This window comes from Pungitius pungitius, chromosome 9 (assembly GCF_949316345.1).
Source record: "Pungitius pungitius chromosome 9, fPunPun2.1, whole genome shotgun sequence".
NCBI lineage: Eukaryota > Metazoa > Chordata > Actinopteri > Perciformes > Gasterosteidae > Pungitius > Pungitius pungitius.
Genome location: NC_084908.1, coordinates 4,907,604 through 4,977,737, shown reverse-complemented (window position 1 = coordinate 4,977,737; position 70,134 = coordinate 4,907,604). Strand labels below are relative to the sequence as shown.

The window sequence follows — 70,134 nt, the reverse complement described above, 5'->3', positions numbered from 1 at the left end:
ATGCACCAACCGCCGAGTCAAATTCCTCGTATGTCCGACATATTATGGCAATAAATGTTTCCTGATTCCTGTCAATGTGAGGGTTTAAATAGACGTCACTCACGGTTTTGTTTGTTCGATCGACAGGCCTTGAATGTTGGTGCGTTGCCCATGGTTACCATCTGAATTGGTTCGATAGCTCACCAGCTGAGCTGTACCTCGTCTCACTGCACAGCGTTCTGTTGTCCAATCCTTTCCTGCTCACTTTCTTCACGTTGGTTCTGATCAATCAATCATTAGATCTGTCCATGACTTCTGCCTGATCTCACTTAGTTAGTCCCTCTCTGTGTCCCTCTCTGTGGCTCCTAAGTCTTTGATACCTCTGAAAAACAGTGTGTCTATATTGCGAGGTGTTTTTTCACTGTGACACGTCTGCTATCCCTGTCTCCTTGGTCACTCGGACCAAGATGATGCACACGAACATGAGATTGGACTGATTGAGAAGCAGCTGTAATCTCTGTGTCTGTAAAGCATATGACTCACAGTCGGTCATGTAATGGACACTGGATTATACGCTGTACACTGTACGACTCACTGTCAGATATTTCTCATCAACAACTGCAAATTATTTGTACACCAGGTCATTAATGGTATTTTCTTTTACGTTCTCATGGTTTCCATGAACACTGTTACCAACTGGCGTTTTAGCAATATTAAACATTTCTTGTTGCACATATGGTTGTGATGCTCCATCACCACACTATGCTCCCTTATATAAAAAAGAAGGCAGACGGCCAAGATCTATGAAACTAAGCAACTCCCACCAAAATAATCTGGGATGGTAAATGTGAGTACAAAATGTATATTTTAGATTTGGGTCTGTATCCTTGTTATTGGTCACTTGTGCAACAGACGGTCACTTTAATCTTTAACATGAAACAGAAGAAAATAGACTTGAGGTCGAATTAAATTACATTTTGAAAACCACAGACTTTGGCTCCACTTCGTCCGAAACCTTCTTTTCTTCAATCTCCATGACTTTTTCCTATACCATCATATGGTTTAATCTCAAATATTTCCCCAAAAGGTCCTTCCATGCAAAACCTGATACCACCGGCATGAGAGTCCCTCCCCTCAGCCTGAGCCATCATCATCCATCAAATGATAAAAGATCTGGAAGGACAGCAAACAGCAGCAGACTGGATCCACATCTGGGCAATCCCTGCCCCCAGGACACCCCGTCTCCCCCCCCCCGTCTCCCTCTCTTACAATGGCGCAAAGCCCTACCACCAACGTGTACTCTTAACCCTACGAGAGCATGTGAAAAAGGTTGAAAAAGGATTGTGTGCCTTTTACCTGCCGCCTTCGCTCGGCTTTCTCTCGGTGCCGGCGCCTCCTCTCCCGGGCTTTCTGCAGAGCTCTGTACTCCGGGTTTGCCTCGAGCTCCCGGGCTTTCTTCAGGTGTGCCGCAGCGTGGGCCATGACTTCACCCCTCTTGCCCTTCCTCTGCTAAAGGTGCTAAAGTTTCCCTCTGCTGACTTTTCTGTCTTTGATGATCACTCGCAGATGGCAATTCAAGTTTGTTTGACCTCATGAAAACGAAACTGGAAAAACGTAAAAGTTATACCATAAAATGACTATCCGGGATTTCAGGTGTTCTTAATCGTTGAGAAAATGGCCGGAAACTGAAAAATCCGCAATACCCTAAATTGGCCAAGAAAATGAATCCAGTTCAGTCTTCAAAAGGAGCATCAGCTCGTTGTCCCTCTGCATCAAGCCAGAAAGTAGCTGCTAGATGGTTCCATCCAGTTCACCCGGAGGTCCACGCGTCCTAAATGCAGATCCAAAATCAGCCATTCACACAAGACACGGACTGCAAAGAGCCGCTGAATGATGAGAACCCATCCGCTTCCGACACACACACACACACACACACACGCTGGGAATGACCCAGTCCAGATGTAAATGAAAATCCTACTCCATGTGAACAGATGTGGCAACATGGCATGTTGATGTGTGAGTGTGTGTGTGTGTGTCTGTGTGTGAGCATGTGCACGTGCACGTGCACGTGTGTATGTGTGTATGTGAGTCACGGCAAAGTGTTTATTGTGTAAGGGGTTTAGGGAGCCTGCATGCCACAAAGCCAGCTGACAGCCAGCTACTCTCCTGCTGAAAGAATACACTTTGTCCTGAGGGAAAAGATGGGCACATGAGGAGAGGGAAAGGTTCACAGGGGGGAAAGTGTGGGGTAATGTAATGACCCGGTGTTGGTGTCCCCCCCCCCCCCCCCCTCTGTGGTTGGATCTGTAACAGAGATATTATCAGCTGTGAGCCAGATGTTACCGGCTGCAGGTGCAGGCTGTGTCACCAAAACAAAGAGAAGATCTGATAGATCAGGTAAATGTTGCTCCACTATATGGTTTGCTGCTAAAAGAATGCTCTGAATCCCGTAGACTTCTCCTTTAAGTACCATCATACGTAGGAAGTCAAAGGCTACACTTTTTGGGAGGATTTATCAGAGGATTGGAGCACTTGTGGTCACGACAGCAGAGATGACACAACACACCACAACGATCGCTCCCAGTCAGCTGCAAGTCACACTCACCCCGTGCACGGCAGGGAAGTGTGACTGTGTGACTGCTGTCTCATGGAATGGACTCAGACAGCCAATGCTTCAGTGTGTGTGTGTGTGTCCACTACCAACAGACAGGTGTCCCGGTTTCCCCTCTGTCAGTGCAGCCAAATTTAATGTCAGGACTTTGACATTTCAGCACCAGGGACAGCGGCACTATCTCACACCTCTGTTTCTGTTCATGCATTTTAGCCTGATGTGTTTTCACCAGCTCAGTCAACAACAATAACAACATGACTGAGCGACGTGTCTTTGGGGAAGTGAGTGGGACAGATGTGCGTAACGCTGTGTGACACCGCTCTGCACCGCACACGCCACTCACTTCCGGAACGGGGCTGTTAGCGCGTCCTCTGCTCCTCTAGCACCCTCTGCTGGTGCAACGGAGAATAAAGGAAAGGAGATCGGATTCAATAGATGGAAGAAATAATAGAATAGTTCTATTTAGTGGATACCTGTAAAATGTATTGAGCGACTTTCTGATTACCAAGCACAGCAAAAGATAAAAGGAGAGAAAAGTGCCAATGAAATGATAACTTTGAGCTTTTCATCTTACTTCCTACACAAATTATGATCTATATCCTTATTGTACAACTCATCAAGTCCTGAAAATGTAGAAAACCTTTGAAATGCATGCAAATCTACTCTACTAAAAGTATTACTACTAGAGTTTCAACTATAACAGACAAAATCCATACGCCTATCGATCAGCGCTGAAACAGTGTTATTCCAGTAATGTTGTGATTACTGTGTGTGCGTGTGTTTGTGCGCACAGTATGTCTTTATTAATATTATTATACTAACTTTTTAGTCTATGCATTAGCAACAGCAGATCAATGACCTGCATTGATCCATCACTCATACAAGATAATGAGGAATAGGAGAATACATTATACCGAATAAGTGAATGTGTTGGTGTGTGTGTGTGTGTGTGTGTGTGTGTGTCCATTTGGGGGTCAGATAACATGGAGAGCGCTCCAGAGAGCTGATGGGGTCTCTTGTTTCTATTGTCTTAGTGGACTTCATCAAGGGGAGGGGTTAATGGTCTGCTTTTCATTCAATAGATCCAAAGGCTTTTATAGGGTCTCATTAGGACTTTATGACGGACAGAGACACTTGTCCTGTAATGTTCACAGCTTTATTGAAATGTTTGGTCCCCACCCACATTCCACAAGGACAAGCCCTTCCCTAGTTCAGGTTTTTAGGGCGAATGATTTAATCTGAGATGTACTTTCCAAAGGATGGCAGCCTTCTTATAGTGGTCTCAGAAATAATAACCATGTTCATGAGAAAAATGATCATTTTATTTGAATGTTGCTATACCTGTTGTATATATAGATGGATTAATATTACAGATTCATTGGATATGGTGGAGAGTGTCAAATCAATGCTGACTCTTTAAATTTTGAAGATTTTGTTTCAAATAACTAAATAAATGTAGTGCAGTGTCTAAACACATGGGACTACATGTGGCTCTATTACACTTTACCTCCATGAGTACAACATTCTACAAAATTTGGGTAAATAAATGACGGACCCCGGTCCAAGGCCCCGGACTGCTCATCTTTTGCTCTAACTCGTGTCTGTGCTCCGTGGAACCTCTGACTTATTTGTTTTTCGCTGGTATTTCTATAGTGGTTATCGCAGGTGTTGTTGTTGTTTATCGTTTGTCTGCGTGCTAATGGCGCCTCGGTGCTGACTCGTGGAGTTCTGCCAGTGATGATTGCCTGGCAGCCTGTAATGCTTCGAGGATCTTTCTGATTCAGAGGACTCATTTAGATTTCTAGAAGCCCATGCATTTTTTATGCCCCAATCCCCCATCTGAGAAACGCTAGTTTGCATTTGTAAATACATCTGTTGGGTCTAAGCCACGCTTTAGGCTTCTGTTAACCTGGTAAGTGAGTGTGTAAATAAGGCCTAAATCCAGCAAAACCAAACAAAACAACCACTGGACTATGCAGGAAATACAATGAAAGACAATGAGAGCAGAGTCTCACGAGCTCCAATACATGTTATTTTCCTTAAAAAGTTCAGGTTGGAATACTTGAGTTAGCTGAAATGTTACAGAGATGTCAAGGCATTCAAAATCCGCCACTTGGCATTTCAGTCCGTGATCGGATTAAACAAAGAAAACCATCACATTTTGATGATGTTCATGCTCGGAGGGGTTTGTTGGAGCTTTGGAGGAGTCGAGGCTAATGGCTCCCATTTGCTTCCCAGCTTTTAGCTTGGCTAATGAACTCAGGTTCCACCTCCATGCCAACACACGGATATTCTAATGGCGTGATCACAAGTTAAGTTCAATACGCTTGTAAATGTTTTCAGCTCATCACACTCAAGTGAATAAACACACACACACACACACTGCTCATCCTCTCTGTCGTGGATGTGATTGCAAACGGCAGCTGAGCCCCACATCTCATGTTCTTAAGTTCTAAATCTAATTCCACTTGAAGAGATGCTGCAACGGCTCGATTTTCCCGTCGACGTGACGTGTTCGTTGCTTGTAAAGAGCAAAACAAAAAACTCCGAGCAGGGACAGGAGCGTCTCCACTCGGCGTACCATCTAAATGTCAAGTCATGTTGTGTCTTTCACTGCTTCAGAAAGGTCAGAGGCATAAATCGCGCAGCACGAATACGGTCTCCCGTTCCTCACGAAACCCAATCACACAGAGACAAATCTAATAGGGAGCGGACGAAGCAGGCCGCTCGAACCGCACCCAGCCATCGCGAGCAATGGCACCGAGACGCCGGTGTGGGCGGGACAGAGGAGAGAAGGAGACGGGACGCGCATCATAACTGTGATGCAGTCACGTGACTCGACCCGCAGAGAGTCAGACGACCGGAGGGAGGGAGCGAGGCCAGAAGACATCGCCCTGCACCGAGCGCAGTCCCCCCCTTCCTCAGCCCCCCTCCCCCACCCCGAACACACACATTAACTGATTGCTTTTTACTACAATTTTCAGAAATGCGAGGTAAGCAGCCGATCACCTCGAGAACTTCGGCATCTATTGACGGCGGGTTAAACAAGTCCAGGTTCCAGTCACTATGTGAACAGCCCGCCATACTGTTCAACGCCCCCTCCCTCGCTCTATGAAGCGCTGCCCCAGTCCCTCGGGGACGTTTCATTCCGTTTCTCGGGCTGTGCGACCCGGTGAGATGCAGACACGGTACACCACAAACGGCAAATGGCTCTTTAGCTAAATTGAGCAAAAGTCAAACTGAATGTGGGACTGTCGTGAATCTCCGGAGGGCGCATCACAGAGAGCCACAGCCCCGGGCCCCCGGGCTGCTGCGTGCATCCGCTGGAGGAGCACACTTCCTGTTTCACCCACGGTGGCCCTCGCGCCTATGAAGCGCCGTGCAGAGATGGATCTCATCCGGCGGCCACTGAGGCAGAAACGATGAATAATGAAGAGTGTGACCTAAAATTTGCACCAGAATGCGGAGTGATGCTGTCAGAGGCAGGGGAGGGAGAGGGGGAGAAAGAGGGAGAGAGAGAGAGAGCAATAACCCGGTAGTAAAGAGACAGAATGATCCGCGACAAACAGCAGTGACACTTTTATCGCGATGATGCCGTGATAAAAGTGACCCAAATCCCACAATGTTTGATACGCGCACACATTGAGAAGTGGTTTGAAACCGCGTGGGGATGGAAAAACTGCACGGCAGCATCTTCTGCCAGCGTCTCTGCTTTGGTGCTATTTTCCGACTGCGCTGCGGAGAGCTCGGACGCGCTTTCCTGCGAGCGCAACCTTCACGTCCTCTGACCCAAACGGGGCGAGGACGTGAAGGTTGGAGAGCAGCTGAAAGCACATTCGCATCAAGGTGTTTGAGCTGCTGCTTCTGAGAAGTCTATTGATCAGCCACCACACCCTCCTGTCCTCCTGCCCCCTCCACTCTCTGACGGGAAACACAGTTACAAGGCCGTAATGAATAATTAACGTCTAAAGGCCTCCCACTGCCCCCCCCCCCGGTCCAAAAAAACAGCTGCCCTCTGTGTGGAGCCCAGGATCCTCCTACGTCCTTCTTGCACCGAGGAGGCCTTTCACTAACAGCTTGTATTCATTCTGTCCCGCAGCAAAGGCCTCTATGAATTGAGTCTTGTTCTTTTTCAATGTTTGTTTTGTCCCTCTTTGGCTCTTTGGCTCTTTGGCGCTCTTCTAATGACGATGGCGCATCGGCTCAAACGGAGAAACCGACGCAGCGATGGCGCTGATGACTAATTATGACTCGTCCAGTGACGCAATCTCCGGCCGTCACGGTGCAATAGGGCAGGTGGGGAGATGGTGGGCTGCACCGACTAGTTATGGAGGTATCCCATGAAGGGGGCAAGCATAACGTGTGAGCAAATATAGTCATGCTGAGGGTTATTTAGGGGGGGATTAAAAATACTTCTTAAAGCAGAAATGCCAAGAATTTGCTGGTTCCTGTGACCTAAATGTGAGGATATGTATCTTTTCTCAGCTATATATCATTGCACATTCAATATGATTGGCTCTTGGAACTGAGAATTGAAAAAAAAACGGATATTTGAGGGACAACTGAGGAACATATAATAGAAAATCTGAATAAAGAAAACAATCATTTGACTGTTACACTGTAATGCTTTAGCTTCATCATATTAACATCCTGAATGTATTCTTCAAACACATTTCATAAACACTTCCTTCTGCTTCTCTCTCTCTTAGTTAGAGACAGATTGAGCTCCAGCTCGGACAGCTCGATGGAGTAGCAGCATGGGGCTCAGCCAAGTGTCAATTATTATATCAGTTCGTCAGTACAAAAAAAAACAACAGTTTTCCTAAACTCTGTAACCATCAGACGAGGGAATGGAGGGGTTAACTTCACAGCTCTCTGACCAGAGGGCTCTAACAGCTCCAGTAAATAGCGCGATGTCATGATGTACGTGTGGTCGTGTTCCGGTGTTTGCACATGTAGGCACCCCGAAAAACTGCACCCAAGGAAACCCATATTGGTCAAACACTCATATTGGACATCACGGATTTAAGGACAGCTACTATACATCTGTGTGTGTGTGTGTGTGTGTGTGTGTGTGTGTGTGTGTGTGTGTGTGTGTGTGTGTGTGTGGCTGTTTGGAGGTAATGTAATGAAGGACATGGCTCCATTAGGACTCCCTTCCTGTAGAATCCCATCATACCACTCCCAGCAGACGGAGGCAGAGGCAGGAGAGACACAGAGAGAAGAGACGAGATGAAAAGGGATCGGCCCACAAAGCCGGGTATGGAACGGGTCAAATTGTCTGCTCCTAAACGAGAGACTGGGATAGTTAAGACATTTGTGTAGGATTCAAGCTCATCTCTGAGAGCTTCTCTCCAAAGAGATAATCAGCAAGTCTCAACTTAAGGGGTGAACGATTTTGATTACAAATATCAGACTGCGGGGGGACATGAAATCTGGGGTTCAATAATGACGCAGTCTCTTTAGTGTTGGGATGGAGGGAGGAGACCAGGGACACGGGTTCAGTGGGCACATGGAGGGGGGGGGCAGTCGCAGCCTTTTTAGACCCCTTTGAGTCCACTTGTCCTTTATCTTTTTTTTCCCGCACAGTCATAGCTGTGTTGTTGCTGTACTCAGCACAAGCTAAACATTAAGTGGTAGCAGGTGCATTGTGTTTTAAGTTTCACTTACGGATCTGTCCTCCATTACAGAGCCTCCGCCTGCTTACAGAATCACTTCCTTAAACCACAACAAAGCATTGGCATCAAGACATGAAGCGGCGCTAAATGTCTCACTGACAAAACTATACACCAGCATGCCGTTAAATGTAATTTGTTACCGAAATTACAAACAGATTGCTGTGAACAATTTTTCATTGGGAGGTATTTGAGAGAGACACGGGTAAGAAAAAAAAAGTATCTGCGGGGCTAGATGCAACCACACACTAGGAAAAATAAAGATTAACTCCACCCATTGAGTACAAAAGCTAGCATTACCTTAAAAGGGAGTAAAAACGGGTGCAATTTAAAGGTACATTTGAACCGTGCGGACGAAGCAGTGGGATACTGGTGGATGCATACCGTCCTTCATCTCCACTTGTCATCATCAGCAGAGCTACAGGGGACAAAATGTGCATCCCTGCAGTGATGGAGTAGTATTCTTCTGCACCACCCAGGAGCCTCTGGGAGCACAAGTACCCCAAGTGTGTATCTGTGAAATGTATCGGTTTGATTGTAAAAGTGTGCAGCGAATTAAGTGTGACTTCTCTTAACAGTCTAGCCTCTAAAAACATTGAGCTTGAGTGGGCAAATAAAGGAGAGGTCCTTTTTGTAATTTCATGATTGGTCCGCTCTAAAAGTGAGCAACTGCTTTTTCTGCCTTCTATAAAGACACCAAATAAAGGACATGAATGACAACAGTTTGAACTGGGAAAAAAACAAACAACTGACGATTGCATCCAAGTGTGTGAGCTCAAAGGCCCCACCCTAAGCGTGCAACACTCAAGTGTGTGTCTAATATGTGCGTGCACTAGTGTGTGTACATGTAGCACAACAGTCCATTACTGAAATCACATTAGCCTGAGAGAGAGAGAGAGAGAGAGACAGGAAAGGACCATCCATCTCCTGACTAACACACACACACATTACACAATCACATGTATAGACGGGCGGCACAACACATTCATAGGCTTTCTATACGTTATGTATTCATGATAACCGAATTTTTTTTTGAGGTCAAGAAAAAGGAGAAGACAGCAGGAAGCTGCGTGGCAATATCTGAATTTCAGTCGAGACAATAAGCCCAACCGCGGCTAGAAAGTACACAATTCTGCCTGCTAACACAACTCGCAACTAAACAAACCACCTTGCCATATGCCCTGGCCCATGTGGACAGCGCGGAGAGGCCTGTGAAGTTGTAAACACGGCTCCCTGCAGCCTGTCGTGGTGACAGCTGTGGCCTACGCGCTCCACGGTCTAACGCAGACACAATCGGCTCCGTTGCCGATGTTAAGAGACCTACGCGACTTCATGCGGCATCCGATGAGACGCGTTAGATCGGCGGGCTCCGAGGGGCGACAACAGCCCGGCAACGCCCCCCCCCCCCCCCCCCCCCCGTTCCACCCCGTCCCCCCTCCCTCAAAGCCGCCGCTGCTGCGCCCCGAGGGGCCGCCCAGCATCAGCGGCCGACTGGCCGGGCCCGTCCGATGCGGGAGAGCGGGGCTGCGGACGGACACCCACCTGCCGTATGCGGCTCTGGTGCAGCGGCGGTTGAGGTCCACCCTCCGGGGACGTGTTGCTCGAAGAGGCCATTTTCAAGTCCCGGTCGGAGCTGCCGCCGCCGCCGCTCCTGGAGAGGCTTCCTTCGGGGCTGCTTGACATTCTGTCCCGGGCAGTGCTGCAGGAGGCGATGCGGTCAGTTGGGGGGGGGGGGGGGTTGGGTCCTTGTGCCGGCGCAAGGTGGATCTCTTGCGGCGACAGCGGGGTAGAGGGGCGGCACTCAGAATGCACAAGGCTCGGCGGGGCCCGGCATGATTCCGCAGCGTCACACACACAGTCCTGTTTATGAAACGTGACCAAATGCAGCGCTGTAATTCTTCCCGACGGCTCAACCAGAAACGAGCGCTCCCTTCTGCGCTCAAGGGATGCTCGATGTGGCGTGCCGCTGTAGCCTGCGCGCGCGCTCTTGTCTGTATATGTGTGTGGTGACGCGGGCGCGCTTCATGTGCGCTTCCCCGAAACTCCGCAGCGTCGACGCCGCCTTCACGGACGCTCGGAAACTTCGCAACGTGTCTTCGCTATTAGGGAGAACACTGAAAACAACAGAAGGATTTGTCACTCAAGTGGCTGAAATGCGATTTGCACCGAACGGAATAAGATTTTTTATGCTTTATTGATCGTATGTGACAGCTAAAGGGTTACAACTTTTTGCTTCTACTTGACTCCATACCGCTTTAAACAGCGACCACAATACTCAATAATAATATAATAATACAATAGCACATTTATTCATTTTGCTAAAATAAAGAATAGTAGCTTCACTCTACTTGATCACTAAAATGATATAACATAATGAAGACCTATTACAAACCATTTTGTAATAGGTCACCATCATTTCTTTCCAAGGGCGCGTGAATGCATCATCAAGAAGGATTGCGCTTCTCTGTTTGGGATTTATGAGTCCCCCCCCCCGACCCCCGACCCCCTTTAGGTCCTCAAGGAGCCTCACATTGAAGGGGGGTTGACACGGGAGAATCAATAATATCTTGGAGACATTAGAAAAACAAAGGCTGGACTCGAGTGAAGGAAGAGAAAAAAAACGTGTCACTCTTAAGAGACTTGATGATATTGCTTTTGATATTTATTTTTATACCTAAATGGTAAAATAAAAGATGAAAGTCGACATGATGGGCAGCATGTTAAGTGTCAAAGGTTTTTGCTCATTGCTCAATGTGTTTATCAGTGAAGCTTCCGTTGTTAATTGGGCGTGGTCATTTTCTAGACAAATCTGGATTTCATCAAATTCCAATTCAAAATAAGGAACTTTGGCCTCCGCTTCTTTTTTAACACAATAACAAACCTGCAGAAGATAAAAGGGAAGAGAAGGACTTGCTTTAGATGATTTTGGACTTTAATATTTCTGCCAGACTCGCATTAGTCAGCATCCAAAACCCAATATACTGAACCTTTTGTTAATATGACTTAATGAGGCGATATTTTGACATTTGGAATAACGTCAAATAGCATTTACTCTGGACACATCATTTCATCAAGCCCACAAGCATTGTGGTCAAGACCGATGTGCTTTTGAAATGGTTAAAACAGGAATATTAGATGCAAATCATTTATCTCACCACAGGGCCTTGCTTGTCATCTGATGGATATTTTTTTGGGTGGGGGGGGGGGGGTCTCTGTGTCACTGAGGGTCCCAGGATACAGGATGTGTACAGATTGTAAAGCCCTCTGAGCTAAATATGGGATTTGGGGCTGAATAAAAGAAATTTAATAGAAAATGAAATACTTTTAATTTAATTATCCATATGCAGCCCTCTGCTTCCACGGCATGGCATCACACTCAAAACAATACAGTGAAGAAGGAGAAAGTTTAAAAAGCAGACTGAAAAATATATAAAAATACTTTATTAGACATCTACCTTTTACAAACAAGATCATCATTGAACTGGTTCCAATTAATGACAGCACCAAAACCACCAAAAAACATGAACAATAACAAACAGACTGGGACGGGGGTTGTGGGGGGCGTACTTCTCAGTCTGTTTTTTCTTCTTCTTCTTCTTTCTTTTAATGTGCCGAGAGCTGGTCCAGCTGGTCTTTGCCGCGGCTGGACAGGTGAGCCTCCAGAATTTCCCCAAACAGATTGCGTTTCAGGAGGCTGTAGGCCATGGGCAGAAGCTGCCTGATGACTTTGTGGAAATACTGGAGAGAGGAAATAATAATAATAAAAATATTGTCCAACATGAAACCGGTCCGGCAAAAAAGGTTGAGAACCTGCTGGCTTAATGGAGCGGTGTTAACTAGTAGGTGTATTCGAGATATATAAAAACGATCCAACCTAAAACATTTACCAGTGTTGTCAATGTTTTCCCAATAGACAGATCTATGTGGTACGTGTTATTAGAGCTTCATCATACGCAATTCAAACTTTCCAATGAAAAGCAGCACTAGCTGTAAAAGTCGCTAGAACCCAGCGAGAAGCCCAATACTGACGGCCCATCCCTTCAGGCCTAAAGCCGCGCCCCCAAAATCACACTGAAGATAAACAACAACCATGGTTTGAAGGGAAAGGAAATATTCTTACGTGGGATCCGTAACAGAAGAGGTCCATTCCTAGCTCATATCCCATGCCGTAGTCGCACTCGTCGTTGGCAAACTGAACGAATGTGACCATCTCCTGCAGAGGGCCGAAGGCTTTGACGCGCTCTTCGTCGTTTCGGGCCTCTGCGATCGCCTTGAGGATCTTTTTCAGGCCAGCTGAACACAGGAGGGATGAAATCAAATACCGAGGGATCACTCGCACGGAACGTATCGGACACAGAACACACTTTAAGCCTTTAAAAACCTCACGTTACTAAATACACACACACACACACACACACACACACACACACACACACACACACAGCGCACAGGCTCACCATCGGTTTCTGGTAGTTCTCTGTATCCCACATCGTTCTTGTCTACAGGTACAACGATGCCGGCACCATGGAACGTCTTGGTGACCACCTGGTGGTGTGCAGAGAGATTTCCTGCTAGTGTCAACTTAGGGCACAACTGTGTGATCAAACCTTGGGTCCCGTTCTGAATACACAACCCCTTTAAAATGATGGCATGTTTAACAGCTGTTGGTGCACTGAGGTGTTTCCCTGTAAGTAGACGTGATGGCCTGCAGTGTTTAGAATGTACGGTTCTAAGGTCAAAGCAACACCTCCGTTTTGGCTGCATAGTGCAATTCACCTTCTTGTCCCTCTGCTTCATGGCTTTGGTCTTCTGCTCTAGGGACAAGCCCAGCGTCTCTGCTCTGTCCCTCAGCCGGGCCTCCAGGCCGTCCGAGGCCTCTCCTCCGGCTCTCTTGCTGCCCCTCTCTTTCCTCCTCCCCGACTGATACAGGCTGAGGGCGGAGGGAGCGGTGCGTAAGAGGACATGCACGGAACAAGAAAGAATCAAATGCAGACGTAAGAAGGCGGTTTATCATAATGGGGCAGATTATAATAAATTGGGTGCGCCTTTTACGTTCACTGATCTGAGCAAGCACTGGAAGTTTAGAAAATGTCTTCCTGCGCGGTCTACTCACAGGACTGCAGCAAACACGTTGTCTCCCATCTGCGCGATGGCGCACCCTTTCTTGGCTTCATTCCCCCCCACGAACACAGGGAGGGAGTCTGGAGCGTCTCTGGGGAGCAACAGAAGTCCGCAAATCAGAACGAATCGCAATCGTTCAGATACGGTTGGCGTTCTCACACTGGTGAATGCGGGCAGGACAAGCCAGTGCATCATCACTGCATTGGTGTGAAGCAGGTCGTGTACCTGTAGTAGCCGATGTGATGCTGAGTGTCTCCACTCCCCAGGAGGATGGTCTGGAACTCCGGCGGGTCGTATAAATACCGCCAGTGGAGGTGGAAGTTGGGCTGAGGATTGTCGGCGCCTTTGTGCGCTCCTGCCAGGATGTCGAAGGGACCAACCAGCTGCAAACCCAGCGCGTCTTTTAGAGCCCCTGTGAAGATCAAGATGTACACAAAAACAATATATTGACACAGAGATCAATTGAATAACAGGCATCAGTGAAAATGTTTGTGTTTGATTGCTTCAATTTGGGCTTTTACAGATGGTTTTGATGCTAAATACACCTCTCTATTGTAAACACTTATGCAAAAACAGAAAACAAAACCAAAAGAAAGCTGAAAAACACATTCAAGGAACTACATTTTTCCAGTAGCTTCTATTTGTAGGAATATAGTCACATGGAATCATTTTTCTATGTTGCATTCTTCTCTAACATATTTAGACGGTCTGACTGTCATACAAAGTCTGCAATCATCCTGTTGAGCAAGGAAACTTGCATTGGAAAATCTCTAAAACGACGTAATAGAATCAGGATTTTTGACCATTTGTCTGACTTTTACGGTGCGTTAAAAGGCACCATGGAGGGTTTGGCAGTAACCAAAATAACAACTCCAGACCATGAGGGCTGCTACTGTGCATCTTAACACGTGGTCTTGTAGACTTTCCATCGCCCCGAGTATTGCTACGCTACTACAGGCGGAAAAAGGGATGCCCCTTTCCTTCCAACCGGAATGCATGTAGCACGACACCGCGCGGTGGTAGGGAGCATACCCCGTGGGTTGCCGGGACACAGCTCCTTGCAGAAGTCCCAGAAGTGGTACAGATCTTCTGGCATTTGAAGCTTGTACAGTTGAAGCATCTCATCGCGTTGGTCTGAACGCGCTGGCGCCGCCGAGGCTCGGGATTCCTCCGTACGGGCTTTCTTCAACTCCCCATTGCCTATACCCAAGTCCTGAGCAAACAGTGTGGGGAAAAAAAGTACCTTGAGATGCCAGTTCTTTGCAACAACTTTTATCGTGTTGGGTTATTGAAAAAGGGCAACCGTAATATCAAAGAACCCTTTGTTCCCATGATAAAATGAAATCAAGCAAGGAAATGTATTGTTTAGTTGGGTGGATAGAGCCGTCAGATGCCCCAGTTGTATTTTAACTCTAAACACTTTTGCGTTTTACCAATGAAACTGTAAAAGATAAAAAGAATAATATTGAAAATCAAACCACAAATAGAAAGTTGGAAAGGACCGGTTTTGATAAAATAATGCAACTAAAGACCCAGACCTTTTCTTTTTAAATGCTAATTTTATCCAAATACAGGAAAACACAATGTACCACAAGAAACTATCGGGAACACAACTGAGGCACCTGGGGATTAGAAGATGTTTAGACAATGTGATTGGAGCAAGATTAAACATCTAAAAGTGCCATCAATGAGTTGAGGCCCACTGGGAAACATTTAAAGGAATAAATGTATATAAAATACACAGGGAGGGTATAATGGTTTGGGCAGATGCAGGACTACTGCGGATCTACGGGTGGTAATGTGCTGCTGAGATCACCTGAACACAGCCCTCATATCGGTTTGGTATATGATAAAACGTGCTGGGAAGGCATACCGGCTAAAGGCAAAACATCTGTGCACAGTCAAACGTGCACTACTTCGTGTGATGCCAACGATACTGGAGCTCACATGATATACTGCTGCCAATTGTGAGACATCAAATGATGCCTCGGTTAGTTCTACAAACAAAATTAAAATGGTTGTGGAAAGGAATGACTCGCGCCTGCATGGGAATAAAAAAAGATGCGCTCCTTTCCTTTAAGGACCACAGCGTCCACAAAAACGGAACCTTTTATCTAGTTTGCTGTGGATGTGTTTAATGCATTCGTGGGAAGGTGCATGCAAGTCAACATCTACAACTGCAACGCTGCCATTAAAAGGGTTCACCTCAAATCAGTACACACGCACGTCATGTTATGTTATGAGGCGGGCAAATGACATTTAAGGGTTTGCTGGTAACTGAACAAGCGGCCAACGGGGCACCGGGCGGCAGTCTGCCATGTTGTCGTCTGACCGCTAACTGCTCAAGACAGCGGGCCAAACAGCTCTGCCCGTAGCGTGTAACAGAAGTTGCTTTGACGTCATTGTAATGACACGCAGCACGGCCCCCCGGTCGGTAGGCCCTCTCTTTTGCACGGACATCTCTTCAGCGCGACAGAGGTGTTGAAAAAAGTGTGATATTACCTGACTGGATTTGGGTTTTCTTTTTGCGCGCCCTGTCATTTTCTTCCTCTTGTCTCACAGTCGCCGTCTTCTTCTGCGGGTTGAAATCAGCAGCCTCTGCGGTGGCGCCTTAAAGCGCGGCACTGCCCCCCGGAGGTCTGGCTGGGGAACTGCAACCAACGTGTCGCTGAGCTATCACTCTGCAGGCTTATTTGCAAACGGTGTATTTTTATCTTTATAAAATGTAGATGCTGTTATATGTTTGCAATTTACATCCATACCTTAAAAAACGCAGACAATATGTTTTCAATCATTTACTTTCAAGTAATACTAGAACTGACATTGTTTCTTTCACATAATTCAGTGATGTGATTATCTGCTTTTACGAGACAAATTTCCAATTTGTACATTACCATTTTGGGGTTTGAATGGTTTGTTAAATTTGTTTTTATAAAATATAAGAATGGCCCGGGACTCAGAACTTGGAGTGGTTAAAACAGATGGGAATCTATTTTAGCCTTGATATGTAAGTCATCTACATTTGCTAAACACATGTTAATACAGCTGAAAGTGGTACACACAGCTTATTACACTAATGCTAGACTCTGATCTGTTATGTCCTCAATGTAAAGGCAAGCCAGCAGACTTGTTATATATGTTCTGGCTATGCCCGAAACTTTTGGATAAGTACTTTTAAAGCTTATCCAGTGACCCGCCCCAACTTTTGAACTCTTTGAATTAATACCAGAGGAATTCCGTCCCCGTTAACGATCAACGTTAACGTTAACGGGTCAAAGATGTCCTGTAGTTCTTGTCACTTGAAAAAGTTAAATACACTCTGAGAGTGTCCTCCCATAGCTTTGGTAATGTATGGAGACCTAGACTACTACAACACCTTACAAGAACTTCTCGACAATGTGGATCACTTTCCCGCACCACAGCAGCAGTGGACACCCCCCCTGCCCTTTTTATTTTAAAAGATTATTATCATCATCGATATTGTTTTACTTTGCCTGCAGGGTGTCAAAAGCACCGTTTAGGATCACCGCAGCCACAGATTTTAATGCCAAATGAGCCAAAAGACTCTGCAGAAAGATGATGGATACTGTAATTATGTGAAAATGTACAATGGAAATCCTTCATCCCAAAGAACATGTTGAAACACATCAATGTTACTTATGTGAGGAATGTGACTACTGACAGGTCATTAGTTATGCTTGCGGACATATTGGTAAATAACTGCAGCATTGTGCACTTAAGTAGACAAAGTGCTGATGTCTGGGCACTATGCAGGTATTTAGTCAATATGTGTCCAAGAGAAAATGGAGTAACAAACAGGTGGGTTCATCATGTGCACAGTCCCCTATTCCTCCGGCTGCGTCTCCTCATCCTGGTTTTGATGCGCTTCCAGGGTGATACAACAGCTATTGTTACAGTCCTTTCCCTTTGCACTCTCAGCAAAGTGAATCCAGTTTTCCCTGTTCTTCCTACAGCCTCTCAGCAGTGGGGAGCAGGTGTCAAACAGCCTTGAAACAGCCTGAGGGACACAGAGACAGTGATTGAGTGTAACAATTAGTTTCCTTACTAACACATGCATGTATACCACACACACACACACACACACACACACACACACACACACACACACACACACACACACACACACACACACACACACACAGACACAGCAGGAATGACAATGACACACCTTGTAGAGTGGATAGCAGATGTCGTTGATATATTCCACCTGCATGTATGGCAGTCGAGTGCTTTTCTCCCTGTCCATTATGTCCTGTAGAGAAGAAGCGCTGTCTGTTAGAAGAGGATCATCTTCACTGTATCATGTGATGACATGATTCTAATGTCACTGTTTTCAAGGTTCGACACCCGCTGAGGAGGTGTGATATTCTTTTTTAAATTAACCTCAAGTTATGTATGTTTTTTTTTAACTCTGACTAAAACAAGCCTGAAGTGCTCTTCAACTGAATAAAGTGAGCATCCGGGAGGTAAAATAAACATTTGGTGATGAAAGTGATTCTTGTTTATCCATACAGCACTATACAAAGTATGAAAACATGTAATAGTTGTGACAAATCCCAAAGCTTAATCAAATAATGAATTTTGATTTCCTATTTTATGGTCGAGCTTTCTATTAAACCAATTTTCAAACCTGGGTTCAATATTTAAATGTAATAAGAAGCAAATGATTGAGAGAACTCACAATGGGATTGATTTTGAACTCCTTTTTTTCTTTGTCCCCTTGTGCAAAGAACTCCATGGTAACCAGGTTGGCGATCTGTTTTGGAAGAAGAGTGAGGCGAAGGCTTGTGAAGAATTCAAGCTGACACACAGATACAAGGAGGAAGTATTCAGAGTGACACCTACCCTTTTTTGTTCAGGCCAAGGCTTCGTGATGGCAGAGAGGTCGCTGGCTGTCATCAACATTGACCTGTGGGATGAAATAAATATCTCAAATTAACAGCCTCGTTGCCACACTCCACCACAGATATCAATATTCTCATTCATGTGATTCTCACCTTAGTAAATCTCGTTTTTTCTCACTTTTCCAGCTGACTCTACTCTTCTTGGTGAGAGAAAAGAACTCCTTCCTTCTCCTGAAAAAAAAAAAAAAAAACTGTTCACCAGGCGTTAAAAATAGGTTTTACACAATGCTTGGACTACTCGTGTTTGAGCATACTCCATGTAGACGGTCAGGTCAGTTGCGAGGATTGCCCTTTTGATCATGTGTAGGACGGCCCTGTGGTCTTCAGCAGAGAGACCGCTGAGGATCTGACTCCCCTGGAGAGGACGACAAAGGCAGCGGCTAAGAGGGAGACGTCAATGCAGACTGGAACCTCGGGCACCAAGGCATCGTCTGCACTGAAAAATGAGTACGTCCACTAAAGGATGTGGTTCCCAAAGTGGGGGGCTCTGGCCTCAAGGGACGGGGGTGCAGGGGAACTACAGGGAGGAGGAGAGTCGGGGGGGCGGGGGGGGGTAGCAACCCACACACATACACTGGTAAAACAATAATCAATAATAATATTATGACAAATACAATTGCCAACTAGTCGTAAATATAGATTTATAGCATATGGTTGCACCTAAAAAATACAAATAAAGGGCAAGACAATGATCCAAACCCCCCCAGCATGTCCACCTCTGAAGGGCTCAGAAGAAGCTGTATGAAGGTTTTGGAGCCGCCTTGTCAAAGTAGGTATTTAAGAGCAGTTGTGCGAGTTTGACACATGTGCTCTACACCAACTCTCTCGGCTCTGTCACTCGCTCGCATGGTTTCTCCTACCACAGCTATGCTGATGACACCCGACTAATTCTCTCCTTCCCCCACTGTGACCTTGAGGTGGCGGCACAGATCTCTGCCTGTCTGACTGACATCTCTCAGTGGATGTCCACTCAGCATCTGAAAATCAACCCCGACAAGACTGAACTACTTCTCTTTCCGGGGAAAGACTCTACTACCCAGGACCTGACCGTGACTGCTAGGGACCTCGGCGTGACACTTGATAGACAGTCTCCTGTCCTCCTAAATGGCTCCCAAATGGTGGAATGAGCTCTCTGATGACATCAGGACCACAGCGAGCCTTTACATCTTCCGCCGCAAACTAAAGACACACCTCCTCAGACTATACCTTGACTAACAACACTAACAAATTGACGCATTTCAATTGTACTTATAATGGCTCTTATCTATAGCAAGTTGTAAATCGGCTTATTTGATGAAATCACACTTTCTTATTTGTATCCTTTTGGTTGAAATGCACTTATTGTAAGTCGCTTTGGATAAAAGCGTCCGTTAAATGACATGTAATGTAATCTGAAACATTTAAGTGTGAGAGACATGCAAAAAAGAAATAAACAAGGTATTATGGTTTACAGGTAGTTGGACATACTGGGTTCAGATTGTTACATAGCGGACTCGTGGGTTTAGAAAAAGAAATGATGTCACGATGAATGAAAAGGTCTTACTGTGTTGTTCAGGATGAAGAGGCACAGGTTGTAGTGGTGCCTTTCAAGAGACGAGTGTCCGTACAGCTGAGCTAAAGGCTGTTGGCTCCTGAGAGGGAGGGAGGGAGGGAGGGAGGGAGAGGGGCTGCTTTCAAGTGTTTCAAAGTGTCGGGGGCCATGTCAGACCATTGGGGGGTAGATCTCAGGGGGGAAAAGTATGTTGCTTGTGTTCAGCCGACACGTACAGAGAGTCCAAACCACGGAACCAATAGGCAAATGCAATTAAAATTAAGAACAATCAAATTATGGAGGCCGACTCGGATTATATGTTGTTTGAGTCACAAACAAAAGACATATGTTATGTATATTTTGTATATTGGCTGAATATAAAAAAGGCGGTGACTGAGCATAATCGGCACCAGGCTGGATGAAAATGAATCAAATAGAAATATACACATAAATTTAAAATGGAACAAACAAGGAAGGAGGGGGGTAAAGTGCTTACCTTTCTATGTACGAGTTACTGTATCCTCTGTGGTCGAGGTCGTGACTCAGAGTGGCTATCATCAGCGCCAAGATCTCCAGGCGGGAAAAGATGGTCTGAAATAAAGAGAAGAGTCATGATGGCCATGCTTCTCTACCTAAAGGCATATTTATAGTTCCCCATTTAAAGATGCACATCCGATGGATCAAACTAAATAAGCTCTTGGAAAAAAGAATCCAGAGGCACGGACACGGAACATGTAGTTTGGACAAAACAGAATTGCAAGATTTACGACAAAGATCTCAAAAGATGTTGATAAAGCGCTCAAACCCAAACTTAAAACAAGAGGATGCCCGTCAGTCGCTGGGATTAAATATATATCCTAAAGACACTTCAAATGTACTGAAGATTAACTTTTTCTGGGGAACTAGGCCATATTACATTGATTGAATAACCCCCAAAAACTCTCGCAAATTCCAAAATTTGCATGATGACCTGTAAACCAAACACTACAGTTAGAATTATTTTAAAATACAGTCATTCCAACTCCTTAACTGCTACAACAAGGCACCAGTACAGGAGGTTCTCAACCTCTGTCAGGGATATACACACAGTTAAATGCGTCCTTAGCCAAGTATCCTCTAACCCTACAAAGCATTTTCGGTTGAAATAAAAAAAGGTTAGATTGATATTTAGATTTTTTTTTTTTTCCTGCGGATTTCTTTATGGAGGTTTTGCCGTGGTAAGTGTTGGTGGCCGACTGCACTTGAGTGCATGAGCAAGACAGGCACGTAGACGCCGGCGTGCGCTGACCTGGAGGCGCTCTGTGGCCATGAGCATGGCGAACATGCTTTGAGCGGTGCTCAGTGCGTGGTTCCAGTTGTGATAAGGCACGTTGTTCCTGTAACCGCGTCTCACAGTCAGCACCCACTGGCAGAGACTCTGGAAGGAAAGAGACGCGTTCGAGTACACAGCCGAGGGAAAGGGTCAGCTACATCTCAAATATGCCATTGGTTTGGTTTTTTTTTTTTTCAAAAGAGAAGCGGCGCAAAGTGAGGGCGCAGAAAGCAGAGTTATCAGCAGGCCAGTCACCTTGTAATCAATGTTAAAATCCTGCACCAAATTGAGGTCCAGGAACATGCGAACGGTGGCCTGGGAGGTCGCCTCCTCTGGCAGACCCAAATCAGAGAAGCGGAAGTCGAGGAGTTGCAGGGATTCCACAGTGGGAATCGCAGCTTCCTGAAAGCGTAAAAACACACACACGTGAAAAGAATCTACCAAAATACACTCTTCATACACCCGAAAACACAACTAGCAGCACAAGATCGAAGATCCCTTTCTACGTCGTTCCTAAACCCACAAGGAGAATCGTGTTCAGGTTGGAAGGAGGTTGTGATCATTAGGTGGATCAAATGTGACCTTCAGTGTAGTGACGATTGGATTCCAGGACAAGTTGATGAAGGGAAAGTGGTGAGAAAAAGAGAATGGAGGAACTCCTCAGGGGCTCGAAGATGGAGCGTAAAGGACAGGGAAGAGGAAAAGTGAGAAAGTCCTCTTTCTCGTGGAAAGAAAATATTCACTTTGGCCAATAGAATCTAACAAATCACCTGCAGGGCTTGGATTTCCTCCTCCGCCGCGGTGATGTGGTAGGCCAGAACCTAAAGGACAGAGCAGAGAACACACGTAGCATCTCACGCACCTGGCTGCAGGCCAAAGATGGGAGTCGGGGGGGGGGGGGGGGGAGTAGGTCACACCCACCTCCTGCGTGACTTCTATACTGGCCCTCCGCTCCTCGGTGATCTGCACGGCCTGAGCGTACTGCAGGGCCAGGCCGCAGTACAGCGCCAGGTCCTCCAGCAGGCGCTGGTCATACCTGTTGAAGGCCTCTACCTCATCGGAGTCCCTGGTCCTCTTGTTAGTGAGCTGGCACACCGCTGTGAGGCCACCGAGGAGAGGCTCAGGGGACAGTTGTGCACTATACGTGAATTGCGTTTCTACGCATGACTTTTCTCAAATGTTTCCCGTCGCTGTTGCGAGAGACTCACCGATGACATTCTCGGACATCTCGTTTCTGACGGGGCAGCAGATGACGCTGTTCCTCGACCCCTCCGAACCGTCCGACATGTTGAGCGTTTTCTTGCACACCAGAGTTTTTAAAGCATTGGATGGGTCTAAATCTCCAAAGTCCCGCTCCCTGAAAGGTGACATGGAACAGGTTCTGCTTGTGTTTGATGTCGAAAAGCAGCCATTCTCTGTCTCAATGACTCAAGCGACCGGCTGCACCTTCTGTAGATCTGGCAGGTCGATCCGAGCTCCTCACACTCCAGGTGGATCACTCTGGAGAACTCCGGCTGCAGAGGGAAAGCAAATACTGTACACAGGACCGGTTTATCTATAGAAACAAAGGACAGGGATACATGAAAAGGATAATGCACCTCGTCTTCCACAGCTGGGGTCTGCTCGCTGGGGATGAAGATAGTGCAGTACTGAGCATGTGTGAAGGGCATGATGGTGGCAGCCATCTTACTCAGCAGAACTTCAAAGGAAAGGTGCTCCTTTGACAATACCTGTGCCATCTCTAACAAGGCCTGACAGAGACAGGCGTCGTTAGGATCACTCCAACACAAACACACATATGTACACGCACACAATACATAGAGTAAACTCAACTAGTTTGGGATAAGAGTGTACACAAACACATAGTGATCTTACACGGTTCCCCGGGTTACCTGACTGCGTTTGGCCTCCTGTCTGGAGCTTTCATACAGCTGCACATTATCCAGGACCATCCCCAACACATCCACGTGATTCAGCAGCACCTGATGTATCAAATTATAACTCAGACTTAACTTAACTGTATCGCTGGCAGACATTTATTATTTATGATGTTTTTACAGATTTTGAGTTCTCATTCAAACGGAGAGACATCTATACGCTCCATGTGCTCTGCAATAAGCACCTTTTCATCCATGTCGGTAAAACTGGAAACCGATCCATCGCAGCCTTTTCTCTTGTTGATCATTAACACCACACCTACCACCTGTCCACAGAAGGAGCATGTGTTTTTATGTTACACAATCTGTGTTATAATCGCTTTGCACTAAAAGTTCCACGAGAAAGACACATCTCATGTCATTATTTATTTACCTCTCTGGTGTGGTTCTTGATTGGAACACACAAAACGTTCCTGATGTGTGACGACTCATCGTCATCAAGGTCAAATCTGGGGTCCTGAGGACATGAAACCATGGACACACTTCAGGACAACACACAAAACATGCGTTACCTCCGTTCACACCCCGGCGGCGCCCTTCAACTACTTGGTCACCATTGGTCACCGGCTTCAGAATACTCGTCATTGGGTTTTCCCACAGGCTGTTAGGAACTAACCACACCACCCTCCCACGAGTGAGCTCCAGCCCCTAATCCCATTTGGTGCGCAGGACGAGGAGTGACGGTGTGGGCACCTTTCTGTAAGTCCTTAAGTGAATGGTGCCGTCTTAGCGCCAGTGTGCGTATGTGCGGGGTGTCTGCTGGCGACGGTGTGGTCTAGGGAACAGCGCTCGCTGTTCTGTCAAAGGTTAATCGGTGAGAGAAGCCTCTGAAAGGATTAGGAGCAGGTGCGTCATCTGGGATTCCCTCACACATGCTTCCACAAGCCACCCGATGAACACGTCACTGGCCTGAAAACTGGCTATCAGGAAACGGGCGACTTCATGTGGTGCACGTCCTCGTGATGAGATTATGACCCGGACCCATGAGCCCATTTGTCCCCTTGTAGAAGCGTCACAGACTTACTCCTGTTTTAATGACACAGCAATATTTCGGATATTTCGGATGTTTGTAACGGCATTAATCAGCTCTCCAAAAGGCAGGAGCCTGTAGGCTTACCACTGACGCATCCCTCAGGTTGATGGGTGACCCCGTGGACAGCACACACCCCATGATCCCCTTCATCAGAATTGGGTGGGCGCGGCTGCAGAGGTCGACCTCGCTCCGCAACCCCAGCGCTGTCGGGGCGACCACCTCCTCCAGGGTGTTCTTTCCACCGCAGTCTTTCCTCACCAGCGAGAGGGAGCAGCACTCGGCCATCAGCAGCTCCCCAGAGTGCAGGGCAGCCCCCCGGCAGAGCTCCGCCACAGAGCCCATCCGACCAAGACCCCCTCTCAGGAGCTCCGTGGCCCAGGGGCAACAGTCGCCGTGGCCACATGCCGCGGCGCTTTCGGCCGGGGGAGGCGGCGGGTGAGGCGAGTGGGGTAAGTCGGGGGAGCAAATGGGAGAAAGAGGACGGCAGGGGGAAAAGGAGAAGCGGGACGAACGGGTGGAGAAAGGGGAGTGACAGCCCAGTAGGTCCGGGCTGAAGGGATCCTCCCAGTCGGGGTTGGAGGCGAGGGGCTTGAGCCGGTCCATCAGGGAGGAAATGTTCAAGTGCGAGTCCATCGGGGGAGAGGAAGATCTGCGATGAGGAACCGGCCTGAGCATGTCGGTGTGGTCCGAGCTGCTCCTGGGAAGCCTGGGCAGCGGAGACTGGGCCCCACGGACCCTAAATTCACACACAGAACACATTAGGATTAACTTATCATTGACACTTCAGGAACATTTCACCTTCTTTTAATGTGTATGCTTGTTTGTTGTTTCTTAATTTATAGCACATTTCCGATTTGTAAATGATACATTTTACTATTGCACTTTGTTAGGCATCCATCACCATCGCCATCATCAAATTCCTCGTTGGCAGTACAGCCCGTGTTTTAATTCTGATTTCTGATTGGCTGGGAAAATCATTGTATTGAAATGTTTCTAAAGTGTTTTTTAAGATTTATTTACATGAACATGAGAGTTAAGTCCACTATCTTGTCAAAACGGAGACGTTCATTAAAGATAAGGTGTAATATCTTACGCGGAAGTTCTGCGGAAAAAGTAGTCCCTGGTGAAGTCGGAGTGGTCATCCAGCCATGCCTCCACCTGGTCGCTTCTCAGACCGTCTCCAAATCTCTCTCCGCGCTTCTTCGAGCGGGGGTCCCACTGCGGCGAGAAGAACCAGCCCGTTCCCCGGATCATCGGCGGCTCGCTCACCGTTTCCCCGCGGAAGGACCTCGCGGTGGCCGGAGAAGCCGCCCCGGGCGTCGCTCCGTCGGGCTCCATGGACTCCTGCGCGTCGGAGTGAAGGCAGGGCATACCCTCGCTCAAGTAGAGCGAAAAAAGATCGCTTAGACTCAGTTTACCTCTCAGGCGGATTACCTGTGAGAAAACACACCTGCCATGTGGAGGTTGACGAGGCGACGGCAGCAGGAGAGCAACGGGGGATGACTGAGGGAGAGCCCGTGGAAGCGGTTGCGTCAAAGTAATCCCTCTGACTTTTAATACCTAGCCGGTCTGACGTCACTGGTTTGTTCACTGAGGGGAACTGATTTAAACTCCTTTGCATAATTCATGGTCGGGGTTGAACCAGCTTTTCTCCATCATTAATTTACACTCACAGCTTGGTCCCTTATGAGTGCTTCTTCTGGAGTTATATGGCTTACTTCAATACTGTGCATCTTAAAATACAATGTGGTGTAGTGTATGGGAATTGTTTAAGTAGAGTTATACATGAATTGTTTTGCCGTTATTAGACTTTTGCACAGTGCTGTCAAACGCGCATTTTAATCTACCAGTTAAATTCCTCAAACAAATGTTACAGGTCAGTGTATGAGGTGACCTGCTCCTTTACTGTGCTCCAAAACAAGCCAGAGGAAGCACTGCCTGGGCTTATTTTATGGTGAACATTAAACATCTCTCCGTGTCTAATGGCTCCCCCTGCTGGCCTCTCCCTCCTTCCTCATCTGCAGTGGGTGGATCCCCGGGGTGACAGCCGCGTCGTGATTGGCCGCTTCAGTAGGAGGCTGCCATGACACGGTGGATGCTGCACGGAATCAGTTCCACAGCATCAGCAGGCGGCCGGACCTCCATCCTCCTTCTCGTTCTCTCCCCCTCTCTCTTTCTCTCTCTCTCTCTCTCTCTCTCACTCACGCTTCTCCTCCTCTCCGCGCCACCCTTGCTCTCTCCCTTCTCCTCTCCCATCTCCTCTTCCTGGACCGTAACGCGGAAGCCGTAGCGAGGGGCCTGTGAGGGCTGTCTTCAGCAGAGGACACACACTCGACAGCGGGAAGGGGGGGAATAGCAGCATCAGGCGGACTGGTAGGTGTGCTGAGGCCTGTCTCCCTCCTGCAGCACAGGGAAGACATTGCGTTCTCCCGTGATCTCCTTCAAGGACTATCTATGGGAGGTGTGTGTGTGTGTGTGTGTGCGTGTCAGAGAGCAGGCATCTGGAAAATAGGCAGGATCACCACACCCAGGGAGCATTTACTACCAGTGCCGGAGCTACACAAATGTAGATAGTATCATCTTCTGTATGTGGTTGTTTCAGAAGGGTTTATATGGTCTCTCTCTCTCTCTCTCTCTCTCTCTCCCTCTCTCTCTGTTGAAGCTGTTTGTGGTCTTTACTCTACAGCGGCGGGATTCGGGCATGTCTGCACACGTGTGACTTTGCCAACGAGCGTGTTGGACGCCCTGCAAAGGTCACGCGGTTGGGCGTGCTGTGGGCGCGTGTCCTGTCAGCACCCGCCTAACCACAGCCCTCCTTTTCTTTCCTAACATCCTCCTCAGCCTCCCACATCGCCCACCTCCACCGCTCTCCGCCTTTCTGTCCTCTCCCCGCATTCTCTCCTTTCCCCCCCCTCCCCTCACCCCCTTTTCCCTCCTACTTAAAACAACAAACCCCTCTTTTTTTCCCGCCTCACCGTAGCCTTCCCCAGCCCCACGCCTCTTCTCCCGACCGGCGGTCTTGTTTCCTTCCCCCGGATGGCTTGCTCCAGGCCTCTCCGCTAGGCCCTAGCAGCATGGGCGCAGCCTGGGTGGGGAGAGAGAGCACGGATCGGACCCTTCCCCTCAGGACGGGCGTGCCGGCGGGTCACCCTCCCTCGGCTTCAGATGGGCGAGGACACTGAGAGCCCCAAAATCAACCACACCTTCCTGCGAGACTACGTCACCGAAGGTAGCGCCGTGGCGCCGTATAGCATATTCCTATTCAGCTCTTTATTAGGATACTTTTTATTGACCCATCTCGGCCTCACCCTTATTCCTTCCTTTATTCTTACCATTGTCACGCCACATTTTCCCCTCCATCCCCCAGCTGATGTCATCTCTACGGTGGAGTTCAACCACACAGGGGACCTGCTGGCCACGGGGGATAAAGGTGGCCGAGTGGTCATCTTCCAGAGAGAGACTGAGGTGGGTTGTAAAACTTGATATTTATTCCCGGAATATCCACGAACAAACATGAATGAATAGTTCTGTCCTGCTATACCTTTCCACATGAATGTTCATTCAAAGCTGTGGTTTTCTCCTTGTTTGCCCCTGACAGTCCAAAGGGGAATTGGAGGAGGTGGGGGAGACGGGGGACTCTGGGGAGTACAATGTCTACAGCACATTCCAGAGCCACGAGCCGGACTTTGACTACCTGAAGAGTCTGGAGATTGAAGAGAAGATCAACAAGATCCGATGGCTGCCACAGCAGAACGCGGCACATTTCCTCCTCTCCACCAACGGTGAGAAACCAGTGACCCCATCTCTTCTCAGGACGAAGCTAGTAGACCTGTGTGCAGACATCAACCTGGATTATGCATAAACTGGTATTAATATTACCATTGACATGACTGACTTCGTCTTCAAATGACCAAAGTGAGAATATATAACTTCAAGCAATTCATTGGAGGCACACTTGTGTCGACATTAGTTGCACCAACCTGCCAGTTGTTAAAAACAACAGAACATCATCTGCATATAGTAAACCTTTTTTGAGAATTAAAATGCTCATCTGCATTAGGAATACACCAATCTGACTGGCCATGTTCCAATTTAATACTGGTTTATATTCATATATTGGCTGTACCTGTCTCTATTTGGAAGAGACAGGGATCATTTTGTTAATGTGTAACATTGCTTTCCTGACTTTATAACTTCTAAATCTGGATTTCATAAGAAACTGGCCACATGAAGCATTCATTATTATCAGGTCTCACTGAGGGGTTTACTGTCAGCTTTCCCTCCGTGACGTCCAAATCTCGCTGCCCCTGACAGATAAGACCATTAAATTGTGGAAGGTGAGTGAGAGAGACAAGAGACCCGAGGGATACAACCTGAAAGATGAGGGGGGGCGTCTCAAGGACACCTCTACCATCACCTCTCTGCAGGTGGGCACGCACACACACACACATGCAAGCCTTCCTATGCTCAGCTTCACGTGGGACTCTCTCGTCCTCTGATTCCGACTCAACTCTCCGTCTCTGTATCAAAGGTGCCCGTCCTGAAACCCACAGATTTGATGGTGGAGGTTCGTCCCCGGCGAGTGTTCTCCAACGGGCACACCTACCACGTCAACTCCATCTCAGTCAACAGCGACGGGGAGACCTACCTGTCTGCCGACGATCTCCGCATCAACATGTGGCACCTGGGCATCACCGACCGCAGCTTCAGTATCCTTTGGTTCATGGCATGTGCATTTATTCTTTTTCTTTTCGTTCCAGCGTGCTCTTAGGCAATCCTCTCCACCTTTTCTCACTCTGAAGCTCGCTACAGGGCAGATTAAAAAAATAAATGAAAAACTGTAACGGAATGTTTTAATGGCGGAACTTCCCAGAAAGAGAAAGCACAATCGTTAGTGTGATCACTATCAATGATGCAGCAGAAATGGGACATTTTAACACAACGTTTTTATAGTTGAACCCTTTCTATAATGGGCACAAAGTAACAAAGTGGAACAGATGGAGCCCTTTCGTAGGGATGATAAATAATCTGAAATATTTAGGGCCTCTGCTACCAAACACTATTATTATTTTTGTTTTATTTTTCAAACCTGAAATGAACGCTGAATATTCTTATCAAGAACGTATAGTCACATTTTGATTGGAGCAAAATGAAAAAAATAAAAACTTGAACTAAAAGTATACTGGACAAGTGCAAGAGATCTATAATTGCTAAATGCATGTTACAATAGCGTTGTTAGCGTTTTGATAATTAGAATCTGAGCCAACACAAGTGAAACAAGCGCCACAAAGCTCGCTGATGTTAAACTACTGTTTACATTCTCGTTTGAATTCACGCCTGATCTATAATCCATGGAAAGAGTGCTTTATATTTGGATTCAGTTTTTCATTAAAGCATTGTATATTCAGCTCAGGCTGTAGCGTGTCGGACAAGGGAGGGAGGGTTATCTCCCATTGAAACTGAAGCTGACCTAGAAAATCACAGAGGCATCTACGGAAGAAGAGTTTAAATAATTCACTTTCTTCCGAGCCACACAGGACCGCCAAGAATAGCACGGAGTGGGGAGCAGAGTGAGGATTCATATTGGGGGTTGGTTGGGATAGCGTTATTTTGCTGCTGAGGGGAGAGCGCCGATAAGTCGGTAATAAAAAAATGAAACGTTTGTCTAAACGGTAAAGCAACGAAAAAGGATGTTGGGTGGATGTGTTGGTTTGCCTCACTCTCTTTCTCTCTCTTCCCTGCAAAGCTATTACAACGCATACAGCGGGTGAACCAAGTATTGAACACGTCACCATTTTCCCAAAGGAGCTATTGGCATGACATTTTTACCAGATGTTGGTAACAACCCAAGTAATACATACATACAGAAAGAAGAAACCAAAACAAAGAAGTTCAGAAATAATGTAATGTGTAATGATGTGAAATGACACAGGGAAAAAGTATTGAACACAGGAAGAAAGGAAGCAAAAAGGTCTGGAAAACCAAGACAACAGCTGAAGCTAATTAAAAAGCAATCCAGACCCTTAATATCAGCTGGTTCAGTCCCAACCGATGGCCTACACAAAGGTCTCATTGCTAAGGTGTCTGTGTGTAATGCTTGGGTTGTTACCAACAACTGGTGCAAATGTCAATAGCTCCTTTGGAAATATATTTACTGAGAGAAATGGTGACGTGTTCAATACTTATTTCACCCGCTGTATCATACTGTCTACACACCCTCTCCATGCAGACAGTGGGATTTACGCACCTCCCACACTGGGGTTGAATCCCTAACGGACCTTTTTCTCAGACATTGTGGACATCAAACCAGCCAACATGGAGGATCTGACGGAGGTGATCACAGCGGCCGAGTTCCACCCTCACCACTGCCACCTGTTTGTGTACAGCAGCAGCAAGGGCACCCTGCGCCTCTGTGACATGAGAGCCTCTGCACTCTGTGACCGGCACACCAAACGTGAGCAACGACATTCGCTCCATTTCGCAAACCTGGAATTTGAACACAAGGCATTTTGCTCTTGCCGTATAAAACCTCACATTTGAGGATAATCGATCGCTCTGTCGCTGTTCAGTGTTTGAGGAACCCGAGGACCCAGGGAGCCGCTCCTTCTTCTCAGAGATCATTTCCTCCGTGTCTGATGTCAAGTTCAGCCACAGCGGGCGATACCTGCTGACCAGAGACTACCTCACCGCCAAGGTGTGGGACTTGAACATGGACAAGGGTCCAGTGGAGACGTACCAGGTGAGGCGGCACCGTGCTAAGCTGATGTAGCCCCGTAGTCTTTGATGCGTTGTTGATAATTAGGACATCCAGCCAGATTTTGAAAGCGCGCATATTCTCGTGTGCGTTTTGCTTTGGACGTGGTGGATCCACGGGACAGCCATGCTTTATTCTCAATCGACCCTGCCTACTTGCATTCTTTCTAATAGCCATAAGGGCTAAGTTGGATTGTAAAGTCCATGAGAAAATGACCTTATCTATTGATTTATTACCTCAGTAAACATTGTAAACACGAGTCTATGGGCTCAATGGCTTGCTTCGATTCCTATTCACTACAGCATGATGCTCATTTGGTAAATAAAGGTCTGTTTGGAGTAAAATGGCCTTTTCTGGTCTGGGAGTAGTTTGTTTACTCTAACTTTAACCCTTCTTTTTCACTATATGAAAGTAAATTGTAGCCTTTTCGTCACCTAAAAATAACTGACTATTCAGCTTTTAGTTCTAATTCCCTCACGTTTTAGTGTGAGTACTTGATTGGTCAAGAGACTAGTAAAACCGATATACAAGCACAAGTCTGTATTCTACTTACCATTTACCTCTGGTTGCAAAAAATACAAGGCTGCGGCCAACATGGCACCACCCAAAATGCCACGATCGAGGCCTCAAATCCGTAGTCAAACCAACTAGTGAAATCCCAGGTACTACGTCCACTGGTCACTTCCAGGCTCTGATGTGACCCTCACGCTAAGGTTGACTGTGTGCTTGATCCCCAGGTCCATGAATACCTGAGGAGTAAGCTGTGTTCCCTCTATGAAAACGACTGCATCTTTGACAAGTTTGAGTGTGTTTGGAACAGCTCAGACAGGTAAGGAAAGCGGGACGGACAAAGCCCAGTAGATTAGACTTCATTTGAAAGCAGCGGGGGGGGAAGTGATCCCCTGAGTGCTCTGCCTCGGCCATTACCCCGACATCTAAATCGATCCCCCCCCGGACGAGCTCTCCCGCCGTCTGATCCATCGCTTCGCCTTCACTTTTGTCTCCTTCCCGTCCACCTCCTCGCCCCTCTGTAAGCCGAGCATTTCTCCTCTCTCAACTCACCTCTCCACCCTCCCCCCCTCCCCGTCTCTCTCCTCTCCTCAGCGTGATCATGACCGGGGCCTACAACAGCTTCTTCCGGATGTTCGACAGGGAGACGGGCCGCGGCGTGACCCTGGAGGCTTGGCGAGAGAGCAGCAAGCCCCGGGCCGTGCTGCGGACCCGGCGCGTGTACAACGGCGGGAAGCGGCGCAGGGGGGACGTGGGCGTCGACAGCCTTGACTTCACCAAGAAAATCCTTCACATGGCTTGGCACCCGTCCGAGAACATCATCGCCATAGCGGCCACCAACAACCTGTACATCTTCCAGGATCGCGTCAACCCGGAGACGCAGTTGCAGTGACAAAGAACGGGAGGGGGGGAGGGGGGGGGCACGGACGGTGCGTGGGGTGGACGGACGCCGTGAGAAAGGTTCAGTCAAGTTCCACAACATGCGGACAGCCGTTTGTGCCGATAAAAGATTGGACCAGTGGTAAAATCACAAGACTGTTAATATACTCAACCCCCTGCGAAAGGGGGGGGGAATCGTTTGTTTTGCGTGACACTGAGATGGACTGATGCCCCCTGTACCCATCAGGGTACGTGATCCACCACAGAAGAGGTGCGGGGACACCTCTCCTATGGCAATGACTCAGTGCTTTTGAGCACACAATGTTGCACTCGTCACTGATGTGCTCTGGTACCTTTTTTTTTTGGCATAAAAGATGTGGTGTTTGGTAGCAGAGGACTAAGCGTAAAAGGTACCAAGGACTCTGCATCTAAATCTAAGAATGACTTTTTTTTCTTTTTCTCACTACTGTTGAATAGGAGCTCTAAAGCTCTTCACAACTGAATCCACAACAGCGGTTGAACTTCTCCCTCAGAGCAGTGCTCCTGGAGATTTATCGTTTTATTGCCCCGTAATCTGTGCCCTATTTACTTTGCAATAATAGCACCAATGAAAAGATGGTGCGGCAGTATTCTTGCTTTAAAACACGAGCTCTTCTTCTACAGGTATACACTCTTTTTACTGCTAGCTGTAAATATTGTGCATTCTCTTTTAATTGTTTTGAAAGGCAGAAATGAATTTTGGTTGCAGAGAGCTGAAGGGTTGAGAGAGGGGTGCAGTGCCTATCAGAAAGATGGCGTTATATTTCAACTGAACGTAGGGGATTTTCTCGTAACAAGACCGGGTTAGTTGTTGCTAGCTGTGGTGAATGAGGTGGGAGTTTAGCACACACTTTGTTGATATATTGGGCCCGCGTTGGGTTTTAACTGAAGTAATATCCTTTACCACATACTTATGGGGTAAATTATTGAGAGCGACAGTGTGTTAAGGTCTCTCATTTTAAATTGAGGCTAATTGGTGATTAAGTCTAATACAGCGCAATGTTTGATTTATGTAAAGCGTTACGCTAATTGAAACAAGCAGTGTTCATCCTGCAATGCATAAGCACATGTTAAAGTATGTCACAACCAAGCACATAACCGAGGCCCCTAATCCAGCCAAGTGTTGATAAGTGAGTTTGTGTCTATTTGAAGGTCAGAGGTTATCATCCGTGCAAAAGCTCGTCATGTATATTGCTGAAATGTTTTTAGCAGTCAAACACTATTCAAGTGAGTTTATCATATCACAGGTTTGTAATGTCATTACACTATATACCTCACAGTGCCACACGCTACTCCAGCAAGGTTCATGTTTGTGTTGGCCTGAATTCTTTTACTTGGGCGAGATTCGATTGTTTACAGTGAAGTGCTTTGTTTTCAAGTGACCTTGGCCCTAATCCAAGGGTTATGGATGTGAAACTGGAGTAACAGAATCCATGCAGCCGTCAACGCTGCGCTGAAAAAAACCCATCTAGGCTGTCCGATGGGTCGACATGGGTTTCACTGAGTAAACCTCAAAAGGAACAGATCAGCCCCCCCCCCCCCCCCCTAAAGGAAATGACTTCTTTCTTTCCAGTAGGGCTTTTTTAATCTTGGTTTGGGGGTATTTGTTGTGATCTACAAGGATATCCCCAAAGCACTCAAACATTAAAATCTTCTCTCCATTGTAATGTGACCACATTGCAACAAGGTGACCCAAAATAAGAATACTTGAAAAACTCAACAGCATTTTCTGGTTCTGGAAATCATGTTTGATGATCATTGTAGATGAAATATGACCAAAAAAATGAAAACTGGTCACAAACAGTATATTATTTTTAGTAACCCGCTCGTGATTTCTAAAAATAGGTTTCATGAAACTGAGGAACGAATTCCATATAGCCGGTTACATAAAAAAACAAAATCTTTACCTCCAAAATTGAATAACCCACTAAAATAATTTGGATGAATAGCACTAGAGGTAAGACGGGATGAACTGTTCCATTTAAATCCCCAAGAACAGAAGACAGTTGTTAAAATGTATGTTCCACTCTCTCTCCTCACTGTTCATCACGGTTTACAGACATTTACGTTTCAGCCGGTGTCTATACTGTATGTTGGTCTTCACCGTTCACCAGTGTCGTCGAATGCAGACAAAGTTGGTGTAACAAAGTGTACAACTCGACAAAAGTGGTTTCCATAGTGTCAGGGTTGTTGCCAGGGCTTAGAGCTCCAACGGCGAGCTCTACTTTAGCGGCTGTCAGTTTGTAATCGCATCATAACCGCCGCGCCGCCACATGCCACCAGCGAGGGGATTCATGTTCAGCAGCACAGCAGCATGTCGCCATTATTCAATGCTACTAGCGTGTGTATCTATCATACTTTAAAAAAAAAGAGACAAATCTAACCATATAGAAAACTCAAACGAGGTGAATGAAAAGAATGTGTATTAATAAAATAATCTGATAAAAGAAATGTGTCTTTTGATGCCTGTGTGTCTATATTTAATGGGACATAATTAGTTTTTTCAGGAAAAGACTTTCAGACTATGAATCACAATAGAAGTGTCCAAGATGGCGTGTAGTTTGAAAAACAAGCACTTTAATAATCATTGCACGCGCCCTAAACTCCACCCCAGAAGGCACTCAAGTGCACAGCCTACAGCATCATGATTGTCATTTACCGGTAAGCAAAGAGTTGCAGTTCAATGCTGTTCACTTGCATTGCTGTGTCTTCTTAAGGGATTATCTCATCTGTTTGACAAGCTGTTACTGCCCCGTGAAAACCTCATCTCAACAGATAATTTAATTTGAATAATTGCGTTTTAAAGAAGGTGCATTCTCTTAACCGCCTATAAAATATTCAGTTTTGAATATACCGTGACTGAAAGCAAAGTGTAAAATCTTCATTTCATTCGTCTTTTTAAACTGGACTAAATAACCATAATATCAGGGCAAAGTGAAGGCACTCTGTTCTGTGAAACAAAACCAAATATTCATGACCCTGTGCTTCTATTTCTATGGAATGGATGCTGCTCATTTTTTTATAGTGGTAGGTCTACAGTCGGGGATACCACCAGATACTTACTTTAGGAATTAATTTGCATTTATTTCCTTTTACTTGAGGAATTCAGCTGATTATGTATCTTAAATCATTATTAAAGATGACATCTCCAAGTTATTTGAAGCTATGACAAAGAACTGTCATTGTGGATTTTGGCAGCCCCTGTGGACAAAAGGGGTAGTGTTTCCAAGCACCAGAGGCCCTTTAAATAAAACTCCTTTTACTGCAGCTTTTATATTCTTACACAACCTAAATAGGCAGACGCATATTAAAAAAATCCAATAATGTAAACAAAAAACATGCAAACATACTTATATATGTCACACATGACTTAACAATATATAAAGTCCCTAAGGCTTCAGAAGTGGTCAACAAAAGTTTCCCTGCATAAATACCTGCCATCTTGTTTCATAAAAAACTGGATATTAAATCATCACCAACTTTCTGAAAGCATGTACTCTCTTAGCTGATTGTGACAGTAAGTCTTAAGGGAAAGCAGGTATTTGACAATTTTTTAACTGCTTTCGGAATATTACCAATCTTTGTAAACGCATGCAGTACAAGAAGAAAAATAATTCCATCAAACCTAGCTGAGCTGTCAACAAATAGACATGAGTGCATACCTGCAAACTTAAACTCATAGGGGGTGAAAAAGGTAACAAAGGGGGGGATAAACACAAAAAAGAACCGGAGGGTTGTGTACATCCACGTCGTCTGATGAAACCTTAAGACTACAGACTTTCGATGGTTGTGACCAGAAGTCTAAACTGATCTGATTAAGATCAATACGGAAAATGTTGCCAAAAAGCGACAGGTTTGCAGGTATGACAGTAGATCCATGTCGGCACAAATTGTAAACATTACCATAACTCACATTAGCTAAATGAACACATCACAAGAAAAACGCAGCCACGGCTTCCTGATCCAAGTGAGTCGTCAAAGCTTCAGCTTCACGCAGGGATTTTGGCAGACAGGAAGGGAGAAAAGAAAAAATCAAACGCGAACTTCAGAGCCTTCATCGTGGTGCGTCTCCAGTCCCTCTCAATCTTCACCTGCCTGCCTCCCGTCAGTGACGAAGCACAGTCCAGACAGTGGATCGCCTTCAGCTCGAAGGCCTGAGCTCTGGCTCCCAGTCGGCCCTCCAGCTTGGTGCTGAACTCCACCATATCGCCGGGATTCAGGTTCAGCAGCACTTGCCTGAACTCGTGGCTGGCCATTAGGATTACGTCCCTGCTTGCATCCTCGTAACCACCGTCCCGTAACATGCCCACGGTCACCTCGAAGCGGTGGCTGTCAAAGCGCTTGATGTGGCACGAGTGTTTGGCCAGGGCCTTGATCTGACACATCTCCTCCTCCTCCTCTTGCGTCCGGAGTAGTGTCTGCCGCACGCCGGTCGCCGCCGCCGCCGCCGGAGCGGCCGCAGATTTGGCCGCCGTTAGGTTTGCGACAGTTGCGTTCTTTGGCTCGCATTTGGGATACGTCTCTCCGTACAGGCAGCGCAGCCAGTCTCCCATGAACACCGGCAGCATGTTGATGACCGACTGTGCCCCGTTGTCCGTCTCGGCCACGCGCACGTGCTTGAAGCGGCCCGCCCAGGTGACTCTGTGTCCGTGCAGGTGGCCGCAGAACAGCTGGGTCTGGGCCATGCCTTTGGTCTCCCAGGCAGGGGGCCCGCACACCTGGCTGTACTGTCTCCACGTCAGGGTGGAATTGTACACCTTCTGGCCCTCTGCGTGGTACACGTAGACAGAGAAGAACAGGATCACCATGGAGATGCAAAGTAAGATGAGCTTGACGGGGCCGCGGTGCGTCATTGAGCGGAACACATCCAGAATGGACATGCTGAAGCGCGTCCACAGACGCAGGGTGACGGGGATGGCGCAGACTACCAGGGTCACGATCACCTTTGTCAGCTCCAGCTCAAGGAACCACTTGAAGAGCTGGATGAAGAGCATGGCGGCAAGTCCAAAAGCCAGAATGGGCAGGGCAAACAGAAGGAGGAAATAGGCCACGCAAGTGCGCATCAGACCCACAGCGGAGGAGCACTTGAGGAGCACCACGGAGAACTCGCACCACATGAAGCAAACAAGGTATGGAACCAGGAAGCAGTAAGTTCCCCTGAAGCCGCGCACCCTGGCCATGCTGAGGCGGGAAACAGGCGGGAGAGAATATTGATCAAAAACAAGCTGGGGTGGACTTTAAGTCTGAACGTGTGTTCGACAAACCAAACGATTGCTCACCTGAAGAACAGGTAGAAGAGATACACGTAGAGCAGGCAGGGGAGGCTGAGCTTGAGCACCACCGACTCCCCCAGTGGCAGAGTGGAGAAGGTGCGGCCCAGGCAGCGGAGCACCGTCATGTGCTCCGGCAGGAACTGGGTCAGGTAACACAGAGATGATGCAACCTGGATTAAAAAAAATTATAACTTGAACTGTGTAATTTTACTGTCAGATTACTGCATATTTAGCCATTCAAAAACAAATGATGTGGATGTGACATTTCAAAAATTTGCTTCATGCTGCTTAAGATCAATATTTAATAACGTGAAAAACTGTGATTCTGATGATTTGATAACATGTTGCGCGTCCCACTGACCTCTATGACCATAGCTCGGGATGCATAGGTCGCGGCCGTGGGGCTGAGGCTTTTGTAGCTGACAGCAGTGAAGAAGATGGCCACGGTGGAGAGCTCAGAGCAGGGGATCCAGCGCTTATCCGCCACAGGGAAGGAGAAGATGACGAAGAAAACGGACAGGATGAAGTAGAGGTACGGCTCCAGGTTGTTCCACCCAAAGTTGGTCTCGGCCTGCTCCACGTCCAGGCCAGGTTCAAAACGGGTCAGCAGAGACGTCAAGGCTCGGAAGTTCTCCCAAGTCTGTGAGGAAGGACATAAGGGGCAAATGAGGAAATAAATGGCTGGGAGTTAGAAAATACTAATAGCTTGAACAGCCAGTACCCTTTGCCAATAGCAATGCCAATATTGAGAAATAAGTTCTGTTAAGATCAGAATTTACTGGCCTCTCCGATGCACTCCGGTCAGACAATGATTATTCTGTTCAATTCCATCTGATATGTTATGTATAGGCCAAAATCACAAATCCTACAAACACAACGTTATAATCTGTGACTTGACCAGATGAGTCTGCTTGTGAAAGGAGGGAATGGACAAATGGAAAGTTTCCAGCATGTTCATTGATGAAAAGCAGAAACTGGGCCAAATAGCACCTTGCTGCTCTGGAGGACACGCAGCGTGCAGATGATCATCGAGACGAAGGACAGGTAGAAGACGAGCAGGGGGATGACGAATGCAAAAAGGTCAACCGTGAGGTTGCTGATGATGAAGAAGAAGATGAGCGCGTTGACGTGCTGCGTGGGGATGACGGTGCTCAGCCACTGGACGCCGGCCCGCGACGCCCAGTCCACCAGGTGCTCCTTCATCTCCACGATGCCATGCAGCGGGTACTGCAGCACCTGAAGCCAAGAGGGACCATTGTGACGTGGGAGAGGAATTTAACAAAAAATTCAACAGCTACTAATTAAGGATAATCGGGACCACAGAATGAGCTGTGGTAGGCATTTGATGACCGTTAAGCGTGACTTCATGTCCATAGCTTTCTTCATGGCCCCGTTCTGCCTCGTGTCCAGCATCATCCCACCGCGGCCAAAACTCCAAGAGCGTTGGAAGGGATTCTTGTATACCGACGGCACCAGCTCAGCCTCGTGCTTTAAAACACACACACACACAGTGGTAACACTGGTGGCCACTGAGAAAGAAACGGCATCCGCTGCCTTATGGTGACGGGTTATTTTTATCGTTGCTGATTGGCGGTCTTTTACCTCCGTGCCGCTGTCGCTCGGTTTGGGACTTTCGGTGTTGGCTGTGACCGGGCTGCCAGCTTGGGGAGCAATACCTTGTGCGTACTTTTTAGTCATCTCAACAAAGTCGTCCAGGTCCACCAACTGAGTGGCTGGGAGGAGACAATGAAAGCAGTTATAGAGGAAGACACATATCTGCGTGTGCATGTCTCCCTGTAGACCTACTCACACTCATTGCTGACCATGCTCTCCAGTACTTTCTGGGTCTGGCCTGAGGTTGGACCTGGAATCCGGCTTGCGGGGCCACCTGTTGGTAAGGGACGACTACAACGTCAGTGGGATACAAACATTTCCCTGAAGGCCATGCAGCATGCGACCTGATTTTCCTGGCCATGGCAGCTGGGGAAGGACAAAGAGGAAGGGTTACACAGCATGCCGCGGCATTCTGGGCAGTCTGTACATAAGGCTGACTGAAAAACACGTCACGTTCACGTGTCGGCGATGCTGCACGTGTACCCTACCTTGCACCGCATTGACCTGGCTGACATTTTCCAGCATCTCAGCCACAGCCACCTTCCTCTTCCTGTCCGGGTTGAGTTTCCAGTACATCATCATGGCTGCTTTGCGTACCGACAGCTCAAACCTACTCTCTGTTGACAACTTGCGCACATCAGCCTCATTTTCTGCGGTGATTCCTGGCAGGGAAGAACACAGACGGGGAATCGTTGAGGAGCGGAACTACCTACGCACGCAAAACTACCGCACTGTATTTTACTCATTGAGATTTGACCTTTTTTCTGGATCCAGCAGCGCCGCAGTGCGCCTGCGGCGCCCTTTCTTCCTTGTTTAGCGGCTTTAACCAGCCAGGTAACAGCCAGGCGATCGTTTAGCTCCGTGTCCTTCTCTTTAGCGAGACTCAAATAGTGCTGACCCAGCTTAAAACACAAGAGGGGAGATTAAGTCAGCTTTGTCTATGTGAGTATTGTCCCCCAATAGTTTGGATTATTCTGAAGGCACTGGTTTTATAGGGATTATTTCTTCAATAGAAAGTAGCTGCAAGTTTATAGACCCCCCCCCCCCCGACAGATCACCACAATACCCATCAGTCCCTGTGGCCATCGGTGTCTCCGTTGTGGCTGAGTAAGAGGGGCAGCAGAGGCCCCAGCGGCAGATCAAGTGACTGGTTTCTAATCTTAACTGTCATTTTATAGCTTTCTTCTCCTGCAGTTATCAGTAAATGCGTCTATTTGTAGGGGGAGGAGATGTGACTTTATTAGGCTAAGTGGCACCTCTCAGTGTCTTTGTTTGATACAATAAGCTTCTAAAACAATGGATCGGATATTATTATATTATATTATTATTATTATCATTTACAGGGAACAGTGACTTCCTGTATATTACTGTACTCTATTTTGGTATAGTACCAGTCATAGGGTTGGACACGTTTTCTCATTCAATTAAATGAGAAAGTGTGTCCAAACGTTTAAAATGTAAGCGCACTGCTTCAACACACTCTACTAGTGTTCGTAACAATATGCAAATGCAGCAGTATTTTTGGTGTATCATCTTGAAAGCCTGAGATCATCTTCCAAGTGGTTAAAAATAGAAACATGCTCCCAACCAGACTGCGTCAGCCAGCAGGAAGGAAAAACAATGTCAAGTGCCAGTCTGTGTGCCTGTGGGTTAAAGGAACAGTGCGTAGCATTTAGCGAAGTGCTATTGGCAGTTTTTTTTCTTTCCCATTTCGACAGTCTGAGCCAATTATAAATAGTCAATGTAGACAGAGTCGTGTGGTTAATAGTGCTCCCAGTGGGAATCATGAACACAAATGTGTCCGTCCCAATGCTCTACTTTCGCTGTCCACTTTTCTCATTTTGGAGGGCGCCATTTGTTCATTATTTTTCTCAGCCGTCCTTTTCTCTCGCTTCCTCCCCCTCACTTGTTTTTTTCTCAAACATTTCTATCTCTCTTTTTCTTCCTACCATGTATTTATTTGGAATTTCCCGCTATCATGTTTGCACTGTTGAGACAATATTAGTTTCAGTTGGTCGCAATCTGAGATCTCGCCAAGACTGCACCCAGTCTCACCCGGGTCTGGGCCCTGGCGTCACCGGCGGAGGCCTTCTCCTCTATCTGCGCCAGGGTCAAGTCTTCTTCAGGCTCTTCATCTGGAGGAAACAACAGGAGATGTCAATCAGTCTGAAAATAATCTTTCAATAGATAGATTTTGTATTACCATTGCCCCCACAATTTATTCAATTGAAAGAACAGTGTCATTATTATACATATAGCTTTATAACCCCACCTGACATAGAACTTGTAACATGAGAATAACAGAGGTCAGAGGTGGAGAAGGAGTGAGAGTGTATACAACTGTCTGTTCATGCAGATGTCTTGTGACAAGCCCCCATAGCTGCATCACACATACCGACAGCTACCATGTCACATCACAAACTTGTCGATTGCATCAACTTTCAGGAGCGTTACTGTCTCTCAAGTGTCCTTAGAGCGAAGGAGATCTTAATTAAAAAAAACAAACAGAATTTTGGTATCAGAAAAACATTATAGTTCAGCTTCAAATAGGACACTCAGTGTTTGAACCCGGGTCTCCTAGGCGAGAGTTTGTTGGACCTTCATGCCAACTACAAGCGCTCTTTCTCAATATTTGACACAACGTCACCTGCTGTCACCGTTGAAAAAAAAACCCCATCCTAGTTAATGAATTTTCTTCCTCAACGCAAAAAAAGAAACAATTTTTTGTACACAACACCAAGGGATTGCATTTCATTCGTGCGGACCCCGGTTCTGACTCCTGGCTCATGGCTCTGCTGACACCTGCTGCTGCCATCATCATTACTTTAAATATGATTCATATTACTGTCATCAAAAACCAACATCTTTCTGCTCTCCCTCCCCACAGAAGCCTCTGTGGATGGTGGTTCTATCTGATGGAGGTTGTCCCTGCAGTGGTCCTGCCGGACACCTGTTCTGCTACTTGCAATTACTTGTATCATTTCAGTTAGAGAAATTGAGTGTATTGTACATCTTTTACATTGTTGATTCTGTACACATGACATCCATTGCAGTCTGTCCATCCCGGGAGAGGGATCCCTCCTCTGACGTTCTCCCTAAGGTTTCTTCCCTTTTTTCCCCATTGAAGGGTTTTTTCATATTTTGGGGAGTTTTTCCTGTGCCGATGTGAGGGTTTCGGGACAGAGGATGTTGCATGTGTACAGACTGTAAAGCCCTCTGAGGCAAATTTGTAATTTGCGATTTTGGGCTATACAAAATAAAATGAATTGAATTGAAATTGAATTGAATTGAATCAACATTTCACAACCGGCCATTACACTGTGCCAGGCATCCCATACAGTCTTGCGGCTAGCATGACTAAACGGGTCCTGCAAGGTATGTGTTGCATGTGTAGCAAAAGACAAGTCCTTTAGAAACGATTTGGGCACTACTCTTAACTGACCAATCACAGGCGAGGGTAATAAATACGCCTTGCTCTTCCTCTCTGCCCAATTTCTTCACACACAAATCAGTGAGCAAAACCTGTGGTCTAAATATGGATTCACAAGTAACCATTGTATTCAAATTAAAACATCATATGTACATATATAACGTGCTGTTAAGGTAGAACAAAGCTTGTCCTTGGTTTCTGCACAAAGTTTGAGGCACGGATGCGTCATTTTTACATTGCTGGGATGGAGAGCTCTCACATTCTCTATCGGTGTGGTATAGAAATTGCTCAGCTGATGACACAAACAACAAAGTAGTGAAACAATTTGTCATGTGGCAGTGATATTTTGTTCATTTATTGTTTTATTCATTTCATTTTAAATATCTTTCGAGTATTTTGATATAACAAGGCTGATGATTGGTTTATTGTTGTAAGAGTATTTGTTTTATTGGTTCACTGAAATGAAAATACATTATTTAAGTCTTAAGTATGGAGAGACATCCCAAAACTTGGATAGACGGCATTAGGCATTAAAACGGCATTAGGCATTACCTTCCTCTTCATCATCGTCGTCGTCACAGCTCTCGGCTTTCCTAAGCCGTTCTTGTATTATCAGCCGCTTGGCCATGGAGGCAAAGCTGAGTTTCACTGGGGTGGCGGATGAAGCTGCAGGGGCCTCAGTGGAAGCAGTGGAACAAGGTGTAGGGGGGTCTGTCAGAGAGTTACAGGCAGACGTAAAGGAGGCCGATGTGAGCTTTGAAAGGGGTGACATTTGGGGGATTTTACGGTGTGGAGCAGTTAAAAGTGGAGTTTTGTTCAGAGAAGGAGAGGAGGGCCCAGAAACGGGTTTAGATGGTACAGCGGGAGTCAAGGGCGTGTCCCCCTTTTCAGATGGGGGGCAATCCCTCGGTTTAGCTGTTGTGTGCGAGGAATGAGAGGATCCTCTGGCCGGGTCAGAGGGGGGAGCAGCAGGGAGGTTATTGGAGCCGAGCGAAGGAGGGGTCTGTACGGGAGGGGGAAGAGAGGGTCCATCCCCAACAGGGCATGACCCCTGGGTGCTGACAGCTGTAGGAGTTGATAGGAAATCCTTCTCCATGTTTCCTGGAATCAAAAAAGAAAAAGCCTAGTTAATTTGTTGATCATGATAAGCAGCAGGAATAATCAAGGGAATTTCTAGAGTCAAGAGTAAAGACACAGCTGTCAGGTTTAATTCATTTCCATATCCCCGGCCTGGAAGATTTTTTTTTAAGTGAAACGTTGCGTGTAAAGTACAGAAGGGGCCTTGAACCCGGTTTTCACAGGCGGACCATAAACGTGCGAGCATACGGGCCCTTCCCGACATTGTCCAATCTAAACCAAGACAGCAAAAACAAAAGGAAGAACTCTTACCTAGAGACTATACGCGCAGACCTCTTCAGGACACAAATTTAGAAGTTGACTTCTTCGTCCATGCTTGGCTCCGTGCACCCTGCGCACATATCCGCGACACCGGAGACGCGCACGCCGACCACGGCCAAAACTCGTGTGTGTTTGGTCCACCACAACACCGCGACTTCACGGCCCCGCCCCCGCGGAGCAGCCGCCCTCCCGATAGGGTGAACCCCCCCCCCCCAGCTGACGGCCGACGTATCTGATTGGCTATTCGGCCAGCCCCTCGCTTCACGAGCTAGTGAACTGTGGTCTTTATTGATTTACCAATGGGGGTTTGTCTCCTCAGACAATTTGTCAACTCAATCACCAGCGTCTGTTTTAGTTTTAAAGGAAACTAAAAATGAAAAGGCTTGGTGTTCGAGGAGGCGGCACGCGCCGCTATTTCAAATGCTGTATTTAACGAGCAGCGTTGGACGGGTCCCCGCTACTCCTTACATTTCGAGGCACTTGCGGGTCAGTGGTCGTTAACCTTGTGGAGCAACGCCAGGAATGCCGCTTTGCAAACTTTATCTTAGACATTATCATGGTCTTAGGCCTTTTATCTCAACATATAACTAAGAACTTCTGATGTACTATTAAAAATTAAAGCCTCAGAATACCATACATCGGCCAATTTCCTTCAATATCTCAATCACCAGACTATATTTTGTCATTTTCAGATTAGATTTAAAAGGGGGTCGCCTCCTTGCTCACAGCAAAGGATCACGGTCCCAGAGCTCACCCCCCAAAGCCTATTGTTGCCAAGGAAACCAAGAAAGCTCATAGCTTAACAGGGCAGGCTAGTGAGCATAGTAACTATATCAGGAACACTGCAGTGTGGTTGGCCAATGTTGTCTTGGTGGAGAAGACTGTCTGTCGGCCAACTACCGCTGGGTGCAAAAGGATTTCAACTTTGACAGCTTGCCGCAGGTACGGAAAATATATATTTGACACTATTTTAATGTAATGGGCTACTAGACATCAAATGGCCTCATATCTCAAATTCAGCTAGCTGAACATCAAAGTTTAATATAAAGACCAGGAGTGTCTTCCATTTAGGCTCTGATGTCGCTTTTCGTGATGTAGTGATGCACTCCATGGATGTACTCCTGAGGTGTCTTTCCTCCTCCTCCCCCTCAGCCCGTGGTCAACCACAATGAATGGATGCTCGTTTTCTTCATCTCCTTCATGATCGTGAGCTTCTTCTTGCTCGACACGTTCATCGGTGTGATGGTGGACACCTTCCGCAACTGCCAGAAGCAACAGAAAGGGAAACTGGCCGAGGAGGCGAGAACCTGCGCCCGCAGCGTGGCGCAGGTGAGGAGCGTGGGGGAAGAAAGGGATCGCAGCATCTCCCTTTCCCGTGTGTGACCATCTGAAATCTGGTAAAGGTAAAGGTAATGTTTAGCTCAAGAAAGCTTTCATTTTCTTAAAAATGTCACTTAAATAGCTTTGTGATGATGCTAATTGTAGGCAAAATAAATCCGTTGAAGAAAGGACCCCCATGAAAACTGTTGATCTCATACGGTGGATTAGAGAGATTTAGATTTGTTGAGATAAAATGTACAAACATGTAAAAAAGATGCCAAAGAATCCCCCCAAAAATGAAACAAGCCAAATTGGATATGTGATTCTTTCAGATTTGAATACTTTTACAGCTGATGGTTCTTTTGAAGCAGTGGTCCTATTCCAAAAGAACAATTTATTGATATATCTGCTATTTTACCGTTTAATAATTGTTTTATATATAATTTTATTTCTGATGGTTCTTCTGAAAGCAGTGGTTTTATTCCTATATAAAATTGTATTGATTTAACTGCTATTTCTTTGTTTTAAGAAGTATACATACATATGTGTGTGTATATATATATATATATATATATATATATATATATATATACTAGGGCTGTCAAATGATTAAAAATTTTAATCAAATTAATCAGAATTTTCAGTGGATTAATCATGATTAATCACACCTGAATCCTAACCATTTTTTCTTTCTGAAATGCATACTAAAGATAAATAACAGGACACAGATACATAATTATCATTATTATCATTATTATTTTTTACATAAATACATGTTATTGATATTTGATTTTTTTTTGTTGATTTTTTTTAATATTTTTTGACCAGACATGTCAACCCTCCCGATGTTTCAAAGCCCCTCCCGAAAATCTCCCGGACCGACTTTTCTCCCGATTTCCACCCGAACAACAATATTGCTGCACCACCCGTCACTGGGCGCGCTGTTTCAGATGAACAATAATAAAGGTTACACCTATAAGTCGAGCGCGGCGATTAGAACGACTGGCGCTGCAAAGAAATCCGCCAGCACCCCCCATTTGAGTGTGAAATATTCCCATACCTGGGAGGATTTAGATCGCATTGGCTTCTCTTTCTCATGTTTCAGAACAGTATTACGGGTCTCTCCGATGGTCTTTCCTCAGCGCTGCAAAGCTTTGTTGGCGCTTAAGGAGTGACGTATATATATTTCGTTATGTATTTTTGTCTTGTTATAATAAAATGTAATTCTGTCCTTAACCTTGTATTATTTTTTCTGCTGAGAGCTGCTTCACTGATGCAATGAGCTCAAGGTATTTGTGGTATTTGAGTATATAAGTTGGCGTTGTCCCCACTACAAGAAACATTTAAACTAAATACAGGTCAAATTTCCCATTTGAAGAAAACCTTGTGCTATTAAACCCTCCCTACATCTAATCATCTTGGGGGCATGTTGAACTAGCGACTCTTCCTGCAGTTTAATCACCGATTTATCAAAGTTTTAACTGCGCTAAAATATTCTATTGCATCAGTCTCTGCCTCATTAATCATATAGATTGACATTAACTGTGAGAGTCCTAGCTTTTAGTAATTTTTCTGTGTTTTAGCCTACAGATGCCGGCACTTTCAAGACTGAATCTTTACGTTTCATGTGGTTCCATTTTTAATAACCAGGATAACTGCACATTTAATTAATTAATCCCATACATTTTTGTTGTAAATTGTTTTAGATACAATAACTTTAAAGCTTTTTAAAAACAATCCTAAAGAACAACTATTGTTGCAACAATAGGAGAAACTACAATACGGATTTTGTTGTAGTGTTTTATGGCATAATACATGGCATAATACAACATTTGAATAATTGAAATACTCAGTGTACAATTGACACTATATTTGCCTTTGCCATAAAGTATGATTTTTGTTAATGAGAAGACCCAGTCCAATTGGAAACAATGCCTGCCTGCATTTAGCATTAAATCAACTTAAGAGTATGGAACACCTGTGTGCATAGACACAGTTGCAAATCTATTTAGTGAAGATTTTGGGAAAGATAGTACAAATAAGGATATGCCTTAGAATGAATTAAATGTTACTGTTATGTGAAACAAAATCAAAGGGAGATAACTGTTCAGAGCATTAAAAAAAAATAGTAATGCATTCCAGTTTTATGATTTTTGCATGAAGCTGTAGGCTCGGGCCATGGACCTGAGGATGATCCAGTCAGTGAAGTTTGACCTGTATTTACACCGATTATTTGCTACACTGAACTATACCACTGCTTACCTCTGGTTAGCTTTGACAAGAGTGGTGTTTGAGTCACTGGGTCCAAACTGAAGACGGGTGTGACAGAATCTCATGCAGGCATGGCATGATGTTCAGGAAACTTCAGGCAGGTGTTGTCATCATTTCTGCTTGAAGACTCACAAGTCAGTCGGCTGTCCGCTGAGGGCTGACATGATCCTCTCCACGGGCAGAAAAAAAAACAAATAGAAAAGATTTACAACAATAACAACAGTACCAATAATATAACTTTAAACACCACTCACACCGTTGCAAAGTGGTTCTACAATAAAAAATAAAAAAACAAGTAGAATACATTTTTTTTTAAAAGGACAGTCTAGAGTATAATCTATCAAATTATAAAATAAATTGACATTTTGTATGTTAAAAACATACACTGTTTGAACTTGTAACAGCTACACAGTGCTTACAAAAGTAGATGACCATGAAGTCCTCCATTGTTAAATTAACACTGAACTTTACAATAACTTACCACAGATTATCCTTGACAAAACATGAATCCGATCACATGGTTCGACTAGTAGAACAGCAAAGACGGTGCTAAGTCCACCACTGGTAGTTGTAATCACACCTGAAAGAAAGAGTAAGGAGATAAAGAACATAAAAAACGAAATGATCTCAGGCATCAACTTTTACTCTTTTCAATGCAAAGGTTGTAAATTAGAATAAAATGGCTAAATTCACACTCAAAAACAAAAAGAGTGCCTCACCTGGTTAAGCCCGCACCAGATATCATCACAAAGCTTTTATTCCTGGTGGGCCCTTTGCTGCAGATCATTCCCTCTCAATCCACGGTGTTTTCTGTGTCTCTCTACTTCATTTTTCTATTAAAACACAAATGACAGAAATAAATCTTTAAAAGTAAAAACAACCTGCTTGCTTTTGCCATTTAAATGGATTATAATCTTAACGTTTTCCTGCACATCATAAAAACCAGCACCTCGAGTTTGAATGAAATGTCTGAAAGGTGGCCTGAGCAAACTAATAAATGCTACAAGAGTAAATTGTCTGAATTATCAATTATACAAACTGCTCTTCTACAAATTAAAATGTTAAATGCGCAGTTTATTTACCCTAGAAATGTTAAGATGGAATGATGGGAAACCAGGAGCGAGATGCGGTAAAGAGTCTTTTAATGGTCAAAAGGAAAAACAGTCCTCAATAATGAATAAACTCAAAGTCCTCTGGCGTTGGCCGGAAACATAACAAAAGCAGACAGGGGAAATCAGGAACTTAGGGGCATAAGGATTACTCCCGTGAGGACAGCGTTCGGGGATCCCGGGGTGCTCCCTACCAGCCGGATCCAGCAGAGAGGTGAAAGCAGATGAGCTGCCGGGGGAGCGCGCCGGTCGGGCACTCTGTGGAAAGGCACAGTCACAAATACGCGGACGGTGAAAGTGCAGGGCAAGACAGGACGAGACGAGTGCTGACGCGTGTGCCTACATTCATGGAATAATCCGACAACAAGACAAGGCTAGAGGGAGGGAATAAGAAGCAGGCAAAATCAGGTGGAAGAGGTTTCAGGTGAGACAATGATGAGGACGAGGGGAATCAGCTGTGAGGGATAATGAGGGGAGAGAGAGAGCAAGGGCAGGGGGTGTTTGCCTGAGAGTACCACAAGAGGGAGACAGGGGACAAGGAGGGAAGAGGAAGCCAGGGTCATGACAAGAAATGTGCCTTAAACGCTCAATGTAAAACACTATGATGAATGGAAAACTCTTCTCCACTCATCATAATGACTTTGACCTTTGTTTTACACTTACTACAGACAGCACATACATATGTGTTGTAAAATATTTTAGAATATTGTTTTTGTAATCAGAACACACAAATACATGGTAACAAATATATTTTATTTACCCCACAAAAACAATGCACACAGTGTACATCCCAACCAACACAAAGTTGCACATACAGTGGTCTAGATACAAAACAACAGAAGAATTTACTGTATACAGTTACAGTAAAAAAGACTACGCTGCATCCTGTCTTCTGTTCCGGTCTGTTCCACAGAACCTCCTCTACATCACAAGCAATGTTTTCACTGGCCCAGCAGCGGGGGAAATATCGCTCAGCATGTCCAATCCAGCCATGAAAAGCATCAACTGCTTTATCTCCACATGCGTCTTCCATAGCTTAGAGAAGGGGGATATGCGTTTGTGGACATACTTTCCATCTCCAGGCAGAAAAGAATTCCTCCATAGCTTTGGTCAACCAAAGTGACTCGGATCTCATCAGAGTTTACGGTCCTTGGCCTTCCTCGTCCTTGTCCTTCCCTCGTCCTCCTCCTCTTACTCTCACTCCTCTGGCTCTGCCTCTGTTTCTAATGTTGTCATCCGTTGCTCCAAAGCAGAAGAGCTCACCTGCTCCCCTTTTATGCTAAAGCTCTGATTCCTAATTTTAACACTGTGTGACAGGTGTTTTCCCATGTGACGAGTCAGTGTGCTCAGTAGGGCAATTGACTTTAGAATTTTGAATGACAGTGTTTTTCTTGTGAAAACAAAATTTTCTTCATGAAAATTGTGCAGAGAATGCAGATAATTGTGTGTAGTGTTTTGAAAATAGTGTGTTTTAGAACTGCAATTTGAGTGTAAAGCAAGAATTGTGCTTGTAGTTTCATTTTGAAATGCGGTCCACATGACCGCAGTCCGCCACTGGAAGACAACTTGAGGGACACATGCCACGATGTGGAGAAATTCAGCGGTTACACTTTATACGTTTTATGGTTGATACCTCAATAATAACAAATGGTGTTCATCGATGCATCGAAAAAGACATGTCTACCGTATTTCATATTAAATATTGACTAATCACTGACATGATGGTTTCTTAGATGTACTGTAACGCTCACCCCAATGCTGCAGCGTAAATAAGGAGGCGATGACTGGCTTGCAACTCCGGTGCATTTATTTATAGAAAAACAACTCAACTTCCGCATTCACGGCTCCCCAAAACTCGGGTTGTCTCGCGTAACTACAGCTGGTAACAGAGCATAACGTGAACACATGCAACATCTGCATAACTGATAAACTAATAACATTAACTCGGCTCATTACAGTATTTAACCCTGAAAACACATGCCCATTGAACAAAGTGTCTCTCCTTCCAGATGTGTGTTAAAGCAGGGTTCGAAATTAGGGAGGTGTGGGGGGGTCCCGGACCCCCTATAAGTCATTAGGGACCCCCTATAAGAATTAATTTTTAGATTTTGGGGGGTCCCCGACAAATAATTTTAACATTAAAAATGATAGGTCTTTAGTGACGTTTTATATTTATAACAATAATTAATTCATTTCCTAACCCGAATGGGAAGCAATCAGGGCAGCCAATAGCATCACAGATAGTTGTTGTGCTCTATGACGCAGACACGTAGGTTATTGTTGAACGCGGCAAAAACGAAGCCTCACAAAGAGTGAAACCCCTCATGAAAATCCTGTAAGTGCTTCGATTATGTTTATATCTCCATAATAATTGCTTATTATAGTAACATATTTGGAGTTAGTGTTCCTATATCAAAAGTTGCATTAATTAGCTCAGAAACGCAGTGTGACGTAATGATTCGAAGAGTGCGTTTGTCAACGTTTCTTGCTGTATGTGAATGAAGCCAAACTGCCAGCTAACAGCAGACATGTAGCAGTTAGCTAGACTAGTTATTCAAAGCTAGCGAACTAACCTAATTGTCCAGTCAGTGATTACGAAAGATAGCGAGGACTTAAGTCAAGTCTGTGAGTTTTGAATGGGAAAATGACATCCACGTGAATCGTGTAGATCCGAAGTTTTTTTTGGGGGGGGGTGAGACCCGGTGCTAATACGGTACAGGTGTCTTAACGGCCGTTATCTACCAGACCGAATAGCAACTCTGATTTCGGTGCCTTATTTAGATGCCACTTAAATGTCTCCCGCTTCTCCCTGATGCTCCGAAAACGGACGTTAGAGGGAAGTGAAACAGCGCCGCACGGGACGCTAGTAAACACTACACTGGACAGCAGGTAACGTTAGCCTTCCGTTAGCTAGCAGCTGAAGTATATATATATTTTAAATATGTCAATGGAGCAACCACGGTTAAAATACTGACAGCTAAACGGTGTAAAAGTGTGTCTGTGTTTCACTGAACAGTCTGTAGCTGCCGTTGTCTGAAAAACACAGATGTTGCGTTCACGTGAAATTCGCCTCGCCAGCCTTGTGCTGCATTCGAAGTTGTTGTAAAAGTACCCTTTTCCCATTGTTTCAGTTATAACTTATTGTTATTACATTATTACCAATTCCTTTAATTTTGAGTTGACTATCGTTTCTTTTTTTTCACTAACTATAATATATATACTATATATAAAAGCATTTTTGGGTTAGCACCCGGAAAATGTTGTGTTCCTCCTTTTTTTTTCTTTTGGGGGGGGTGGTTGTGATGGGGGTGTGTCAAGGGTAAATTGTGCCTTTATTATACCATGGCTGTTGTTGGGTGAAATTGTAGATGTATTGGTCAATTGGTCACTAACCTGATGAAGTTGTTAACAAATAAATAAAATATGTGCCTGGTCACTTAACATGTTGATTTCGAATAATGTGGTTACTATTGGATTATTGTCATAAATGGCTTTCGGTTATGTTAGAATATCTTCCTCTTTTTTTTTTAACGTGTCCCTAAAGATTTTAGTTCAGGTTATCGATTGACTACTTTAAAACAAAGTAAACCATCTAATGTAGGTACAGTCTTTATAGACATCATTATTATTCAATCCAGCGGCTAGTTGTTTTACAAATCCTATTAACATAAGGGATGAGAAACGCCATTTGTATTTGATCAAACCCTTTGAAGGTGCATGGTGCTGCCATAATGAGGACACCTGGTGGATTTAGGTAACTTAGTTAACTTCCTTGTTCAAGGAAAGAATGACCTGTTATCCACTTTGTCATGTCAGGGATTTATATAAGGTGCTGTAACTTTGTTGCTCCAGAATTACAAGGTTACCTGTTTGATTATAGCCAATCCGCTCCACCAGACACCACTACAATACTGGGACCAGCCCAAACCATGAAAAACATCCCAAGACCATTATCCCACCCTCAAAATATGTCAATTTCATTTTGCCTTCAGTATATAGTGTAGCAAGGTATTCTTCAGTATTATAGTTACATTTTAGGGGACCCCCCAAGAGTCTTAAGTCATTTCGAACCCTGCGTAGAACCATCCAATAGATGAAATGGTTCTTAAGAAGTTCTTCGTAGAACCCACTGCCATTTAAGAACCTTTCTTTTTTGTGTGTTGGATTGTGTTTTTTTTTGGAAATACAGATATTTTGAATGTTTTTTTGAATCGCTCTTAGTCAGGACTCTCTTAAGACCTGTTGTTGTCCTCGGGCCACAGAGACACCAGATCACAGGATCACTGAGCCACGCAAACTCCTCCACCACGTTAAGGTGGCGATTCACGGGGGAGACTTTTTTTTTTTATATGGGAAACCCAGAAAGGAGAGGAAAAACCCACGGCCGAATTGAAGCCAAGTCCAGGCATTTAACTTTTTACTTTTGAGGACCCGCCTTCTCATTCATTGATAAATATCATGCAAAGGGAATCCCCCCCCCCCTCCCCCTCCTGAACGTGGTGATGCATTCCCTGATTGCAGTAGCACACAACAAAACCCACTCTATACTCACATATATATATATATATATATATATATATATATATATATATATATATATACTAAAATTACTTTAACCCTCCCGTTGTCCTCCCATCCTCCGGCAGTCGCACGCAGGCACGCACGTACGTACGTACGTACGCGCTTTCGTCACGCGTTCAGCCATCATACACCCCCCCGCCCTCCGGCAGTCGCACGCACGCACGCACGTACGTACGCGCTTACGTCACGCGTTCAGCCATCATACACCCCCCGCCCTCCGGTAGTCGTAGGTACGCACGCACGCACGCACGCACGTACGTACGTACGCGCTTACGTCACGCGTTCAGCCTTCACCTCTCTGTGCAAGACTATTATGGCCCTTTCTCAATACCTGAGACGGCGAGAACGGACTTGCGTTCCCGCGAGAATACACTCGGGAGGTTCGGGGGGGGGGGGGGGGGGGGGGAGAACGGTCATTTCCGCCATTGGAACAGCAGCTGACGTCACCACGTCAGCTGGTCTTGTTAATACGTTTTAATTTAGTTTTTGATTTAAATACTTTACTATTAACAAGCTTTTGTCTCATTTTTTGTCTCAGAAATTGTATATATAAGCAGTCGTAAAATAGATAGCTTTATCAACTTAGGAGGAGGTTGTAACAAAAAATAAACTATTATACTAAAATATTTTAATGCACACACACACACACACACACCTACCGTTTGTCTTGTTACTCATCAAGAGGCTGATAATCAGCGTAGTGGTCCTCGTGCAGCAAGCCGCTGACCACACATCAAAGATCTTACAGAGTACAATAATCCATATGTGGATTTTTTTATTCATTATTATTACAATTCAGAGCTTCAGATTTTCTTTGAAGCTCTTCCGCCGGTTTAGACTCTCGAGCGCGGTGCTCACCTCGTGTCCTTTAATTAAAACATTGTTAGTTTTAATGCACAACGATGGACAATAAACAAGCTGCGCTCTGCGCATACAGACAATACGTATGTACAAAAGTTACATTTAAACATGAAGTTATGAATCTAAACAAATGTAGAAACGTAACCGGTGAACAACCTCCGTCTCTGACACCACGTTAAAAACGTACCAAGACTCGTCGTGGTCTCACGCTACGGAGAGGCGAAAACAACCGGCGGAGCATTTCAGCAGCAGACTCGACGAAAACAGGCCGCTCTCCGCGGCCTGCGAGATCAGCTGACCTCCCGGCGCTGGAGGGTGTCCGTTATGATGGTCCGTTATGTCCGCTACACGTCCACGGGGCAGATTGTTACGTTAAAGGCTGTTGACAAACATTTGCTTTAACAACTAACTTTTGTCATAAAATTACATAACGTTACTTAAATAAAGTAGTATTTATAAAACTCGGACATCAAGTGTGTTTATTTTCCTCCGTCGGTCGTTGTTGCCTGCCGCTTAGGTTGAAATGCATTCTGGGATATTTGGCTCTCACAACAACAGGCGAGCCTGCTCCGATGCATTGTGGGTACAATGGGGGCGGCGCGAGTCGCGTCCGCGTATTATGACCGCGTTCGTGTCGACGAGGAAGACTCATTTAGAATTTCACGTTAAACGGTGCAACTTTTACTATAGTAAGCAAACTATATATATATACACTCACCGGCCACTTTATTAGGTACCCCATGCTAGTAACGGGTTGGACCCCCTTTTGCCTTCAGAACTGCCTCAATTCTTCGTGGCATAGATTCAACAAGGTGCTGGAAGCATTCCTCAGGGAGTTTGGTCCATATTGACATGATGGCATCACACAGTTGCCGCAGATTTGTCGGCTGCACATCCATGATGCGAATCTCCCGTTCCACCACATCCCAAAGATGCTCTATTGGATTGAGATCTGGTGATTGTGGAGGCCATTTGAGTACAGCGAACTCATTGTCATGTTCAAGAAACCAGTCTGAGATGATTCCAGCTTTATGACATGGCGCTTTATCCTGCTGAAAGTAGCCATCAGAAGTTGGGTACATTGTGGTCATAAAGGGATGGACATGGTCAGCAACAATACTCAGGTAGGCTGTGGCGTTGCAACGATGCTCAATTGGTACCAAGGGGCCCAAAGAGTGCCAAGAAAATATTCCCCACACCATGACACCACCACCACCAGCCTGAACCGTTGATACAAGGCAGGATGGATCCATGCTTTCATGTTGTAGACGCCAAATTCTGACCCTACCATCCGAATGTCGCAGCAGAAATCGAGACTCATCAGACCAGGCAACGTTTTTCCAATCTTCTATTGTCCAATTTCGATGAGCTTGTGCAAATTGTAGCCTCAGTTTCCTGTTCTTAGCTGAAAGGAGTGGCACCCGGTGTGGTCTTCTGCTGCTGTAGCCCATCTGCCTCAAAGTTCGACGTACTGTGCGTTCAGAGATGCTCTTATGCCCACCTTGGTTGTAACGGGTGGTTATTTGAGTCACTGTTGCCCTTCTATCAGCTCGAACCAGTCTGGCCATTCTCCTCTGACCTCTGGCATCAACAAGGCATTTCCGCCCACAGAACTGCCGCTCACTGGATGTTTTTTCTTTTTCGGACCATTCTCTGTAAACCCTAGAGATGGTTGTGCGTGAAAATCCCAGTAGATTAGCAGTTTCTGAAATACTCAGACCAGCCCTTCTGGCACCAACAATCATGCCACGTTCAAAGTCACTCAAATCACCTTTCTTCCCCATACTGATGCTCGGTTTGAACTGCAGGAGATTGTCTTGACAATGTCTACATGCCTAAATGCACTGAGTTGCCGCCATGTGATTGGCTGCTTAGAAATTAAGTGTTAACGAGCAGTTGGACAGGTGTACCTAATAAAGTGGCCGGTGAGTGTATATATATATATATGTATGTATCCGTCAAGTATTTGTGTAAATGTGAATAAAGACAATGCAGATTGGTGTGTACATCCATTGTGTTTTTATTACGTCAAGCATTCAGCCTTCACCCCCGCCCTCCGTTAGTAGTAGCACGCACGCACGCACACACACACGCGTTCAGCCGTCAGCCCCCTCCACCCCTTGTCGTCCTCGCGTCCTCCAATAGTCGCAGGTGCGCGCCGCGCCTCCGTCGTCATCGCCGCCGTCGTCGTCGTCTCCGCGCCCCACGCCTCCGTCGCTCGAGACACGCCGGTCGGCGCAGGCGGGGCAGAACGCGCGCGAGCAGCCCCGGCAGATGTACCTCCTGCACGCGCAGCAGACGGTGTGCGTCTTGCTGTCCTTCTTCGACGGGCAAATCTGACACCTCTTCCTCTTGCTCGCCACCCTGGACAGAGCCGAGGCGACGACCGCCGCCCGCGTTTCCGCCTCCAGCGCCGCCTCGGCTCGACCGCGCGCCCTCCGGGCGGCCCGCACGACCGCCGCGGACGCTTCCGTGCGGGGGAGACACGCCCTCCTCTCGACGAGCGGCGTCACAAGCTCTTTTCCGAGCCGCTCGAGGAAGAACCTGCGCTTGCTCCGCTTGCCGGACATCCAGTCGGGACGGGCCTCTCGCTATATCACAAAGGCGTTGTAGGCGGACACGTCGACGACGTTGTGGAACACGACCAGGGGCCAGCGGGCCGTCATCCTCCTGCAGCTGTACGTGCCGATCACCTTGTCCAGGTTGTCCACGCCTCCCTTGTTGCGGTTGTAGTCCAGGATGATCGCGGGCTTCCCGTCCGGGCGGTCGCCGACCTCGGCCTCGGCGTGCCGCGTGCTCATGAGCACCACGTTGCGGTTTTTCTTGGGCACGTAGGACACCAGGGCCGTGGTGGGCGTGAACGCAAACATCGAAGAGAACACTGCCCTGTCCCTCGTCGCCAGCAGAGCGGGCGGAAGCTCGGGCTTGTTCTTTCGAACCGTGCCGACCACGGTGATCCCCCTGGCCAGGAGCCGGCGCGCCAGCTCATAGGACGTGAAGTAATTGTCGCACGTCACGTTGCGACCCGCCAGGCCCTCCGTGACGTCGAGCACGACCCTCATCCCCAGGTACCTCTCGGGGCCGCCGCCGCCCGTCGTCGGCTTGCCGGTGTACACTTGCATCTTCCACGCGTAGCTGGATCTGGCGTCGCACGCCACCCACGTCTTGATTCCGTATTTCGCCGGCTTGCTGGGCATGTACTGCCTGAAGGGACACCGCCCTTGGCGGCGGGGGGGGTTACGAGGAGAGAGAGAGAGAGACACACACACACACAAGACAGAGAGCGTCGTCATCATCGGCATTGTCTTTTCGCGAATCTTTACAAGAAAATGAAAAAAAAAGCCCCTCCGCCGCAGCCGCCGCTTACCTCTGAACGGAACCAGCTGCTCGTCCACGGTCACCTCGGGCCCGGGGTTGTAGAGGAGCGGCAGTCGGAGCACCCACGCGTCCCACACGTCTCGCACGGCCGCCAGTTTGTCGCTCGCTCGTCGCTCGCGCCTCGTCTCGCGGTCGTCGAATCGCAACAGTGTCGAGTACGCGTGAAAGTCCTTCAGCGGCATCGTGGCGCGGAAAATGGCCCTTCCGCTCTCCGCGTCCCACAGACTGGCGGCGGCCTCCCCTCTGGACCTGTACACGCCCGCCAGGATCAGGAGGCCCACGTAGGCGCGCAGGTCGACCCGGTCCATGCCTTTCCAGTCGTCCCCGTATCTTCTGCGACCTTCGAGGTTGGTCATCTTCAGGACAATGTCTTCTATCGCGGGCGTCACAAACAGCCGGAACGTCGAGGCGATGTCGGTGGCGCGGGACGCCGCTTCCGCCGTGGGCCCGGGGGTCGGCGGACCCGGCCGCCGCCGACTCTGCTCGTCGGTCGCGCCCCGTCTGTCGTGCGCTGTCGAGGACCACGTCAGTTCGCCGTTTTTGGACGGAAAGGTGCAGGTCTCGGGTCTTTCGCCCACGACGCGGTCTTCTTCTTCTTCTTCTCCTTCTTCTTCTCCTTCTTCTTCTTCTCCTTCCTCCTCCTCCTCCTCCTCCTCCTCCTCCTCCTCCTCCAAAGACAAAGCTTCGTTCTCCGGGTTGTATTCTTCGCCTTCGTCGTCGTCGTCGTCTTCTTCTTCCCCTCGTAGCTCTCGTTCTTTGTTGTCAGCCGCGGTCGAAGCCTCTCCCTCTCCCATGTCAGAGTAGTGGTAGACCTTTCGCGGCTCCACCGGATCTGCGAAAAGACGTTCAAGGAGCTCGAGCGCGGTCGGGGTCGCGGCAGTCATGACTTCGGGCCCTTTCGGGGAGACGAGTGTTTCGCGCGTCGCCTCGCCCGACTTTATCGCGCGACGTTAGTATCGCCTCTCTCGCCGACCCGTTCTGTCTCTTCTGTCACGTGCACGCACGCACGCACGCACACACACACACACACACACACACACACTAATCCAGCACCTCGGACAGATCTGCGCGCGCGCGAGGAGAGAGAGAGAGAGAGAGAGAGAGAGAAATTCCAGCACCTCGGACAGGGGCCCCCGCGTCCCACACCCCCCTGAAGCTCTATCTGCGAGCGCGCGAGGCGAGAGAGAGAGAGAGAGAGAAATTCCAGCACCTCGGACAGGGGCCCCCGCGTCCCACACCCCCTTGAAGCTCTATCTGCGAGCGCGCGAGGAGAGAGAGAGAGAGAGAGAAATTCCAGCACCTCGGACAGGGGCCCCCGCGTCCCACACCCCCCTGAAGCTCTATCTGCGAGCGCGCGAGGCGAGAGAGAGAGAGAGAGAAATTCCAGCACCTCGGACAGGGGCCCCCGCGTCCCACACCCCCCTGAAGCTCTATCTGCGAGGGCGCGAGGCGAGAGAGAGAGAGAGAGAGAAATTCCAGCACCTCGGACAGGGGCCCCCGCGTCCCACACCCCCCTGAAGCTCTATCTGCGAGCGCGCGAGGAGAGAGAGAGAGAGAGAGAGAAATTCCAGCACCTCGGACAGGGGCCCCCGCGTCCCACACCCCCTGAAGCTCTATCTGCGAGCGTGCGAGGAGAGAGAGAGAGAGAGAGAGAGAGAGAGAGAGAAATTCCAGCACCTCGGACAGGGGCCCCCGCGTCCCACACCCCCCTGAAGCTCTATCTGCGAGCGCGCGAGGCGAGAGAGAGAGAGAGAGAGAGGGAGAGATAGTGAGACATGTATACTTTCATGATTCTTACCAAGAACTTTGCACAAACTCCTCCTTGGTCACCCGCCAGCGCAGCCAGCGCAGGCAAACGCGCGGACAGAGAGTCAGGTGGGGGGGTGGCGGGTGGCGTCTGTCCGAGGTGCCAGGGCGCTCGCAGTGTGGCGGATTACGTCGTGGAATTCCACACGCTGGCCGTCGACAGTCAGTGGGACCAAGCAGCGCTCTTCGACGCATTCCTACATGGACTCGCCGACGCAATCAAGGACGAGTTGGCGGCACGGGACATGCCCGCAGACCTGGACTCGCTCATCGCTCTAGCCAACAGAGTGGACGGCCGCCTACGGGAGCGGACGAGAGAACGCTACGGACCGGGAGGAACGGCACTTCCGGGTTCTCGGGACGATTTTCGCCCACGCCGAGGATTTTTCGCCAGACACAGCCGAGACTCTCCGGGCGCAGCCGAGTTCGCAGCCCCGGAACCCATGCAACTAGGTCGCTCCCAGCTTTCTCCGACCGAGCGGCAGAGGCGAATCAGGGACCGCTGTTGTCTCTACTGTGGGGAATCAGGCCACTTCATCGCCACCTGCCCGGGAAAAGGGCGAGCCCAGCCGTAGCACGGAGCCTGCGGCTGGGCTGTGCCGGTGCTCCGGGGCTCACCCCTCGTCATTTCCGTTTTCATGTCACCTTTTTTCATGGTGAGAAGCCCCTGACTGTACAGGCAATCATTGACTCGGGGGCGGATGAGTGTTTTTTGGACACGGGTCTGGCGACCCAGATGGGACTCCACTCCACTCCGCTCGACGCGCCGGTGCACGCTCGAGCTCTTGATGGTCACTCCCTGGGCAGGGTGACGCGGGCCTCCTCCCCTATAACCATGCTGATCTCCGGTAACCACCGAGAGGAGATACGTTTTTTGCTTCTCCCCTGTCCTCAGGTGCCGGTGGTGCTGGGGCTCACGTGGTTGCGGCGACACAACCCGGTGGTGGACTGGCAGACCGGGCGTATCACGGGCTGGGGTGCGTCCTGCCATACGCAATGCTTGCGCTCCGCACCTCGACCGGTACCGGTTCCCGACTCCGGACCCGGGACCCGAAGCGACGTCGCCGGGGTTCCGGACAACTACGCTGACCTACTGGAGGTCTTCAGCAAGGTACGTGCCTCATCCTTGCCCCCGTTTAACACAGCCTCCGGCCACTACGAGTACCTGGTAATGCCCTTTGGGCTAACTAACACACCAGCATTTTTCCAGGCGCTGGTTAATGACGTCCTACGCGACCTGTTGAATATTACAGTTTTTGTCTACCTAGACGATATCCTGGTGTTTTCTAAATCTGTCCAGGACCATGTCAACCACGTGCGCCAGGTGCTCCAGCGGCTCCTGGAGAACAGACTGTTCGTGAAGGCAGAAAAATGCGAGTTCCACCGCTCCACCATCTCCTTTCTGGGCTACGTCATAGCGGCAGGGAGCATCCAGATGGATCCAGGGAAGGTAAGGGCGGTGGTGGACTGGCCTGCCCCGACCACCCGCCCGCAGCTGCAACGCTTCCTGGGGTTCGCTAACTTTTACCGCCGATTTATCCGGGGTTACAGCACGGTGGCAGCTCCACTCACCGCACTCACGTCTACCAAACACCGCTTCCAGTGGACACCCCAGGCCGACGCCGCGCTCCGGCGCCTCCAGAAGCGGTTCACGACGGCACCCATCCTGATCAAGCCAGACCCCACGCGCCAATTCATCGTCGAGACGGACGCCTCAGACACCGGGCTTGGGGCAATCCTCTCCCAACAGGACGCGAGGGACCGGAAGATCCACCCCTGCGCCTTTTTCTCTCGCCGTTTAAGTCCCGCTGAAAGGAACTACGACGTGGGGGACAGGGAGCTCCTCGCCATCAAGGCTGCTATGGAGGAGTGGCGGCACTGGCTGGAGGGGGCCAACCAGCCGTTCATCATATGGACGGACCATAAAAACCTCGCCTACCTCCGCTCCGCCAAACGCCTCAACGCCCGCCAGGCCCGGTGGGCGCTCCTGTTCGCCAGATTCAAATTTACAGTGGCTTTCAGACCTGGGTCACGCAATGGGAAGCCCGATGCCCTCTCCAGGATGTCCGGCCCGGATGAGACCGTGTCGACTCCGGCCACAGTACTTCCCGCCTCCTGTTTCGCCGCCGCAGTGTGCTGGGGGGTGGAGGCGGTGGTTCGCAACGCCCAGCGGTCGCAGCCCGATCCGGGAGGAGGTCCCCCGGGTCGGCTTTTCGTCCCGGACGCAGCCAGGACCCGGGTGTTGGAGTGGGGTCACGCGTCACGTTTGACGTGCCACCCCGGTTCCAGACGGACTATGGCGTTCCTACGACGACGTTTCTGGTGGCCCACTATGACCACCGACGTTCCCTTGTTCGTGGCTGCGTGCGAGGTGTGTGCGCGGAGCAAGAACCCCCACCGCGCTCCTGCGGGCCTCCTTCGCCCATTGCCGGTACCTCACAGACCGTGGTCTCATATCGCGGTGGATTTTATTACGGGGTTGCCACCCTCGGACGGCCACACAGTAATCCTCACCGTCGTAGACCGGTTCTCCAAGGCCGCCCGCTTTATCCCGTTGCCCAAGCTCCCCTCGGCCAAAGAGACCGTCCAGGCTATACTGCTCCATGTCATCAGGCAGCACGGGTTTCCGGTCGACGTGGTGTCTGACCGCGGCCCCCAGTTCATCTCCCAGTTCTGGAAGGCATTCTTCACCCTCATCGGAGCTACTGCCAGCCTCTCCTCTGGTTACCACCCCCAGACCAACAGCCAAGCTGAGAGGGCCAACCAAGACCTAGAGACCTCTCTCCGGTGCATGGTAGCCGCCTCCCCGACCACCTGGAGCCAGCAACTGATCTGGGCGGAGATGGCCAGGAACACCCTGCCCTGCACGTCCACCGGTCTCTCTCCGTTCGAGTGCTCCTTGGGGTACCAGCCCCCCTTGTTCCCGGACCAAGAGATCGACGTGGGAGTGCCCTCGGCCCAAGCCTTTGTCTGTCACTGTAAGCGGTTCTGGCGGCGAGCCCGAACTGCCCTACTCCGAACCAACCGGCGATACCAGACACAGGCCAACCGTCGCCGCACCCCCGCCCCTCGCTACCGTGTCGGGCAACGGGTCTGGTTGTCCACCAAGGACCTGCCCATCAAGGCCGATAACCGCAAACTGGCTCACCGCTACATTGGCCCTTACCCGATCACGCGGGTGATCAATCCGGCGGCGGTCCGACTCAGGCTGCCCGCTTCCCTTCATGTCCACCCCACCTTCCATGTGTCGCGTGTCAAACCTGTCTCTCACTGTCCTCTGTCTTCTACCCCCAGACCCGTTCCCGCCCCCCGGACCATAGACGGTGGTCCCGCCTATACGGTGCGGCGTCTCCTGGGGGCCCGACCGCGGGGCCGGGGTTTCCAGTACCTGGTTGACTGGGAGGGTTACGGCCCCGAGGCGCGCTGCTGGGTCCCGACCCGGCACATCCTGGACCCAACACTCATTCAAGACTTCCACCGCCGCAATCCCGGTCAACCAGGCGCGGCTCCCGGTAGGGCGCCCAGGGGCGCCCGTTGAGGGGGGGGGTACTGTCACAGCCGGTGTCTCGTTAAGTGTTTGTCTCTACCCCTCCCAGGTGTTTCTCGTCCCCTGATTGCCTCCCCGGTGTATTTAACCTCTGTTTGTTTGTCAGCCCCCTGCCAGATCGTCTTGTGATGTCTCCAAGCTTTCCAGCGTTCCCGTCTCTCTGTCTTCTCCCGGCCTGCCCTTCGTACCTGACCCCCGCCTGTCCGACCACCTCTGTCTCCAGCCTGACCCCCCGCCTGCCTGATTGCCTCCCGCCTGACCCCCGCCCGGCTGAGTACGTCTGTCCCCTGCTCGACCCCCGCCTGGCTGACTACGTCCGTCCCCTGCTTGACCCTCGCCCGGCTGACTACGTCCGTCCCCTGCTTGACCCTCGCCCGGCTGACTACGTCTGTCCCCTGCTCGAACCCTGCCTGCCCGACCGTCCCGCATCGTGCCCCGCACAGGCCACGCTACTCACAAATAAAAGCGTTGTATCCTGCTTACCTGTGTCTGCGTCTGCTATTGGGTCGCCCTCTGTCATAGAGTACATCTTAAGTGGCGAGTATCCAATGAACAATGTCGTTGGTGTCATGAATTTGCTTGAAATCGCAGATTTTTAGATTTCCTTCACATATTACCGCCAATCACAGTTGTATATTCTAAAATGTGGGTTGTAAAATGCCAGATATGATCGTACAAATAACTATAGTACATTTAATTCATATTATTGACTCAAAGATGTAATAATTATTTTAAATCAACCCTTACATTTGCGCAAATCCTGATCCCTTTCACCTTTTGACCTCTGCTAGTATGTTTGGCCCATGTTCTTTCTGTCAAAACAATGCACTTTTTACACTGTGTTTATATATATATATGCTTCTTGGCATCATGTGGTTCATAATCATGTAATTATTTAGTTATTGTACAGCCAGATTGGAAATAATAAAATCTGATCCAGTTGATGATCTCTTCAGATGTAAATCAAAAAAAGCGTTGGATTCATTGGGTTCATAATTGCTGCAATCCTTTTGGACCTATCTGCTGCTTTTGACACAGTAGATCACACCATCCTACTCCATCGCCTTCAGCACATTATTGGACGCTCAGGGAATGTCCTTACCTGGTTTTATGGATAGTGGATAGTGTAATGCACAGCAAACTACGGAGCAGGTGGATTTTATCTTGAAATACTGTGAATTTCTTTATTTATATTAGGACAGACAAAATATCAAAGAATAGATAAAAAAAAGGGTTTCCCAAACCAATATATTGCCTCATAGTCGAATATTGTACCAATGATTTTACAGTACGACACATTCATATAGCTTTTCAGCTGACTTAAATTTGCACTTTCTTATTGCCTGATTATTATTGCCCAATTATTCACGTGGAAAAATATAAGAGGTGCCTTTACCAGAAGGCAAAAAGGTAGATGTAAAAAAAAAGTTTGGATGTGACACCTCTTTCCCATGATCCTCAGGTACCATCAATTCTCTAAAGATGCAAACAATTTGATTGTAACGTGGGAAGATTTGCACCAAATGTATGCATACTACCTAATTGAAAAATATATATATTTTTTTTTTTTAGTTGCACAGGATTACATGAGATGATATATGTTTGGCGATGTATGGTTACTATTTACTTTATTTGTGCAAGTTTTGGGGGACTCAAAAGCCATACTATCCATTTTTTAATTTTGCCAGACTTGTATACAGCTTTTGGGAGATGCTCTTTGATTCTTTTTACTAATGGCAGATATTGTTCACTGTATAATTTGGAAGATTGATAGCATTTGAAAATTTGTACTGAACACATTTGGTATTGGAAATGTCATTGGAAAATCCAAGCAGTGTTGCAGACATTTGATCATAAACATCATGTGGCGATTTAATCTTAAACTGCAGGTGCAGATGAAAGGTAGAGGATCACTAAAGTTAATAGCAGTATTCGTACTGATCTTGTGACAATTCATCGGTTGTTGTCTGGATTCAGTCTGGGCCTTGGGGATTTTCCGGGCAAATTGTGTCTGCTCATCCCATCTGTAGATGGTGGGGGACCCTGCCACCCTCTCACCACACCTGTCATAAAGCACCTTCTGATAACAGTTATATGACTGCCTTCATACAGAGGTTTTGACCCTCTGCACTAAAAGGTCCCAGTCAAAAGTGTGTTTTTGACAACCCAAGGATGTCTGTTCATCCTTCCTCTAACCCTCTTTATTGTTTTCTAACTACTGTGTAGGCTAATAAAAGTGAAAAAGGTGATACAAAGATTTTTTATTTATTCATCACCAATCATATACGGGTGGTCCACAGCGAAGGTGCTCTGTTCTCCTGGGAACTCAACCCAGAGAGGTCGGTGTGGGTTTCAATAACATGAGCGGTTCTAAAACCTCTTCTTCATCTACTGATGCTTCAATTACCAACTTAAAACATGACAAACATTGACCTCTAGCGTCATAAAGCAGAAGGTAAATAAACTGCACTGCCTGCAGTACTTCCACTGAGCAGCAGAGGGAAACAGTGCTGACCTGAGTGGCGGCAGACCGCAGGTGTGAGCCAGGTGGAACGCAGTAAACCAGTAAGGCACCAAACAGTACCTGAGGGCACAAGAAGCAACACTTGGACCCTGCAAAACTGATAACAAAGATGACTGTCCATGTTGACGCTGATATTTAACAGTGCCCCCGTCCTCTTTGTCGACGAAGATCGATTTAGACGAGTTGTCATGTTTAATAAACAAAAACTTAGGAGAGCAGACCGGTAACATCCAGTGATATGTGTGACCGGCGAAGGTCGCCGAGGCCACGGAAGGGGAAGTCGTAGCTGGGGACGGTCGCCAGCAGCAGGCCTTGTTCTGGGCGCAAACCGGAGGAGTGGCCGCAAACCCCCCCTCCCCCGTGTCCCTCTCGAGGGATGGCCGCCACGAGCGCTGCCTGAGGAAGCTGACCGTCCGCCTGACCTCTGGGCGGAAGTTGAGTCTGGAGGAGTGGCCCCACTCTGGTGCGCAGACTCGCTGGGACATGGAGACGGTGGGCGGCGAGGGGTCAATGGAGGTGTCCTCCGTCTCGAACTGGTAAAAACGGCACTCTGGCTTCATATTCTTGGAGCCTGGGCGGTAAGATGGGGTGAAACTAAAGAGGGACGAGATAGAGCTCACCCGGCCTGTCTTGTGGCATGTGTTATCTTTTTTTTAACATTTTAAAACACTTGGGAAATATAGATATTAGGCTCTAAGAGCTACTTCATTATCGTTTCTTTTTGTTACACCCTCCAGAACGTGGTGGCGTAGGGCCGCTGTCCTTTTTGTCCCTGGCCTGGTCAGGGTGACTGTGCTTCGTGGGCCGCTAAACACCAGAGTTTTTGAATTGCTCTTAGTCTGGACTCTCCTCTGAGACCCGTTGTTGTCCTCGTGCCACAGGGAACACGGATCACAGGATCACTGAGCCACTCAAACTCAAATTCAGTTACACATGAAAACACAAATATTTGCCTAATCAATAGGGCACTCGACCCCCCGCTCCTCCCCTCTGGGGATCCTAAAAGCACTTCCGGGGGGAGCAGTCGGGCTCTTTGAAATCTCAACAAGGCTAACATCGCAACTTTTGTTGCAGCATTCGTTGTGTTTGAAGTATTAGTATGGGAAGAGTTATGGTATTTAACCGTGAACACATGTTTACATTTTACTTCCTACAGTGTGAGTAAAGAGTACCGTGAGCCCGTGAAGGGACACTTTCAATATGCAAAGCTTAATGATGGCGGGGGGTTTTGGGCCGATTTGGTCCTCTACCACCACCGTCTGTCCTGGAGTCTTTAAATAAATCATGATATTGTTGCTGGAAAAGCAAACCTGACTACTTTAAAACACAGTCATTCAATAATCTTTGTAATCATAAAGGTTTAATAGAGGTTTGTTAAAAGTGTGTCTTATATTCAATCACTTAGGAACTATCTAAAGTTACATGTTTTAAAACCTCTAACTCCGTGGAATAATTTATTCAACCACTGCTCTTAGCGAAGCGCAACTGACCTTAATCCAGAGAAAACATGTTGGTACAGTGTTCATACTAGCGTAAGTGGGATGATGAAAAATCACAAAAGACAGACATATAAAAGGTGAGTGTAAGTTTATTTTTGTAGGTGGCGATTCACGGAGGAGGTTTTTTTTTTATGTGGGAAACCAATAGATGGAAAAACCCACAGATGTGTGTGTGTGTGTGTGTGTGTGTGTGTATGTGTGTGTGTGTGTGTGTGTTTTTGTGTGTGTGTGCGTGTGTATGTGTGTGTGTGTGCGTGTGTATGTGTGTGTGTGTGTGTGTATGTGTGTATGTGTGTGTGTGTGTGTGTGTGTGTGTATGTGTGTGTGTGTGTGTGTTTGTGTGCGCTGTAAAGCGCAGGTGGAAGGGGAGCGGGGGAAATGGATGAGGTACAGGATGTGTGGGAGATGAAGAAGGTGTTACGCCATGTCCTGAATCTTTCGCCTCATTTTATCCATTTCTGTTTTACGGTCTTCCATCCGTCTCCCAAAAGTGCCCAATCTCTTTTTCTTAGAGTACAAGCAAATGTTTTCAAGTAAAGTTATTTCAACCTGAAATTCTTGGGCTTTGATTGCCATCAGATTTTCCAGCTTATGGATCATGGAGATCAGGCAAGGAATCCTCTCGTTCTTAAACATGACGTTTTCTGCCTCCAACAGCTCCTCGTTGGCCCTGTGCTGCTGCAGCTCAACCGCTAGAAAGATGTTATTGGTTTCTAGGGCGGTGAATTTGGACTCTAAGCACTGTTTCTGGCAAATCAGTTCTCTTGTTGTCCTTTCCTCCAGATCTACCAAGTCTTGCAGCAAGGTGTTGTTGTTTACCTCGAGCTCAGCATTTTTGAGAGCGAGGTGCTCTGCGGTCTCGGTGATCTCCAAAACCAGATCAGACTTGTTCAAACGGAGAATCTCCCTCACAGCCTCTGTCTCCTTAAACAGCTGCACGTTTTCTGCTTCCAACTTTTTGTTGTTGTCCTGCTGCTGCTGCAGCTTCTCCTGCAGATGATTATTTTCAGAGAGTAACTGTGTTACTTCTGATGCCGTGGACTGTTGCTGGTCATCCAGAGCTCGATGCTTTTGGCAGGTGTCCTGACTGGCCTTAAGTTCAGCAGTATTGACAGCAAGTTGTTCTTCTGTCTCGGTGAGCTTCAAAACCAAACACCTGTTCTGCTCTATTAGTTGCTGGTTCTGAAGCTTTTGGTCTGAAACCATGGATGTGTACTCGCAAACCATGCGGTCGTAGGCCAGCTCTTGTTCATGTAGCCGGCTCAACATATCGGCCTTCTCGGTGTCGATTGAGGCTCGGAGGTCGCTGACCAGCCTTATCATGGTGTGGACGGTGTTGTTAGCACGAGATAGTGCTATATTTTCCTCGTATCCTGACGGAGGACACCCAAGCAGAGGAGCGCGAGCTCTAGGTCTGCGGTTGTTTCCGCGAGACATGGTGAAATATAATAAAAACACTTAAAAAAGGTTGTTTGTTCGTCGATATCGACTCTGTGTAGTCTTTAAAAAGACTGTTGGAAAGCCTGTAAAAAGGCTGAAAGCCCTGAAAAGGGCTGTTGTTTGGATGCTAAAGACTTGATGTGGTCTTTGAAGAAGGGTGTTGAATCGTTCTAAGGCTACTTTGGTCTGTAACGGACTGGAGAAAAAATCGAACCTGCTCGCTCTGAACTCAGTAAGGGACTGAAATCATCTGATTCCGTTGGGAAGTAGTCTAATTCCGTTCCATTCCATTCCAGTAGTCTGATTCCATATGACACTCATGAGGGGCGATGCATTCTGTCGCCATGGAGACAGGATACAAAGACAGTAGTTTACAATAAAACCCACATTGTGTGTGTATATATATATATATATATATATATATATATATATATATATATGCTGCTGTTAAATCAAAGAGCTCATCAACTAAATAAACACAAATATTCCCTGGCTCTATTCCTTTTCACAGCATCCCTGTTGAGGTGTCATTTCAGGGTCAACAGGTGTAAATAATTACAGCAGTATTTACGGCCCTGTTCCATTTCGCTGGAGCGGGCCCCTGGTATTGTGCCTGCTGGTACACACTAAAGAGAATGTGATCATAATTACTCTACTTTAATGTACTTGCCTTGCTAAGACATGTCACCAAAATCTGCTGTGACCAGGCTAATAATACCATGCATATTCACAAGCCTTCGTACATTTCACCATCATTATTCTCTCTAGGTTGGGGGTTAGGAGTCAGACGGCCATTGTGGTCTCTTAAAAATCTACTTTAAATCAAGAATTGAGGAACAAAAATTAGCCTCTAATGCAAAGGGGACATGTCTTGTCCATGAATATACCACTAAATGAACTTTTTAGAGCGTAGCTGGGCATGCAGAGCGTTAAAAGAGCACGAGACAACAATTTGCCATTTAAAGATATCATGGAGTAACATGTTTACCTGAAAAAATACTCGATTTCCACCACATTTCATTAAAATCTATTTCCTCTGAAAGCTTATTACTATTTGTCCATGTACCTTTTGATAGTCTATTTTAGCATTAAAACCATAAAAAATAAAACTTTGGGTTACTTAACGTAACCTCGGTTCTTTGATAACAGAGTGAGGTGTTTCACTATGGGAATCGTCTCGGCGTGACCAACTAAGGAAGCTCCAATGACACCACGTCTGTCAGTGACAGACAGTTCGGGCTGTGCTGGGGCCCCGCCCCCTCATGTTACCACAGTCGTCAGCCCCTCGCAAATCATTCTAGACCCATTTCTTTCTGTGTCAATGCAAGGAGGAATGTGTTGGTGAAACACCTCACACTGTTATCAAACAACCGAGGTTACGTTAAGTAACCCAAAGTTCTTTTTCTAACTTTGTTCGGTGTATCACTATGGGAGATATAGACCCCCCCCGGATTGCATGCCATTCCCAAAGTCAAAAATTGTTTTACCCGGTGAAGACTATCACACGGGCGCTGGCGCGTTGGCCTTTAGCACAGCGTGTGCTAACGACGGCCTGAGACATCGAGCCTGTAAAACCTTACAAAAGTATGAGCTGTAGACCAGCTCACTTCCGCACAAATATCCTGCACAAGGAACACCCTTGAACAGGGCCCATGAAGAGGCCATACTCCTTGTGGAATGCAGCCGCCCCCCCCCCCTCCCCCCAGACCCCGGGGGGGCTACAAACACTTACAGGTATAGGCTAGGGATATGGCTTCCACAATCCAGTGGAACAGCC

At 47.3% G+C, this 70,134-nt stretch overlaps 4 protein-coding genes and 2 pseudogenes across 6 annotated transcripts; 1 reads left to right on the top strand and 5 right to left on the bottom strand.

Moving 5' to 3' along the window:
• Nucleotides 1-10,312, bottom strand: part of LOC134132703 (ankyrin-3-like) — a 20,567-nt pseudogene extending 10,255 nt beyond the window's left edge.
• A 1,330-nt stretch (nt 10,313-11,642) lies between these two features.
• On the bottom strand, nt 11,643-16,032 carry LOC119218666 (histone PARylation factor 1). Its single transcript, XM_037473272.2, has 8 exons — nt 15,889-16,032; nt 14,419-14,599; nt 13,612-13,798; nt 13,379-13,477; nt 13,042-13,195; nt 12,723-12,810; nt 12,386-12,558; nt 11,643-12,003 (listed from the first exon to the last, which is right to left on the bottom strand). Exons 1-8 carry the CDS (start codon nt 15,925-15,927, stop codon nt 11,869-11,871), a joined length of 1,056 nt encoding a protein of 351 aa, XP_037329169.2. The 5' UTR covers nt 15,928-16,032; the 3' UTR covers nt 11,643-11,868.
• Nucleotides 16,033-16,762: 730 nt separating this feature from the next.
• Nucleotides 16,763-25,511, bottom strand: pde5aa (phosphodiesterase 5A, cGMP-specific, a). The gene is made up of 20 exons (XM_037473268.2): nt 25,218-25,511; nt 24,209-24,860; nt 23,465-23,548; nt 23,277-23,357; nt 23,047-23,136; nt 22,753-22,905; nt 22,601-22,668; nt 22,363-22,511; nt 22,076-22,251; nt 21,925-21,975; nt 21,410-21,556; nt 21,131-21,259; nt 20,339-20,433; nt 19,855-19,942; nt 18,566-18,666; nt 18,405-18,482; nt 18,253-18,316; nt 18,089-18,163; nt 17,576-17,659; nt 16,763-17,404 (listed from the first exon to the last, which is right to left on the bottom strand). The coding sequence occupies exons 1-20, from the start codon at nt 25,493-25,495 to the stop codon at nt 17,231-17,233; spliced, it is 2,817 nt and encodes a 938-aa protein (XP_037329165.2). The 5' UTR covers nt 25,496-25,511; the 3' UTR covers nt 16,763-17,230.
• An 857-nt stretch (nt 25,512-26,368) lies between these two features.
• On the top strand, nt 26,369-32,746 carry ppp2r2ca (protein phosphatase 2, regulatory subunit B, gamma a). Its single transcript, XM_037473271.2, has 10 exons — nt 26,369-26,497; nt 27,105-27,353; nt 27,492-27,589; nt 27,723-27,906; nt 28,439-28,551; nt 28,656-28,833; nt 30,414-30,578; nt 30,694-30,863; nt 31,616-31,707; nt 31,983-32,746. Exons 2-10 carry the CDS (start codon nt 27,290-27,292, stop codon nt 32,278-32,280), a joined length of 1,362 nt encoding a protein of 453 aa, XP_037329168.1. The 5' UTR covers nt 26,369-26,497; nt 27,105-27,289; the 3' UTR covers nt 32,281-32,746.
• Nucleotides 32,747-34,672: 1,926 nt separating this feature from the next.
• On the bottom strand, nt 34,673-44,158 carry wfs1a (Wolfram syndrome 1a (wolframin)). Of its 3 annotated transcripts, none has more exons than XM_037473266.2 (12): nt 44,013-44,158; nt 43,176-43,724; nt 41,249-41,328; nt 39,951-40,095; nt 39,682-39,855; nt 39,390-39,467; nt 39,182-39,312; nt 38,930-39,067; nt 38,570-38,815; nt 37,941-38,219; nt 37,586-37,749; nt 34,673-37,487 (listed from the first exon to the last, which is right to left on the bottom strand). In XM_037473266.2, the coding sequence occupies exons 2-12, from the start codon at nt 43,717-43,719 to the stop codon at nt 36,296-36,298; spliced, it is 3,171 nt and encodes a 1,056-aa protein (XP_037329163.2). In that variant the 5' UTR covers nt 43,720-43,724; nt 44,013-44,158; the 3' UTR covers nt 34,673-36,295. The 3 variants fall into 3 exon arrangements, with proteins under 3 accessions (XP_037329163.2, XP_062420209.1, XP_062420210.1); XM_062564225.1 differs by having other exon boundaries at nt 37,586-37,719; XM_062564226.1 differs by lacking the exon at nt 44,013-44,158 and adding an exon at nt 41,589-41,679 and having other exon boundaries at nt 43,176-43,300.
• Nucleotides 44,159-56,259: 12,101 nt separating this feature from the next.
• On the bottom strand, nt 56,260-58,425 carry LOC119215778 (piggyBac transposable element-derived protein 4-like; annotated as a pseudogene).
• Between the last annotated feature and the right edge of the window lie 11,709 nt (nt 58,426-70,134).

Excerpts from the sequence above, each read along its gene's own strand:
- wfs1a (XM_037473266.2), bottom strand. The coding sequence starts at position 43,719 with ATGGAGAAGGATTTCCTATCAACTCCTACAGCTGTCAGCACCCAGGGG. Across the intron at positions 41,329-43,175 it reads CGACGATGATGAAGAGGAAG|ATGAAGAGCCTGAAGAAGAC; the intron begins GTAATGCCTAAT and ends TGTTTCCTCCAG. Across the intron at positions 40,096-41,248 it reads ACGCCAGGGCCCAGACCCGG|CTGGGTCAGCACTATTTGAG; the intron begins GTGAGACTGGGT and ends TTGTGTTTTAAG.
- ppp2r2ca (XM_037473271.2), top strand. The coding sequence starts at position 27,290 with ATGGGCGAGGACACTGAGAGCCCCAAAATCAACCACACCTTCCTGCGA. Across the intron at positions 27,590-27,722 it reads TCTTCCAGAGAGAGACTGAG|TCCAAAGGGGAATTGGAGGA; the intron begins GTGGGTTGTAAA and ends TGCCCCTGACAG. Across the intron at positions 28,834-30,413 it reads CATCACCGACCGCAGCTTCA|ACATTGTGGACATCAAACCA; the intron begins GTATCCTTTGGT and ends CCTTTTTCTCAG.
- LOC119218666 (XM_037473272.2), bottom strand. The coding sequence starts at position 15,927 with ATGACAGGGCGCGCAAAAAGAAAACCCAAATCCAGTCAG. Across the intron at positions 14,600-15,888 it reads GAAAACCCAAATCCAGTCAG|GACTTGGGTATAGGCAATGG; the intron begins GTAATATCACAC and ends CTGTTTGCTCAG. Across the intron at positions 12,004-12,385 it reads TCTTCTGTTACGGATCCCAC|TATTTCCACAAAGTCATCAG; the intron begins GTAAGAATATTT and ends TCCTCTCTCCAG.
- pde5aa (XM_037473268.2), bottom strand. The coding sequence starts at position 25,495 with ATGCCCTGCCTTCACTCCGACGCGCAGGAGTCCATGGAGCCCGACGGA. Across the intron at positions 23,137-23,276 it reads TTACCGACATGGATGAAAAG|GTGCTGCTGAATCACGTGGA; the intron begins GTGCTTATTGCA and ends TTGATACATCAG. Across the intron at positions 22,252-22,362 it reads GATGTCCGAGAATGTCATCG|CGGTGTGCCAGCTCACTAAC; the intron begins GTGAGTCTCTCG and ends GTGGCCTCACAG.